This window comes from Crinia signifera, chromosome 3 (assembly GCF_055691185.1).
Source record: "Crinia signifera chromosome 3, ASM5569118v1, whole genome shotgun sequence".
Lineage (NCBI taxonomy): Eukaryota > Metazoa > Chordata > Amphibia > Anura > Myobatrachidae > Crinia > Crinia signifera.
This window is the reverse complement of record NC_139219.1, coordinates 224314796-224386884: the sequence shown is the minus strand read 5'-3', so window position 1 is coordinate 224386884 and position 72089 is coordinate 224314796. Positions and strand designations below refer to the sequence as shown.

The following is a 72089-nucleotide window of genomic DNA, read 5'->3' as shown; positions in this document are numbered from 1 at the left end:
TCAACCTCCTCTCTGGGAAAACCCTGAGAGGAGATGTAGCACTTTCACTTTGGGGGCTGTGCCAGACTGTCATGTCATGAGGCCCACCCCCAAGTCGAGGAAATCCCTGAAATTGGCAGGCAGTGGGCAGAGCTATACATTGTCATACCAACCTTTAGATCCACCCCTTTCAGCGCCTATAGGTGTACAATGCTTTTTACCTCATCTTGCCAGCTTCACTAAGAAGCGGGCAGAATGGGCACCTACCATACTGGCCCTGTGGGAGGCTAGCCTAAAAATGAGTACAGTACTTCAACCAGATCGGCAATCAATCTAGATCACCTTATTGTAGATATAGCTCAGGCTATCAGGGATCAAACAGAGGGACAAATGTATTAAGCCTTAACAAGTGATAAAGTGGAGAGTGAGAAATCAGCTCTTAACTGTCATTTCTCTAACACATCTTGTAACATGGCAGTTCGGAGCTTATCATCTTCTCCACATTTTGCTGAAGCAACCTCCTATGCCGCTTGCTAACCAAGACCGGCTGCACTAAAAACTATTTTGGAGTACACACTGGAGGGGGGACAACTCAGGTAAAATAGAGCCAGTTTGTACAGGGGCCTCCAAACTTTTTTTTCCTGCCAGTACAGGTACAGACTGCCTGACACCTCTTACCGAATGTCAGTTTGGTGAAGACATCAGTTGGATATGTTTATGTTTTGGTCCTGAGATGATGATACTTTGACAGACCATTTCTTCCCTGTGGTGTCGACTCCCCCTTTTTTTGGTTCGTCGACCATTTGAGATAGGATAATTGTTGATTGATACCTTGTTACTCCTGAAGAAGTCCCTTCGGGATGAAACGCGTAGGGTTTTTAGGAAAAGACTTATTGAAAGTGGTATCAAACACCGGACTAAATATGATGTGAATATTGTGTAAACATCAATTGTTTTTATATTGTTGTATAAAATAAAAAAATATTTTATATATATATTGTTTTACCAACACGTATATATTTTGGGTGAAACTTCGATCTAGCGCACCTCTATATCTTTTTTTTTTCATCTATTTCTGTTTCATACCCCTATTAACAGCGAGGTATATAGAAGTGCAGCTATCTTTACAGCGCAGGAAAGGTCACAACCCCCTATCTCTTGGTATATGTATATATATATATATATATATATATATAAAACACTGTATATAAAGATGGCTTGGGAGCAGAACAGATATCGAACTCATACCGCTGTTCTTCAACTGCTCGCCCGCCATCCTCCCAAGTCTGTATGACGTCTGCATCCTGCTACAGTCAGCCGGACTGCTACATCCAGCCAAGTTCTCACCTCCCGCAAAGGGTGCTTAAGAAGGTGGCCAGATACAAACCTTTTCTTGGGACGGCGGTGACAGTAGCAATGCAGGCAGAGCCGGCCCTAGGCATAGGCAGGCTAGGCAATTGCCTAGGGCATCAGCCTATGCCTAGGGGCAGCAGTCTCCTATGCCCTGTGCTGCCGAGAGAGGGAGCGGGTACAGTTTACTAAGCCCGGGTATGTTAGGGGGGCCCGGCTCACCTCCCTCCTCCTCCCTGGATCCCGGGTTTCTCGGTGGTGTGGTCGCTTAGAGCACCACCACAGTGTCCCTTTTGCAGCTTGGTTGTTACGTATCAGAGGCTGAACAGAGGCAGCCGGCCAACCAGAGCAGCAGGAACATTGGCATCATGGGATATGTAGTTTATCGTTTTCTGGGTCACATTTCAAGCAGTTAAGGATAAACTACAAATCCCATGAGGCCATTGTGCCCCCCTGCTTTGACTGACAGAGAGAAAGGAGCCGAGGAAGCAGCGCTGACATCCTGCATGTGAATGTACACTGTGGATCCGCGCTGGCATGTCTGGAGTCTGTGATAAGGCAGTCATTTCAGAAGGGAGTCAGCCCTGCAGTTCTCTGCCTCCCCCTGCCTCCTCTGTGTTTATAAAACCATCAGGTTAGCAGCATGACAGCATCAGTAAAAAGACTCCTCCGTTGTGCACAAATATGTGCTTTCATCACTAACAGGGTAAAGATCCATTTTATTTCTTTCTCTCTCTCTCTCTCTCTCTCTCTCTCTCTCTCTCTCTCTCTCTCTCTCTCTCTCATGTAAATAATATACATATAACCATACATAAATAAAACAATTAAAAACAATTGATATCCAGCATTTCTACAGATGATGTTTTGAATTAATTCAATGGTATAACTTTTTATGATGGATTTGTTAATACAGTCCCCTGCTTTTTGTTAATCACTTTTGATTAATTGAGATCAGTTCACATATCTCCAAAGATTTGTATAGCTCAGTTCCCATTTAAGTGTGACAGTTCATGTCACACTTAAATGGGATTTAGTTGCATATAGGATTTAGTTGCATATAAGTGTTTCGTTAATTATTAGCACTGTGGAGTTCGCCACAGGTCACTCCCAGCGTGCGGCCAAAGTAGCGTTGGTCACAGGAACCAGTTAGAGCAATAGGAGATGGAGCTGAAGTTGGGGGCGATGTGAAGCAATGTTGGTAGCAGAGTTAAACGGCTTGATGTATTTCTCCGTCATCAATGGCTGACGGTTTCCTTTACATATGCTCATTGCCTGGGGTTTCTTGCTCATTGCCTGGGGGTCACTGCTCATAGTGCACTAGCGATCCATGGGAATATAGATCATTATGCATTGTGTAATGTGACTATGGGTCACTACAGGCTGTGTAATGTGACTATGGGTCACTACGTGCTGTGTAATGTGACTGTGGGACACTATGTCCTGTGTAATGTGACTGTGGGTGACTACGTGCTGTGTAATGTGACTATGGGTCACTCCGGGCTGTGTAATGTGACTATGGGTCACTACGCGCTGTGTAATGTGACTGTGGGACACTATGTCCTGTGTAATGTGACTATGGGTCACTACGTGCTGTGTAATGTGACTGTGGGACACTATGTCCTGTGTAATGTGACTATGGGTCACTACAGGCTGTGTAATGTGACTATGGGTCACTACGTGCTGTGTAATGTGACTGTGGGACACTATGTCCTGTGTAATGTGACTATGGGTCACTACAGGCTGTGTAATGTGACTATGGGTCACTACGGGCTGTGTAATATGACTATGGGTCACTACGGGCTGTGTAATGTGACTATGGGTCACTACGGGCTGTGTAATGTCACTATGGGTCACTACGTCCTTTGTAATGTGACTATGGGTCACTACGTCCTGTGTAATGTGACTGTGGGACACTATGTCCTGTGTAATGTGACTGTGGGACACTATGTCCTGTGTAATGTAACTATAGGTCACTACGGGCTGTGTAATGTGACTATGGGTGACTACATGCTGTGTAATGTGAATATGGGTCACTACGCGCTGTGTAATATGACTATGGGTCACTATGTGCTGTGTAATGTGAATATGGTCCACTATGCGCTGTGTAATGTGATTATGGGTCACTACATGCTGTCTAATGTAAATAGAATGATATGGGTGCAGGGTGTACAGTGTGTGAGCCCCCAGGACCCAGGGGACCATGTGCGCTGCACACCTTGCACCCATTATGGATACATCAGTGGATGATGGGTGTTGCTGGCTTCTGCTGAGTTATATATGCTTTACCGGGAGAGGGGAGCTGGATCAGAGATAGAATTAGCAGCAGTGCTGGGGGGCACCAGCCAAAATTTTGCCTAGGGCATCAAATTAGCTAGGGCCGGCTCTGAATGCAGGGAGACTCTGGACTGTCTACTCCAGCCGCAGCAACAATGGTGAGTGTGGTGGTGGCATACTTGTTTCTGGCACTGTATGGCATACTTGTGTCTGACACTGTGGGGGGAATACCTAGCACTGTGGGGGCATACCTGGCACTGTGGGGGGTATACCTGGCACTGTGGGGCATAACCAGCACTGTAGGGAAGTATCTGACAGTGTGGGCATATCTAACAGTGTGGAGGCAAACCTGGCACTGTGGGATCATACCTGGCACTATGGGGGCATACCCAGCACCGTGGGGGCATACCTGTTTCTGGCACTGTGGGGGCATACCCAGCACTGTAGGGAAGTATCTGACAGTGTGGGCATATGAAGGACACTGTAGGGAAGTATGGGCAGTGTGGGCATATGTAGGGCACTGTAGGGAAGTATCTGACAGTGTGGGCATATCTGGCAGTGTGGAGGCATACCTGGCACTGTGGGATTATACCTGACACTATGGGGGCATACCCAGCACTGTAGGGAAGTATCTGACAGTGTGGGCATATCTGGCAGTGTGGGAGCATACCCGGCACCGTGGGGGCATACCTGTTTCTGGCACTGTGGGGGCATACTTATGTCTGACACTGTGGGGGGAATACCTAGCACTGTGGGGGGCATACCTGGCACTGTGGGGGTATACCTGGCACTGTGGGGCATACCCAGCACTGTAGGGAAGTATCTGACAGTGTGGGCATATCTGGCAGTGTGGAGGCATACCTGGCACTGTGGGATCATACCTGGCACTATGGGGGCATACCCAGCACCGTGGGGGCATACCTGTTTCTGGCTCTGTGGGGGCATACCCAGCACTGTAGGGAAGTATCTGGTACTGTGGGGAATACTTGTTTCTGGCACTGTGGGGGCTTACCTGGCACTATGGGGCATACCTGGCACTGTGGGGGCATACCTGGTACCATGGGAGCATATGTGTATCTGGCACTATTGGGGGCATATGTGTATCTGCCACTGCACTATTTGGGGCATATGTGTATCACAGCCCCATTTTTAATGGCCGCATCCCATGTGGCATGTGACTACACCCATTTTTTTGGCGTGCGCCGCACATAGTACCACCAGGCTTCTCGAAAAGTCGGCAAGTATGGCATCCTTTAGAATTTTTTGTAAGTAGAGCTCTACACCCCACATCCCCCCACCCTACCCCCTCACCGCGGCTGTTGTATGAGCCAACTCGCAGTTTGTTATATCTGGAGGGTTGTATGCTTTATATGGGCAACATCTGGATGGTATGTTTTGTGTGTGTGAGTCTGATGCTGCTACGAGTTTACGTGCTCTCGCCTATTACATAAGATGAATGCAAACTTTTTTTTTGTAGAAAACTTTGTTTCACAAATTTCACCCTATAACTTTTGGCCCTATGTGGCTTTTTGGCTTAAAGGCTTGAAAATTACTAATTTAAATAGCAAATTTTAATTTATTTTTAATTTATTAAACAACTAAATATTTAAAGACCATGAGCAGGAAAAAGTCAAATGTTAACTGAGTTTACTTGACTTATCTATAAGTCTCCACAAGGTGGCATATGTATCTAAGAAAAGTGCTATATTTTGCACCAAACATGCAGGCATTTCTATATCATATCATATACCTGTATCCAAATGCCATGTTTTATTATTGTCAGTGAGCAACTGCAATATATTTATAGGAGTTTCAGCATCTATCAGTACATATTATATGGGACCATCATCAATTTTCCATAAATTTCTTCCTGGTTACTGCTCACATGGGATCTGAAAAGGAAGCAGCGAGATCCCCTTCGCCGGGAGGACCTTTTTCATCATGCACTGGGTCCACATTTACCTGGAGGGGGAATTTAACCCTGTGGCGAGTGAAGCGAGCCCACCAGGGTCCACTGCAGCTGAAATAAACAAAAATAACCTACACCAACCTAAATTACAGGCAAAATAATAAAACGCTGTAAGGGCATCTAACAACTTCCGCCCTCACCACACGTCACATCCTGGTCCTTTCTGCAGACGGAAAATAGTCACAACCGATCTGAAAAGTTTGAACATGATATAACACCAGTTGTTCTGCTGGAGGATTGTCAGACTCTTTTTAGGTTTTGATGGTTAAAGAGTAGAAAAGAGAAAATGTGGAAAAAGTGCGCAAAGCAAACAATCAGATTTGAGTATGCTTTTATCAAGTACATTCTATAAAATTATAGGTAGATGCTGATTGTTTGATGTGGGCAACTTTCACTACTACATCCATCGACCCCATATCACGTTTAATACAAGAAAACAAAATTAGCCCCAATGTCATGTAGGAAAAGATATTTCGGGTGGTATTCAATTGTTCTATTGCGCTTGATCTCCAGTCAAAAGTTACGAGATCATAGGACGATATTCAATTCATCTATATTTTAGCTCATATCGTGCTCTTTATGGTCAGGTTTAGACACACACTTGCTCATTTCAGCTTACCAACCCCGGGGATAGCAAGCTGAAATGCTGGTGAAGAACAATTGAATACTGCCTTCAGTAAATAGGCTGTGGGCCGAATAGGCTGTGTGCATGGTTTAGCTGTGTGCATAATAGTTTTGAAGTGCATCATTTTTAAAGTGTGGCATAATTTAAATATAAATGTTGCGTTATACTGGCGTTCTAGACATATCTTCAGCTTATCCTGAATGAACTGACTTCTCTTCTCATCTCTTCTCATCAAGGTAACCAGCATTCTACATACTTGGTCTGGGCTGCAGATGATTCTACCCTCTGTCCTAGATTGATTTGATATTGTCATAGGTAACCAGCATTCTACATACATGGTCTGGGCTGCAGATGATTCTACCCTCTGTCCTAGATTGATTTGATATTGTCATAGGTAACCAGCATTCTACATACTTGGTCTGGGCTGCAGATGATTCTACTCTCTGTCCTAGATTGATTTGATATTGTCATAGGTAACCAGCATTCTACATACTTGGTCTGGGCTGCAGATGATTCTACCCTTTGTCCTAGATTGATTTGATATTGTCATAGGTAACCAGCATTCTACATACTTGGTCTGGGCTGCAGATGATTCTACTCTCTGTCCTAGATTGATTTGATATTGTCATAGGTAACCAGCATTCTACATACTTGGTCTGGCTGGGCTGCAGATTATTAATAGTTATAATAGTTTTGAAGTGCATCATTTATAAAGTGTGGCATCATTTTAATTTAACTGTCGCGTTATACTGGCGTTACACTGAAGTGAAACAGAAGGACAGAAATAACAACTGAGAAAACCAAAGACTGCTTTGAGTGACTTCAATTCATTCTCACAACATACTGCTCCTGGCTACTTAATCCGGCTATTCACCCATAATATCATCATTTTTACATCTGCAAACAACTTTTACTATCACTGTTAATGCTTGTAATTGCACTGTCAGTTTTGAAAATGCCCAGCTGTACCTCTAATGCAGGACAGGCCAACCTGTGGCTCTCCAGATGTTGTGGAACTACAAATCCTAGCATGACTTGCCACACCTTTAACACTCCCTTATAGCAAAACTGTGGCAAGGCATGATGGGATTTGTAGTTTGACAACATCTGGAGAGCCACAGGTTGGCCAGGCCTGCTCTAATGTCTTCACCTCCCCTGCTCTTCCATTGATAGTAGGCAGGGCCGGTGCTAGGGTGTCTGGCGCCCTCCTGCAAACCATACATTTTGCGCCCTTTCACATTGCCATTGCAACAAGCTGCAGTCCGATTGTGGGAGTGTATGCAACATGCGATCCTATGGAGGATCTCGGGTGCATGTACATGTATGCATACACCATCTCAGTGCTGTGCCCGCAAAATGTTACAGGCACTAAAGGTGCCCATACACACGGCGAGAATCACATACATTATGGGCTAGATCGCATCGCACGGCATGCATGCAATGTGTGTGCGATGTGATCCAAAAGCAGTACAAAAAGCAGCACATTATTTTTGTACTGTGCAATGCGATGTGATGCGATGTGATGCGATGCAATGCCCGCAGCAGCGCACATCACATCGTACGCTGCTATTGCAGTGTGTATGGCCACCTTTAGGCACATAACCCAGCCTATTATTTATAAAGTGTCTAAATTAATATTAAAAAAATCTACAATTATTAAACAATTTGTTATAAACATGTATAATAAAAAACTCACTGTTCTTTTACTGTTTAACTCTTGTGCAGTCCCTCCTCTTCTATCTGCGTAGGCAGGACGCGGAGGACGCCATTACACCCCTCTCATGACTGAGGGGGAAACGAATGGGAGAGAAGGAGGAGATGGAAGAAGAGGGGAGGAGATAGAGGGGGCGAAGTGTTGAGGACGGGCAGTGGCACTGGCACAGCACACTGAGAAGAGGGTAGGAAGGGGAGCCGGCGCTGCTGCCTGTTTGTCATTTGATTGACAGCTGACAGGCGCAGGGAGCAATGGGTAGGGGGCGGATCCGGACATGACATGTCATCCAGGCATTCACAGACAGCTCTACATGCCTCAGCGCAAGTGTCCGTGAGGAAGAGGGGATAGGTCACAGGAGGAGGACAGTGTGTGCGCTGTGCAGGGAGCTGCTCAGCCTCTCCATACTGCCACCCGCTGTCAGACAGGCGCTGCGGGTGGCGTGCAGGAGGCAGTGACAGTGAGGGCTGAGGCAGCTTTAGCAGAGCAGGGAGGGAGACAGCGCCTTTTCAGCATGGCGCCTCCCTGCTTTGCAGGAGCTGCTGAGTGGGTAGCGCCGGCCCTGATAGTAGGTGTCCCCCAAAATTTTATTCTTGGCCCTCTTCTTCTCTATCTCTATCCGTCCTCTCTGGGTGAGCTTATTTGCTCACTCAACTTCCACTATCACCTCTATGCTGATAATACTAAAATCTACCAATCCTTTCCTGATCTCTCTCCCTCTATCCTCACTCATATCTCCAACTGTCTCTCTGCTGTCTACTCTTGGATGACCCAGCGCTTTTTTAGACTTAAAATATCAAGGACTAAGCTGACCTCTTCCCACCCTCCTGTATAAAACCTGACCATCTCTCATCCTAACCTGTTTATGCTCACTTCTTCCCCTTTTGTGTCACCCCTGTCTGTCTAACCCTCCCTTTTAGAATGTAAGCTCTCACGAGCAGGGCCCTCTCTCCTCATGTGCCTTTCTTAGAATATATAAACCTCTGCCACCCTGATGATTGCTTCAGTGTCCTGTCCCCTGATACAACTATCCGTATTAACCATGTACTTGTCCTAAACTGTCTTGTGCTGTAATTTGTTATGTGTTTTTGCTCATAACTATGCTCTGTAAAGCGCTGCGGAATATGTATGCGCTATATAAGCAACTGTAAATAAATAATAAATACTGCCCAAAGAATCCATTTTCCTTGCTGATTCTGCTGTTATTCCCAACATACTGTAATGCATACATTTGGCGACATATATACAGTGATATGTAACCATTTTAGGCCCGCTTCTTGTAATATAGGGCTGGAATCAGACCTGTTTGCTGTGCTGCTAATTTGCAGCATGAGCGATAATCGGATGACTGCGCATGTGCACGGTATGCTGTGTGCATGCCCGAGCCTTCTGTGTAAAGACAGTCTGCAAAGCCTTTCCTTGACTGCTCGCAGGGTGATTGACACCCTGTGGCCATTTGGGGGCGGTAACGCTGTGTTTTCTGGGAGTGCCCCAGAAAACACCTACTTTCCCTGGCTGTTGGGAGGATGTCATCAGCAGCCTCCTTTTCCCCACCACCTTTGCAGAGACGAGTGAGACTAGATTTACTCTGTGGTGCAAACAGAGGGGAAAACCAAATGGTTCATATGGGTGGGATGTCTCTCATGCGGGGAGGCGTGGGGCGGCGTTTACCTGCTCGCTGGGCTCCGAAAACTCGCAACGCAGCGAGCAGGTCAGAATCAGGCCCATAGTGCACAGGATACAGTATTCAATGGTGTTGGAAATATGTGTGCACAGGTTTGAAGATGTATCAGCCCAATAACTTAACCAGTGGAGTGGTTTCCGTACACACTAGTAGATGATGTGAGATGCCATACAGCTTACCAGCCAGTGAGTGTATGTAGGTACCAGCAGGGGCATCAATGGCGTTGATGATGCCTGGTATGCTAAATAGACCCCCATCCTATTCCATATGAAGTGATGTGGTTCTGCGGCTCTACCCATTTTCATCACTCCGACACTATACTGCCTGCTTCTTGTCAGGGAAAGGAGGGGGCGCTGCATGGTAATGACACAGTGCAGCTGCAGGCTCCCAGTCACTGAGAAGGAGATGGCATTTTGGTATGACCACTCTAAAGGGTGCCATCATTCAGAGATATTGGTTACATATACCTGCGCAGGTGTATGATATGCCCCCGAGCCACGTCAAGGCTTCTCTGTATATTGGGGGTCTCTAGCGCTATATCTAGGTGCAGGGTGCGGAACCCCAAAAACTATCAAGAGCTAGGAAGCCCAGTGCGGCACGCCAGTGAGATACTATAGTGTTAATAATTAGTGATAGGAAGCTGAAGCTATATTTAAAGAGAGAGAGATAAAATTAAATATAATTAAATAAGAGAGAGATAGTGTTAGTGAGGGAAAAGTGTTAATAGAATGTAAGGGCATGCCGCACTAAAGCCACCCAGCCCATCCAGTCCAGGGGCACCGCACCCCACACCACCGTTACCCTAAATTGGGTCTACGATTAACCAGCAAGGAGCCACATGATAATGGCTCCTTAATTGATATATCCAAACTAAGAGCTACCTACCTTGAAGCAACCCCAGACTACTCCATGTGGCATATCAGGACCTGCATCTCCGCCTAATATGGGCTCCCTTCTGCCTCTAACAACATACATACAGATAGTGGTATAGGCTCAATTGGTTCAGTATCCATAAGTGCCCAGCTTTCCAGATGTACTGTACCATACAAGACCACTTTACAAGTCAACAGTAATATATAGTGGGGCATCCCATGATGTGTGTTGTAAATAAAAAAAATAAAAAACAAGAACACAGCGCTAAGCAACTTAAAAAAAAGAGTTACAAGTTAACCCCTTCCCGACATTTGACGTGCATTTACGTCATGGTCGGGATGTACTTCCCGACACATGACGTAAATGTACGTCATGACTTTAAACTGTCACCGCGTCTATAGACGCGGTGACAGAGGGACGATGTCTGCTGTCCCTGACAGCAGACATCTTCCCTCATTGCCCAGGGGGGGCACCGATGCCCCCCCCCCTCAGCGATCGCTGCGATTGGCTGTTCAAACATGAACAGCCAAAAGTAGCGTTTACTGTGTTAGGTGTATAATTTTGACTCTGCTGCCCCCTAGTACAATGTGTCACGAGAAAACAATCTCAAAATCACTGGGATAAGTAAAAGCAAAAAAAAGTTATCCCCACTTAAGTGATACATGTCAGATTTGAAAAAAAGGCCTCTGTCAGGAAGGCAAAAACAGGCTGCGTCGGTAAGGGGTTAAAAAATCAATAGAGAGTCTGCTCTGTATTTGGTGATACACTGAGGTTCAGGTGTACTAATAAAAACACCTTTATTAATAATTATAACATAATTTGTTGCAATATAGAGAAATACAAAACAACAATAAAACAATTATTGCAAATCTTGCTCATGTATTCAATTAGAGAAACCAAATCAAGTTGTAAAATGGGTTTCTGGATACACTAATGAGATGTTGAATAAAAATGAGGGTACTCTTTACTTAGCACGGCGCCACCGATCAAAATCGTGGTCATCGCGGGTAAAAATCGCGGTGATCGCGGTAATCGCGGGCATCGCGGGTAAAATTGGATGGTCGCGATGCCCGCGATGACCGCGATCACCGCGATTTTCCCATAGGGAACAATGTTAAAAAAGGCTGATTGACCGCGATTTCACTGTTAAATGGCTCAATTGACCCGATTTGGCCATATTAACCCTGAATTAGGCCCAATTAACCCTTAAATGTCCCCAAAAAATTTTAACGCCACCCCACGATCCACGCGAACCCGAAGCGTGGCGAGCGCAGCGAGCCCGCGAGGGGCGGCGGTACGCGTCCTCCGACCTTTTCATGCCCTACTATCCACGTCGGCGTGGTGTGAGAATATAATAGTGTGGCGAGCGCAGCGAGCCACCGAGCCCGAAGCGTGGCGAGCGCAGCGAGCCCCGCGAGGGGACGCGGATACCTTCACAGGTAGACGCGTCCCCTCGCGGGCTTCACAGGTGTCCGGGTCGCCACGGACACCTGTGAAGCCCGCGAGGGGACGCGTCTACCTGTGAAGGTATCCGCGTCCCCTCGCGGGGCTCGCTGCGCTCGCCACGCTTCGGGCTCGGTGGCTCGCTGCGCTCGCCACACTATTATATTCTCACACCACGCCGACGTGGATAGTAGGGCATGAAAAGGTCGGAGGACGCGTACCGCCGCCCCTCGCGGGCTCGCTGCGCTCGCCACGCTTCGGGTTCGCGTGGATCGTGGGGTGGCGTTAAAATTTTTTGGGGACATTTAAGGGTTAATGGGCTCTGTGGCCCATTTAACATTGATTCCTATGGCAAAATCGGGTTGATTGAGCCATTTAACACTAAAATCGGGTCCATCGCGACTTTTAACATTGTTCCCTATGGGAAATCGTGAGCATCGCGTCGCGGGCATCGCGGGTACGTTTATGGCCGGCCGCGACGCGACCGACACGATTTTTATGTTTTACATTGATTTCAATGGCAAATCGCGGGCATCGCGTCGGTCGCGTCGCGGCCATACATTAATGTACCCGCGATGCCCGCGACGGGCGCCGCACTAAGTAAAGAGTACCAAAATGAGTAAGTCAATTACATTTTTCTCTATATGCAAATCAGTCTAGTTATGGCTCAATGGGTGGGTAAGCTTCAGATTGATCAGTTCAGCAACCAAATAAATAATTAAATTATTGGATCTTTAAATAAGTTCAGGAATATTACCTCCCAAAGGTGCAGCACATTCTATCATTATTCATTAACTGAATAAAGTCCTGTTGTATAGTAGTTCTAGGGTCTGTTAATATTTGTTGCTCTTGCACCGGCAGGGAGGATCAGTGATCAGCCTCAATATTGGCACTATTATCCAGAGGGGGCTGTCACCAGGGAGATGGGAAGGGAGAGATTACAGCTCACCAAGTGGTCCGGGCCATTCTTCTGGTGCCTTGTATTGGCCTGAACGGGGTCCCGGCTCTGTCTCTTCGCCCTGGATGGAGGTAGCGGCGGAGCGACACCTGCAGTGGTTCCGGCCACCTGTGGGCACAGGGCACACCAGCTCAGCCGCTCAGCTCAGCCGCAGCGTCTGCGGAAAGGCGCCATCTTGTTGGAGCCATCCAATCGCAACTCAGGCTGAAGTCAGCAGCCTATCAGAGACTCTCCAGGGGGATAAAAGACTTCTGTTTGTAACAAGCTGGCGCCAGTGCTTCGCTTGTCACTCCTTAGGGAACACCAGCATCCTGAGCTCTCCTGACTACCTGTGCACTTCCAGCGTCTTGCTTAAAAGTGTTCTCAAGTCCGGATTACCTGTGCACCTCCAGCGTCTTGCTTAGGTACAATCAGCCCTGCTCACCTGTGCACCTTCAGCGTCTTGCTTAGGTGCAATCAGCCCTGCTGACCTGTGCACCTCCAGAGTTTTGCTTAGGTGCAATCTGCCCTGATTTCCTGTTTACCTTCAGTCTGGGTGCAACCTGCAACAACCTCCGGTGCACCTTCCGTTTGGGTGCAACCTGCTGCAATCACTTGTGTACCTTCAGTCTGGGTGCAACCTGCAACAACCTCATGTGCACCTTCCATGTGGGTACAACCTGATGCAATCACCTGTGTACCTTCAGTCTGGGTGCAACCTGCTACAACCTCCTGTGCACCTTCCGTTTGGGTGCAACCTGCTACAATCACCTGTGTACCTTCAGTCTGGGTGCAACCTGCAACAACCTCCTGTGCACTTTCCGTTTGGATACAACCTGCTGCGACCTCCTGTGCACCTTCCGTTTGGGTGCAACCTGCAACTACCACCTGTGCCCCTTCCGTTTGGCTGCAGCCTGATACAGCCTCCTGCGCACCTCCTACTTGGGTGTTATCTGCTGCAGACATCTGTGTGCCTCCCGTCTGGTTACATCTGGTTCCTGATTCCTGTACCTCCTCTATTCTTCTATCATCTTTATCGTGACTACTGCTGGGACTAATCTTACATATCAGTGTCCACAGGCTCCAAGCTCCTCCCAGGTCCCGTATGGACCTATATACGCCCTGCTGTCCTCAAAGCCGCAACCGTTCCTGGTCATCATCCGGGCCCACAGAACTCACAGGTACTGACACGTCCAGCATGCCTGTATCAAGACCATTGTGGTTTTTACCCAATCCCATGTATAAATGTTTGTATTTGGAGAGTGATAATGTCCAGACTGCACTGTCAATAGGCACAGGCGAATCAGATCTTCTCTTACCAAACAGCACATGCATGTCTCGTACCTATCTAATTTAACCAAAACTGTGCGCACAAGCAAGAACAAGGCATTGGGAAGAAAATGAGACCGTTATTTGGAAGTCCCGTGGTTAGCAAGTATTAGACACTAACAATCAGAGTACCTTTATAGTTTAAATGGGATGGGTTTTTTAACACCTAAACACCATAAAGTACAATGATAACAGTACCAAAGCTCTCTTACTCTCACGACTAATCCAGATAGGCATGAACAAGTATCATCCAATAGAGTGATGGACGGCGAAAATGAATACATAAACATAAACTCTCATAGGGTTCAAACTCCTGTAAGGTGCGTGCAGGTGGGGGGTAAATATTGAGGGCCACATTTTCAGAGAAAATTGGCAAACCTCAAGCAGTCATATTCATGGTTCAATTTATTTAAAAAAAATGTTTTACAAATACATTCATTATACGGAGAATATGAATTTTGAACAGCAATTTACAAGTCATAACTTGTAGTATACTTGCCTACTTTCTGGCTGCATTTTCCGGGAGAAGGCAGCCAACTCAGTGAGGCAGGGGGGCGGGGCCGCTGCTGCGAGTGGTGGGGCAGAGGCAGACTACCTTGTGGGCGTGTCCAAAGCGGCTGCATAATTTAGCCACGCCCCTGACATGTAATGCCGGTATTTCAGGCATTACACTGCGGTGGGCGGTGTTAAAATGACGTGATTTGCGTCATCCAGTGGACGAAGGAAGTCCTGGGTGTCAGAGTGAACTACTCTTCAATATACTAATGCAGGGGTCCACTACAACACTATACAGCCCCCATAGAATTATGAATAATGAAGACAAAGAGATGTATCTTGTTAGGCAGAAGGCGGCTAAGAAGGTAATCAGGTAATCAAATACACAGGCTAAGGAGATATGGCAAGTTAGCAGATACAAAGGACAAAACATTTTCTAGGTATATAAGACAGAGACAATGTCATAGCAGATCATCTTTATTATTATGTATGCTCAGTATTCACTTGTAAGTTGTAATAATAATCATAAAAACCAGGTAGATACAAGTACTTATACAGAGGAGAAGCCCTAGCTCAATCTGAAAGTGGATAAATCAATGGGGCCAGTTGGGATACATCCAATGATGCTAAAAGAGCTTACATTTGTGCTGGAAAAACAATTAACAGAACTACTGTATTCAACCAGTGACTAACTACCTGAGTAATGCAGTCCCAGAGCACAAAAGTGGAGGCAAGGAAGAGTATGTACAGTAACTACTGACCAGTAGTAGAGAATTTGATGGAAACACCATTAAAATATAAAGTTGCAGAATATCTAAAATCCAGCAATTTAGAGGATCCCAAACAGCATTTATTATCTGGAGTGAGGGATATTGTTAAATAAATCATATTGACGTTAAATGGGTGCCTGTATATCAAGGGTGAAGAGGAAGGAGGGGGGAATAGATGTAACCTATCTAGACATTAGTAATGCTTTTGACACTGTCCCATATTGTAGACTGTTAAATTAATTTGTAAGCTTGGGAATGGATTCTAAGATGGTTGTATGGATACAATTTTGGTTACAGGATAGAAAACATAGATGTATTAAATGGAGTGCATTCACAGGAGGGAAAATATAACATGTAGCACCCCAGCGTTCTGTACTTGAACCAGTACTTTTTAATATCTTTATTGGGGACATTGCACATGGGCCCTTATTCTGATCGGTGCGGATATTCCCGCATTCTTACGGTGCGGTCCGCACGCCACGGTGTTTTGCCGCGTGCGGCCATCGTCCGTAGAAACGCCCACGGGTCCTCCGCATTCGGACGGACTCACTCTTTAAGAACAGGGCGTGTTTACGGACGACATACAAAGCATGCGTGTGCGGGAGAAACACTCCGATTCGGCACGGTATTACAGAGTATTACAGAGTATGCTCGGGAATACCGCATCCGAACGGGAGCCAAGCGGTGCTACCGCACGTAAGCGGAGTATTTACGCCAAACAACCCACTATGAAGTATCTTCTGCTATACATCACATGACCCACTTATTCAATTACCTATCCTCATAAAAAAATGCTTATTTGGAATTGGAATCAATTAGATTCCAATATATCCTTACAAGCATGCCTAACACATGCATTGCACACATTAACCCTTACAGCAATGTAAGTGCAATGGTTTGTATTACACCCTGTGTAAAAGATTATAACCAATCTACACATATACTATTTAAAGTGCAAATAATAATAAATCTGTCATGTCCATTGTTAGCAGTTTGAAAGTGTCTGACAAGTACAGCATATGTGGGTGTTTAGTACGGGTTCCTTGAAGCAGCAATGGTTTCAATTAAAGCACTGACAAGCGTCCTATTAGTGAGTAATGAGTAAAGGAGTCGATTCTATTGGGTTCAGGTGTTAATGCTTGTAGTCATTAGGCGTACGTTCGCCTACCGCATGAACGAGTGGTGTCCGCAAAGCAATAGTACACTTGTGGACACCGCACATTTCTTCCCTTTTTGATCGCGTGCATTCGGAGTGGTTTCCGAATGTACGCCCCCCAACATAAGTGTACTCCCCCGTGTCCGCCCATGTTTCCGCCCCGTTTTGCCCACTTTGAAACTACGCCCATGTGTCATTCCGCATGACGCCCATAATACGCCCCTATTTCCCGACTGATAGCGGTGAACAGTTTTGGACGGGATTTGCCCGAACTGGTACCGAGTCAAGGCGTGGCACATGCGCGTAGCGTTCTCCACGCATGCGCAGACGCCATAAAGACGCGATCCGTAAGTACGCGGTAAAGTCCGCGTCAATCAGAATAAGGGCCATGGTATGGGTACCAGGGAAAATTTGAGGAAAAATTACTTTACAGAAAGGGAATAGACAAGAGGAATAGAGATGGTTGTGGCTAGTACAGTAGAACAATTTAAATATGCTTGGGATAGACGTAAGGTTTTCCTTCCAAAATCCTAAGGATCTAATATGGTTTGAGATAACAATAAGTTTACTAAATGAAACAAGTGGTTCTTATCTGCTTTTAAATTCTATGAATGTCAGGTTAACACCCAACAATGCATACCTTACAACATTTGAGATCATACTAAAACATGGGGCTTATCCACAATTGTGTGACTATGGTGGAATAGCCACACTCACACTCCTCTTTGAAAATCCACTCACTGCTGTACCCAAGATGTTGGATTTTAGTTCCACCCCAACAACATATTAGCAGTTACAAAATGGTAAATAGTATTAAAAAAAAAAGCAAAAATTATTAAATAGAGGAAAAACCCACCATATACAGATGGAGCGTGGCACATCTTTGCAGGAGATGGTGAAAGATTCGCCAGCCACCATCCCCCGCCAGCCGCCGGAGGGGACACGCGCGCATCTCGTGGGTCCCTGCCTCCTCACCGAGGGTCGCCCCAGGTCCCCGCCGCCTTGCCGCACCCCCCCTAACCCTGTCCGTCTCCCTGAAGCAGAGACGGACAGGGTTCCCATCCCCCCTGCCGACGGGAAACTGGGACGCACGCGCATCCCAGTCTCTATCGCCGGCGCTCGCCAGTGCAAGGGATCTGGCGAGCGCCGGCCAAAGATGGGACAGGCTCCATCTGTATTACTATGATGTGATAGAGGTCCCACTGCATGTGCAAGGCAAAGCAAACATATGCTCCTTCGTCATCATATACATAGACATTATTTCCATGATAACATGTCCCAATGTTCATCATGGAGTTTTCTTTAAGGACAATGCTGAAAAGATCTTTATTTTAGTAAAATTATATTTTTCATCTCTAAAAAGTATTGAAGGGTTAAAACGTCTCTATAAAAAAAAATATATATATAGTAAGAAGCTTGCATTTCCAAATAAAGCCCATGTTCTGAGAACACTGACAGGGTGGGAAGGAGGAGAATACGTGAAGAAACAGTATTAAATTCAGCCATATGCCAAGCAGTATGAAAAGCCATATTGTTGGGCCCAGACAGCTCTGTGATGTGTTAGTATGACTGCAAATTATATTCTGTCACTTCACCTCTCTCTACGTGAGTGCCAGCAACTGCCAAAAACTATGTGACTGTAAATTATTTTACAGTTGTGATTTCAAGTGTTTTGTAGTCTAATGTAAATTGGGTACTTATGTATGAGCAGGGCGCCCATTACGTAGTTTGCGTAGTGGTGTATTGAGAATGCCAATACACCACTATGCTGGCTACGTAAACTACGTAAGTTAGGTAAATTACGTAACTTCCGTAAACTACGTAATTTACGTAAGGGGTGCTGTACTAATACACAATGTTTCACATCCCCACTATACACGTCATACCCCCAGTATCCACGTGGGCGTGGATCCACCCCAGTATCCACGTGGGCGGATCCGCTGCGCTCGCCACACTTTATAAAATTAACTCCACCCCGGCACCAGCGTTCCCCTCCTCCAGGACTCGCCTCGTGTCCCCGGTGCCAGCGTTCCTCCTCCGTGTACCTGGCGTCCGCCATGACAGTCCCCAGTGGCAGCAATGTACGCAATTAGCGTAGTGCCACTGGGGGAGCAGGGAAACCATGTGATGCTTCCCCAGCGCCAGTATGCTGAATTACGTACATTACTACAGCCGCCGGGGAGTGTCATGGAGGAGGAACGCTGGCGCCAGGGACATGGAGTAGGAACGCTGGCGCTGGGGACACGAGGCGAGTGCCGGAGGTGGGGAATGTTGGCACCAGGGACATCATTGAGGGTAAGTATAAACCACTGCACTACACACATAACACACATATTAGCAGGGTGCCCGGGAAGTCTACGCTGACAACGTAGGCTAAGGTAAGTTGTCAGCGCAGCGTAGCCGGGTGCCCTGCTAATACATAAGTACCGTAAATTGTTACATATATATATATATATATATATATATATATATAGATAGATAGATAGATAGATAGATAGATAGATATATATATATATATATATATATATATATATAGGATCTCAGTCAGTCCGGCACTCAGCCTTTTGTTGAGCAGCCACCTGGGTGCCCTCCGGGAGGTAGATGTAGGACGCTATAGCAAGCAAGCAGCGGCACTCATCAGGGTTTGAAAAAGTCAAAAAGTGGTTTTTAATGCTCCAACGTTTCGGGGCTCCAAACTGCCCCTTTGTCAAGGTGTACAAACCAGTTTGTACACCTTGACAAAGGGGCAGTTTGGAGCCCCGAAACGTTGGAGCATTAAAAACCACTTTTTGACTTTTTCAAACCCTGATGAGTGCCGCTGCTTGCTTGCTATAGCGTCCTATATATATATATATATATATATATATATATATATATAAAATATTTAACAGTGTCCGGCACAACCTCTTTAAGTCAGTACTGTCGTGGGTGCCAGTGTCGATTCCATACATACAATATTCAGTAATCATGGCACTCCACGTCTCAATGCGAAAACTTACTATATTTGCAATGTTTCAATACCGAAGTATCGTCATCAGGCAACCCAATAAAAGTTACAAACAGACATAAATGGCTCACCCGTGTTGGCATCCTCCAACGGGACCACGCACCCCTCTGGGACGCGCAGTGCAATGACATCACCCCGCCAGACGAACCGCACCATCAGCCTTGGGGGTGTCAACAAAAACCGTCACCATAGAAAAACATAATAACAATTATACAATAAGTATACACAACAAATACAATATACAAATGGCTTACATGCAATAAAAACAGGTTAAAAATGGGAAAGGCACAAGAAGTTAATGTATCAGTAGCTGCTAATACTTAGTAATGCATATTGGAAATATGAATTATTCCATATGTGCCAAGTGTTGCGAGCGCAGTGAGCCCGCACATGGGGGGGGGGGGGGGGGATTTCGGCAGTCAGGATTCCGGTGCCGGGATTTTGATCGCTGGGATTCTGACCGCCGGGATTTCATACCAATCCCATATATATATTTCTGCCTGACGACTTTGAAACGTTGCAAACTGCTTGTGTCTACCTGTACATTTATTCGTTGAGTGCCGCTCCCGCAACCTTGCTCTCTATATATCTATATATATATACAGATGGAGCGCCCCTGGTTCTTGGCCGGGGATCGCCAGCATGCTTGCGCTGGCGATCGCTGGCGCAGAGATGCTCTATCTGACTGGGATGCGTGTGCGTCTCACACGCACGCGTATCCCAGTTTCCGGACGGCCAATCAGCGTCCAGCCAGGCTCTTCAAAATCAGATTCCCAGCCGCTACCCGGCAAATAGCGCAGCGCACAGCGATACAATCTTCAATCCAGCCACCAATGCCCACCACCCACCTGCCGCCGCAGCTCCCCAGCGTAGTGCGTTCTTCCCATTGGGGTGGGCCCCTAAGCAACTCCCCATTGTGTCCAATGGGAAAGATGGCACTGCACGAGCATCTCGTGCCCCTAGCGAGAGCCGGCCGCTGGTGGGGGCTGGCGATAGAATAGAAAGAGGCCGGCTCCATCTGTATATCCAAGTTTGTACCCGTCACTCAGGGCTTATAGCTGGTTGCAGACAGAATAGCTGTGCTCCTGTGCCTCCTTAGAGAAGATGGCGATCCTCCCAAATATATAAAGTAAGGAAGTGGCACTTGGAGTCTAATGGCAGGTGAAAGCAGGTGGACTCTTTATTACATATAGTCCATCATCAACGTTTCAGGGTTCGGTGACCCCGTCTTCAGGATGAATAATGGACTATATGCAATAAAGAGTTAGACTCCAAGTGCCACTTCTTTAGAAAGATCCATATTAAGCCATCAGCAAAGTGATTTTCACAAATTTAATAGGAATCCAAAAACTCATAAAAACATAAGAAATAATATATAGTGTTATCAAATTTAAGAACAAATACATATACAAGAATGTCCCCACATTATTTAGGAAGAAAAACATAGTATCTGAAATATAAATCTGGACAATGCATGTGGGCCTTTATTCAGATCTGATCGCAATAAAAATTTGTTCTCAAAATGGGCAATACCATGTGCACTGCAGGTGGGGCAGATGTAACCTGTGCAGAGAAAGAGTCAGATTTGGGTGCGGTGTGTTAAAAGTGAAATCTAAATTGCAGTGTAAGAATAAAGCAGTCAGTATTTACACTGCACAGTAACAAAATAAGTCACACACAGCTAACTATCCTTGCACCTGTTATATCTGCCCTACCTGCAGTGCACAAGGATTTGTCCATTTTGAGAACAAATTTGTACTGCGACGATCAGATCTGAATAAGGGCCTTTGTCCAAGCTGTGCTTCATCTCATAGACTTCCTCACACACAGCTCCATCTACTGAAGAAAGATTTAACATTCAAAAACACTCAGCAAGGATCCAATTTACAGTTATACCTGATACATAAGTCCACCAGAATCCTCCATCTTCATAGATCTCTTGGAAATGTCCTTTCTTTCAGCAGGCAAATCTTGATTCCTTACTGTTTTTCCCTTTGCTGCAATTCACCACATTACTTGTACGTTGTAAAGAGGTGTACAAACGGAGCGTTTCTTCGAAGCGATTTTGGTTACATAGTCAAAATTGCTTAGAAGGTTAGTAAAGATCACTGTCAAGGTTAGACAAATCGCCCTATAATATCGCTTAGTAAAAAAGAGTTGCCAGGCAAGAATATTTTGATTAGATCGCTGGCTGTCTAGTCAAAATTGCTGGTATTCACTGCTGAGGGAGATATTCACTAGGCGATGTGAAATTAAATACCAACCATGAGTGAAATGTAATAGGATGAGAAAATCAAAAAGTGAGAGATTCGGTAAGAAAGCTCCAGAATTTTTAAAGTGCCAATCAGTTTGATTTTGCAGTGTAAATGATTGCCGCTTTAAAAAACTGGAGGTTTCTTTTGAAATCTCGCACTTTCTGATTCTCTCACCCTATTACATTTTACCCCAAGTATGTTAATTCTAGTATAGTCAAAATCACCCACAGACAAAATTGCTTAGTCAAAATCGCTGGTGCATTTATTCAAATCGCTTAGTCAAAATCGCTGTTGCATCTAGTGAAATCGCTTAGTGAAAATTGCTTAGTCAAAGCCGCTCACTAGCAAATATCGATCCCTTAAGTTACCTGTTGGAGATAGGTAAGTTTCAGCGTTTCATCAAGGTAAAGATTTTTAGATCTTACTAAACCATTTGTTTGTCTCCATAGAAAGTTGTGGGAATTCTGGTAGTGAGTGAAACTTTATCACATGCCCATGATATCTCTAGCATCACAGTACAAATAAATAAATCTGGCAGGGCCATCTTAACTGAATTTTGGGCCCCCGGGCAAATCAGTGCAGTGGGCCCCTACCTAGACAGGCTCACCTCTCTTATCGCTCCTAATGATAACATTGGGCATGATGACATCACACCCGTCATTCAGTTTGACCACTGGAGGAGGAGAACAGGGGCAGGAGGGATGCCGGACAATGCTGGCCAGTGCTAACAAAATTGCCGTAAGTAAGATTTTATTTTTACATTTTGATTTGCCCTGCCTTAGGCTGCTCTGAGGCCCCTATGCTTGTGGGGCCCCTGGGCAGTAGCCCACCCTGCCCAGTGGAAAAGATGGCCCTGAGGGCTGGTACTTTAACCTGCTGTAATCATGAAAAAAATACACAAAAAAACCCCACAAATCAAAACATATTTCACAGTATTACAGGATTTATGGCTTACAATTATTTCACAAATGGGCCCCTAGATAGGACAGGCAACAAGTTAGATAATAAGCAGAAGTTGTAATGATTTAAATCGCAGTTTTCATTATGCAAAACAGGTGACATTTCTGAAAACCTTTTCCTTCTAAACAAAATTCTTATGAAACATTTGCTTGCATTCCCGTGTGACATTTATAAAAGTGTTTTGACTTTTGTGTTCACAAACATATCTCAAATATTTGGATGCACAATATTCATATGCGTGTGGTATAAACCATTTCTGCATCAGTGTGCAAGAACCTTTGTTGGGCATATATACAGTATAGTGCACAAATACTCTATGTTACAGCATATACTTTTACTGTTATTAATTTTGGCAGATGCCTACAAGTTGGTAGGTGCGTAGCTGACGTGAGCAAGGAGTATAGACAACGCTTTGACTCCAGACCAGTGTAGGATTTATTGGCGATAAATGGGATAAAGGGCGGGATGTTGTAACATCCGCTTCCCATTATCGCCGGGCATCACATTATTAATAACCACATAGGCTCTAACATATGCGGTTATTAACGCAAGGGACAGCTCTTGCGAAAAGAGCTGTCCCTTGCGATGCGGTGCCGGTGCTGGACTTCCAGGTCTGTTACCCGGGAGTCCATCTGCACATGCGCAAGAGCGCCGGAGCCTGCCGCAGGGCATGCTGGGAGGGATCCCTCACACAGCGCTGCGGTAAGAAGCCCATAGGTGACACTGCGGAGGGGGGTTAGAGAATACAGAAATGCAGTAAAAACCCTGATAACAGGGTTTTTACCGCTTTTCTGTGTTAGAGAATCGCCCCCACAGTGAGAGATGGTAAACTGAAGTCAATATGATAAGGTATCAAGCTCTATGGTGCTAAGAGCCTGATTGAGACCTAATTGCTCATCAGAAAATTTGCAGATGTCTGCAAGTGGTTAGCCACCACTCACACATAAGATATCTGACACGAGATAAACCCGCCCTGTGTAAATCTGCGAGTGAATTAAGAAAATTTTGCAATCTGGTATTCTGTCGAACAGACAGGCCACCTCAACAGATCGGTATCTCAAAATAATACATTTGACATCATTAAAACTAGAATAAGCCATTTTGTGGACAAAGCACTGCCTGCTCAATAGCTATATTATTATAAATAGATCTACCTAAAACCCATCATTTTTTCTTCCCCATCCACAGAAATGCTATAGTTGATTTTGACAATTTAATAAGAAGTATTTGTAAAATGTAAGATATTTTAGAAAAGATAATACTTTTTATAATTGCAACTACCTTCCCTAATGATGTCGGTAATGATTTCCGATTATCCACACTAGAAAATATGTTACATACAGTAGAAGCATAGAGACATTTGCTTCATATAAGTCTTGGATCATCTAGACTAATATTAATTCCTAAATATTTCAATTTTGAGTGTGCTAATTGGACTAAGTCAATGTTCTAAATAATTGGGGAGAACCTGGAAGGAGTTCTGACTTATTTACAACAATTTTAAATCTCAAACAAAGCCCAACATGTTTTACCTTGATCAAAATAGCTTGGAATTGATTTACAGTTAGAAACAAGAGCAACATATCATATGTGAACAGGGCTTAAAGTGGTGATGGTGGGGGAACTCATTTTTCTATGCCACCCAATTAACCCCCTCCCCTCCCCCTAGTAGGCAGACACAGGGCAAGAGGTAGGGTTTTTGGCATCCCCTACAAACTAGAATGCTTTCTTTTGAGAATTACTGTGCAGAGCCAATGTTTGTGGAGATGTTCAGGAGCATGTAAGAGGTGAGGCAGCCATCTTGGGGTGTGCTCAGAAGACAATGTAGAGGGTAAAATGTTTGACCTCCCCATTAGAGGTGGTGGAACTCAGTTCCACCCCTTTTCTCCTCTGTATGTGAATAATGCAAATTGTACTTCAAATGTATTAACATATATCCCACGAAAATCTCATACCATATGTAAGGCTATTGTAAGTGACTCTATTGCTGTTGCAAATAAAAGAGGAGAGAGTGGACATCCTTGCTGTGTTTCTCTCTGTATACTAACGGGATCAAATAAATATCCATTACATACAATGTGAGAGGTTGGAGATTAATATAATTTTGACGTATAAATAATCAATTCCCCTTGAAACCAAAAGCTTTTCATAATTTCAAACAAGTGATCCTATTATATAAGATCAAAAGCTTTCTCAGTATCCAGTGATAACAAAAGCGGAGGTTCTACTATACCAGCAGATGAAATCCTTTTGACTATTGTTTACCAAATGCCGACCACAAATAAATCCTGTGTGTCCTGCTTCAATAACATATGGGAGTACTAACTTAATTCTTTCTGCTTATATTTTAGCCAGAACCTTGTAATCCACATTTAAAAGAGATAAAGGTCACTCTATACGATCTTGTTAACTCTGGATCTTTACCAAGTTTCACTCAAATAACCACTACAATTTGCTCCAGTTTTTCCATGTATTTCCATATAAAATCATTGAAGGTTATCTCTGTGCGAAATGCAGCATGGCCCCCACTCCCCTCCCTTCCGCCATTGCTTGTTGCACCTGGTTTTAGCAAGTGCACATGCACTTTCCAATGCTGGCATCCCCACTGGGTCCCTTCATGAGCAACATCGCTGGGTACAAATATAGGCCCTTATTCAGATCTGATTGCAGTACAGATTTGTCCTCAAAATAGGCAAAACTATGTGCACTGCAGGTGGGACAGATGTAACATTTTATAGAGAGAGTTAGATTTGGGTGGGGTGTGTTGAAACTGAAATCTAAATTGCAGTGTAAAAATAATGCAGCCAGTATTTACCCTGTACAGAAACAAAATAACTCACCCAAATCTAACTCTATACATGTTACATCTGCCTCACCTGCAGTGCACATGGTTTTGCCCATTTTGATAACACATTTGAACTGCGATCAGATCTGAATAAGGGCCATAGTCTAATGTGTACCCAGCTTTGTTTTTTGTACTTGTAATACTTACAACTTCTGTGTATGTGATCTCTTGATATTTCAATAATAAGCTTTATAAAAAATATTAAGATCAGCCCTAATACCATCTAGGGTAAGGAGTCATTATAAGATGTTTGTAAAGTACAGTAAGTGACCATCATCACTCTTTGCCACTTGGGTACTCACTATCCTCTCCAGAGACTTTTAGAGCAAGGATCTCAAACACACAAAACCAACATTTTGGGTGAATGAACATTTCAAAACTGGAAAGAGGAAGAAGGCTACTTTGCCAGTTTACTTGACGGAACTTAAACAATCTCACTAAGGGGGGGATGCTCTAACATCCGCGCCCCCTTACTGCCGCACATCGCCAGCTACTGCTAACATAATTATCGCATATGCTCTAAAATATGCGATAATTATGGCAAAAGACAGCTCTTGCATTAAGAGCTGTCTTTTTCGGTGAGCCGGCGATGCGCGACGGGTCCCAGTGGCTCCCCCCTACCTCCCTTACCCGGCTAATTTTGGTGCTGCTGCAGGGGGGGGGGGGTGGGCTTTCCTCCTCCCTGCACCCGCAAGATGATTTTCAGTGCAGGGAGGAGGAGGTCACAGGTCCAGGCAGCACAGCGCTGTGCTGCCTGAACAAAGATGAGGGGGGTCGGCGCGAGTGGCCCCGATAACAGGGTTTTTACTGCATTTCTGTTTTAGAGAATCTCCCCCTAAGACCGCTGGATTGATAACATTAAAAGCCTGCAAAGTGAGAGAAAGGTATGAACCTTGGATATATGATTTGTGCAAACAGTTACTTTATGATTATTGATCCCCCTTTCCAACTTTTCATACCTTTCTTATTCTGACATATATACAGCAAATCTTTTCTCTATAGTGTACTTCTTCATTTGGTTGTTATATAACTTGTTGACAGTTATCATTTGGACACTTATCAGGTAGACGTAAGAAGGTTGACAGGCCCGACAGTCGGGGTTCCGATTCTCAGTATACTGACATCAAAATCCTGACTGTTTAAATTCCTGAATACAACCCCCATAGAGGGAGAATAGAAACTGTGGTGAGCTCAGCAAGCCATTGAGCATGCAAGGGGGAGTACCGGCGGTTGGGATTCCGATGTCAGTATTCTGACCATCGGAATGCCGGCTGTAAGACTGTCATACCACACTCAAACTCCATAACTCATGGCATCAAAGGTGACACACGTGGGGCTGTAGCATGCAGGAGTGAATAAAATGTGACCGCCAGGAACCGGCTACTAGATTTGGTACTGCCTTGCACCTAACCCCAGCCAGCCTGAGCCCACTATAGTCGGTCTCAGCAGACATATCCTGGCTAGACTACATCAACTACCCTCGCTTGGTACAGACAGACCCAGTGTGCCTTCAAGTATTGCGGAACTGATATTGGGCCCATGTGCCGAACCAGCGTGACCCTAGTAGTCACCCCATGGAATCCAGGGGGTGGAAATAGACTACTCTTGCATGGAAAACATACTGTATTTACCCACAGCACCCCTATCTGTTAACACTGAAGTATAGTGCTTCAGCGGCCCCTATTGATAACTCTAATATATAGTCTTTACTACACAGGGCCCTCTATTGGTGGAAACCGGTAAACACTGCTTGTGTTGCACAGCGCCTGCTATTTGTGGAATATAGTATATACTGACTGTTCACATTCTACAGCACTCTCTATTTTTGGAACCTGGAATACACTGCCTGTTAATACTCCACAGCGCCCTCTATTTGCAAGTTTGAGTATACCTGGACACAACTTGCATACAATAACGTTTACCGGATTATAAAAAGCTGTGCACAGTTCAAGCCTATTACATAACTTCCAAGAGGAGATTACTATATGGAACATTCCAATGGCACTGAATAAACTGAAACAAACCAATACAGCGCCACCTTGTGAAGACTCCCTATATAGGCCAGTTCAAGTTTGCATTTACTGCATGTGATTGTGATGAATAGATTTTCATGCGATAGCTTTCATGTGACTTATGCAAATAACTGATATTACCGGATTGTCAGTATTGATCGTACTATTTCTGAGGTTCATAGTACTGATGTTTATTATTCACACTTCATTCTAACTACCATTGATTTGCAGTGGTGACCAGTTAATTCTCTGGTCAATAAATGTTATTGTCACTGTCACTGTGTATGCTGGTTATTGTGTGCTCCTTGGGGTGTTTAGTCTTCTGCCACAGGCTCCCATCAGGAAGAAGAAACCATTGAGTGCTGAACCCACCTGTCATCTGGGAACGCAGGTATGGCACTTCACCATCACAGGCTTCTCGGCCTTTTGGCTAAGATCAAGTGTAGTATCTGTTCTTATCAGATGGGTATGGACTGGCCTCCTGGCAGAGAATAGAGAAAGGCTGGTCTGAGTAGCTGCTCTGATGGGCGGAGGGTGTGGGACCCCTCTGTTTTTTCCCGGGAGCAGTGAAAGGGCTAGCTGAGTACCTTCACCTCTGCCAGTGGTAGGAGGTGTTGTTTCCGTAAACCCACTGGTAAGAGGGGGGAAGAAACACTGGGCCTAGTAGTTTGACTCTCTTGACGGGGTTTGTAGCCCCCGAAGGATGAGTCAGCGAAAGGCTCAGTCTAGTATCCATTCCCAGGGAGCGGAGAAAAGCTGAGACCGAGTAGATTGGTCCAGGTTGGCTAAGCCACCAGCCTGGGCACAGCGAAAAGCTCAGCCTAGTATCTTAACCCTGGGAGCGGAGAAACACTGGGACTGAGTAGATTGCTCTTCCGAGGGGGGTGCAGCCCCTAAGGGAGTCTTTCGAAAAGCCCAGTGGAGTACCCATTCCCATGCCAGGGGCTGGAAAGTACCTGCTGGTGAGACAGAGAAACACTTGGTCGGACGCTGACTGGTCGGCTGCCTGGAGCCCGAGGCTGCACTGTGCCCCCGGGGTAACTCGGGGGTGCCTGATTTGCACTGGTGATGTCCAGCACCATGCACTGAATGGCACTTGCACCGCGCACTTCCCTCTAGGTTAGGCTACACGTCCTTACCTCGTCCTTTTGGATGGGGTAGGACAATTTTTTACACCCCCACCCCGGCCTTCTGGCTAGGGCCTCTTTTTATTTCTTTCTTTGATTTGCACTTTTGAGCACTTCACGTTTTTCGTTAGTTTGTCACGTTTTTTTGATTTGGGTAGTGCGGCTGTCCCTAACGGGCCTTCCGTTCCCCAAACGTGACTGGGACTCTTCACCTTTTGGGGAGAGTCCCGGTCCCCTCGAGGGCAACCCCGAGCCGCAAGGCGGAGGGAAGCCTATGCGGGTCTCTCCAAACCTTCGGGTGCGGAGGACCCACCGTCCAAAACCCTTCCGGGGGTGGAGGAAACGCGGGTCTCTCTGAGCTTCGGCGAAGAGGACCCACCGATCCCTTTTTTCCCTTCCTCGGCCTTATGGTTGAGGGGGGTTAGGGGAACCATGGGGCCTTTCTCCTTTGGGAGAGGGTCCACATGTTCGTACGGCTGCCCCCTTTGCACGTGTTTAGGCACAGCACTGGTGGTGGTGGGAGCACACCTCGGGCTCCCTGAGTTTCTTCAAACTCACTTCACCATCACAGGGTGCTGTTACACTAATGTATCCTTGGAGAAGGAAAGTGCCAATTTCACTTAGCAGGAGAAGCCTATGTGTTTTCTTATTGTCAACTTTTTATGTACAGCAGTATAGAATGTTAGCTCCAAATAAATTATATATATATATATCTCCATCTATTCCCCAGCACTCAGTGTCTGATCCATTCTCCTTGCCTCAAATGCACAGCCCCACAGAAAGAAGGCACTCAGGAGCCTTTTAGATGAAGGTGAAAAAAAAACTTCACTCACATTTAATTCAAAGGTCAGTCAACGTTTCGTGTACTGCATCCTAAGGAAGTGTATATATAAGACTATGGGTGAGATTTAATAGGATGAGAGATTCAGAAAGTGAGAAAAAAACCCTGGAGATTTCTTACCAAATCTCTCACTTTCTGAATCTCTCATCCTATTAAATCTCACCCTATATATATATATATATATATATATATATATATATATATATATATATATATATATATATATATATATATATATATATATAGTCCCACAGAAAGAAGACACTCAGGACTATATATACTTTTTTATATACTGTACTGTGTATATATATATATATATATATATACATACATACATACATACATACATACACACACACACACACACACACACACACACACACACACACACACAGTACAGTATATATTAATTGTATTAAGGTACAAAGGGGGTGATTCAGGTTGGTTTGCAAGAGCAAACTCCTTCTTTAATGGACACAACCACGTGCACTGCAGGTGGGGCAGATGTAACATGTGCAGAGAGTTACATTTGGGTGAGTTATTTTGTTTTTGTGCAGGGTATATTCTGACTGCTTTATTTTTACACTTCAGTTTAGATTTCAGTTTGAGCACACCCCACCCAAATGTAACTCTCTCTGCACATGTTACATCTGCCCCACCTGCAGTGCACATGGTTTTGTCCATTAAAGAAGGAGTTTGATTTTGCAAAACAACCTGAATCACCCCCTTAGTTCATTATTAAGAATATCTCTAAGCTGGCACAGTGATGCTGCTAGCAATGCAGATGTTAATTCAATAAGAACTTGTACACATTCCTTATTGAGTGTTGTTGGCATTCAGTGTGCATGCAGAGTGGACTGATTCTGTCTGAACGACTAAGGCTCTACGTGTCCGCAGCTTACAATAGCTAATAGCCGGGAGCAAGTTTAAGTGTGTGCCTGAGGATATTGAATCTGTTTTACCTGCATGAGGCGGGGGAACTGCATGTTCTTTCAGAGCTAATTGCTTTTATTCAAAGACAACCATCTCAAATCATGTCTGGTCTCTTTTGCTGATGAGCAATTTCAGGCTTTACACTGGAGGCTTTGTGTGCCGAGCGGGCAGCATTTGCAAGTCTTTTTAATTCTATAAATTTCACAGAGCAAGCGGTGCTCTGTGATTGAGCATCTCTTCAGCAATATGGTAGTTGATGTAGTCACCTGGCAACAGACATTAACTCTTTCTGATTTTTTTTTTTTTTTTGAAATATGGGAAATTTAACCATTAGGAAGCCTTTGTTGTTGTTTTTTTTTATTATTATTGGTTACTCATATTAAATTAATTTATCATAAAATACAATATAAAATGAAACAAATGTATAATATAGAGTTGTTTTCAATGGATTATATGCTTGGTTCGCAGTTGCAGTTTTGCTAAAATAGCTGGCACAGGACAAGGCTGCCCAGCATGCACAATGCCTCTCAGCAATGCGATTGCAATTCAAGTGCAATCAGATCGCAGATCCAGGCATTAAGGGTAGCCCCCTGCATTCGCTGCCTGGCTACAAAGGTAGGTGCACTGCCAGCCAGGGACATCGATCTGAACACACCTGTAGGGTCTGGTCAGCGCTCCATAAATGCCCCATTGCCACCCATTGTCACTCTAACTGCGATCTCATCCTTCTGGGATGCAATCTCACTTTGAGGTTTTGCACATGTGCAGAAGTGTGAAAGTCTGCTGGGCTTACTGAATGCATAGTAAAGATAAGTGTGTGCATAGTAAAGAAAACTAAAAAATTCACTCCCATCTTACCCATATAACATAGAAAAGATGAAAAACAGAGCGACATCATTTAAGAAAGTATTTCTCCATGATCATTAACTCCACGCATGACTAGATCCCCTTGAATGTGGATATTTTAGGCATCTTTCACCAAGATGTTGGCACTCAAGGGGTTAAGGATAAATCACACTCCTGGACAAAGCTTCCTCTTTCCCTCACAGGTAGAGTAAACTTAATTCATAGCTTCTGCAGGAGACTCCCTGAAATAGCAGCAATCTCCCTCTCTGCCTCAGTTTAGCAATCCCTTAGTTTAGCAATCTCCCCTATTTCACCTAGCCCACATTACACTGTTATATTTTTGAGGAAAAATTAACGAGAGACAGATACATTTACATTGAATCATCAGCACCATTTCCTAGCACTTTAGCGAGTAAACTAGCTCTTTTAAAAGAAATTTGTCACTCAGATGTAGCAGTACACATACACGCTTCTAGGTGCCACTTTCCCAATCTCTTTTCACAAACTCTCCATATATTAAACTAGAAACGCCCTTTGGGTGGGCCATGACATGCCCTTCTCAATGGGACACTTTGCAAAATTCTATTACCAACTATAATCTCCCTGAAACTAGTTTTCAAAAGTAGGCAAGTATGACTTAACTAAAATGTTCACTTAACCTAAATTCCTTTACATACAGTATTTATACAATCCCTGGTATTTCTTCCACCCTCCATATTTCGGAAGATACAGTCAATAATTTGTTGTCCTCTCTGATCTGGGCAAATCACAGGACCAGTATATCGCTTAATGTCCTCTCTAGGTCTGGAGTGATTGGCGGGTTAGCCTTACCTCATATTTTCAGGATCACATAACTGTTATGTGATCCTGAAAATATGATTATAATGTATATGTGGCAGTCAGATAGAATGTACACCGAAATGTAATTGACTATAGCACATTGTGGCAGTGTAGGGGTCAGAACAGAGCGATAAAGACTCACATTGACACAAAATAGTGTTCTCACTCATCCTGTGATTATTGTGTCAGAAGTGTAACATCTTAGCAGAAGGAGTTATGTATATTGCTGTGTTATGTAGGAGTTATGTATATTGCTGTGTTATGTAGGAGTTATGTATATTGCAATTCTACAGCAGATATTTACAAAAGCTGCATTTTTTTCAGCTGTATTAACAAGCATCACCAGCTCTGAATGTACCCGAACATATGGGGACAGCAGCATAAAATAAATATTTAAAGATGAATTAAAAAAAGGGGGGAAATCGCTCCAAATCAACGATCCAGCAATACCCCAATGAATACAATTCCAGATACAAAAATATAGTACCTTCAACGATATGTGCACATATGTAGGTTTAGTACAATAGACTGAATGAGGGAGACCCTTGCGCCTGCCGCTGCCTTTGGAATTGCTCAGTTAGTATGAAGACACCAATCATACAAAAAATATTGTAAAGACAAAAAGAAATACTGACAATTCCTGGGCGCTGACCAATTTCTCTATTCCCGATTTCTCAATTTGACCCAAAAAGAGAAGGAAAAAAGAGAACGCAATAGTGTAATACACTTTGATAAACTCTTTTCAAGCTGTATGTAATTGACTGGACCTGTACCCTTCAAGGTGTCTGCTTTTTAAGGCAGACAATTAGCGCGTCCTCAGGGGGCGGTAACGTCACCGTGAAGGCTTCAGATTTGTTTCTTTTTCAAGGCATGAGGAGGTGTAGTACAGTTCCCATATTTATACCCCTATCCGGGGAGGACCTATTTCCAGACATGGAATATTCTATCCAGCTAAGCCTATACATAAAGTATACATATACAGACAGATCCGGTTCCATGATTTCCTTTTGCCATAAAGCCATCAGTTGTTTCTTAATTGCTGTAATCTCCTCCGGTTTCCCGCTTCCGCCGGAACCGGAAGTGACGTTCGTGCGTTCCACAGGTCCGGACCTCAGATACCGGAAGTGACGCTGTTTGCGTTCCACGGACCCGGACTTCCGGTACTCGGCTCCGTTTTGTTTGCGTTCCACAGATTTTTGCCGATTCACTTTTGATTCTATGTCCATAATTTTGATTTGCATTTATATTCTCCAGCAATTTACATATAATCAAGAAGAGACAAATATAAATAAAATTAAAACAGGTCTTCATATTAATAGGGTGCAGATAAACAACATACACTATAAAATATATAAATATCACTTCCTGAGTTAATAACATCATATTAAAATCTTAAATTTTCTAAACTGATAATTGTTGTTAAAAATCCCAATTTCTTAAGGTTTTAAAATAATTATAAAAGCAAGTGAGGTGGGGGAATTACATGAACCATTTCAACTCAAAATCTTTGTTCAGACCTCCCGGGGCTAAGGTCTGATGTTGGTATATCATGGTCATTTCATTTTTTGCTAAATTTGTTGCTAAATCACCCCCCCCCCCCCCTTACTACTCACTGTGATTTTTTTCAAAATATAAAAGTTTTAAAGTGCATTGAGAGAGCATGTATTTGAAGCCCTTTTCGGATATTCCGTAGGTGCTCGCTCATCCGGATTTTAAAGGGCCGGCTGGTTCTCCCTATGTAAAATGTATTGCACTCACATTCAATAGCATAAATTACATTGTTGGAATGTCACGTCAAGAAGTCTTTAATCACGTGTTTTTTTCCTTTAATATTAACCTCTGTTATTTTTTACCCAAAATTATTGGTGACTGCTTTGCATCCCATGCATGAGCCACAACAATAAAATCCTATTGAAGTGATCGTGGATTTTTTCGGGGACACTGGGCATAAACTTTTAACAAGTTTTGATTTTAAATTAGGTGCCCTTCTAAATATACACACAGGTTTTGGCGGAATGTCTGTACCAATCACTGGGTCTTTTCTCAAAAGTCCCCAGTGTTTCCCAATTATGTTTTTGAGGTCTTTATGCTGCAATGAATAATTAGTTATAAATGACCATTTAAATTTGTCAGTTTGGTCATCTCTTCTCTCTTTTGGAGCAAATAAGGTTTCTCTCTGTATTTCTTGAATCTGAGATAGGGATTGATCCACCTTCTTTACATCATATCCACTTTTAACAAATCTTTTTCTCATCTCTCCTGCTTGTTCCTGGAAGGTTGAGTGGTCCGTGCAGTTCCTTCTCAACCTCCGGAACTGACCCAATGGGATAGAGTCTAACCATCTATCTTGAGAGTCTGTAAGTTTTGTATAATTTTTCGTTTTCAGTTTTTTCCATCAACATAAATCACCACGTCCAGGAAGTTCACTTGTTCCTGGCTGACATTAAAGGTTAGTTTAATAGCTCTATCGTTCTGGTTTAGATATGTACAGAAGGAGTCAAGTTCTTCCTTATTTCCTCTCCATACGAAGAGGATGTCATCTATGTACCTTCGCCAAGACACCAGGTTTGCCCCATATGGGTGGTGGGACCAGATGAAATCGGTCTCCCACACACCCATAAACAAGTTGGCATAGCTGGGGGCAAACCTGGTGCCCATGGCGGTTCCCCTCTTCTGTACATAGAACTCCTCCTTAAAGATTAAATAGTTATTGTATAGGATAAGCTCTATCCCTTCAATCAGGAAATTCTGAAGTTTTTGAGTGACACCTGAGTTCGAAAGGATTCTCATTATTGCCTCTACACCTTGTGAGTGACTAATTATGGTGTAGAGGGGTGTCATATCAGCTGTCACCAAAAACAGATCATCCTCCCACTCTACACCTTCCACAAAATTAATTACATCAGTAGTGTCCTTTAGGTGTGACCGATTGTTCATTACAAATGGTTGTACAGTAGGTGGACGTCAATAAATTGCGACAAATTAGAAGTTACGGAGTCCACCCCGGAAATTATTGGCCTCCCGGGAGGATGAATGGGGTCTTTATGTACTTTTGGAAGTATGTAAATCGTTGGGATGATTGGACACGTAATGTTTAAAAATTTCATTTCATCCTCACTTATTGTACCCATTTTATTGTATTTTTCTGTGATATTTTTAACCAGGGAAATTATTTTAGATGTCGGGTCTCCTCTAATTTTTCTATAGGTTTCCTGATCTGAGAGCTGTTTGTATATCTCTTCCTCATAGTCTTTTTTGTTTAAGAGGACAATTCCCCCACCTTTATCGGTGGGCTTTATTATTAAATTTTTGTCCTCTGACAATGATTTCAGACCTTGGCATTCTTTATGAGAGAGATTTTGTTGAATTTTCTTAGAACTCAGCTCCCGGACATCATCCAGCTGGATAGAATATTCCATGTCTGGAAAGAGGTCTTCCCCGGATAGGGGTATAAATATAGGAACTGTACTACACCTCCTCATGCCTTGAAAAAGAAACCTATAGGGTTTTGAAACGTTTTGAGAGGGTGAACCACAGAGGACCTAACACCGGGTGCGAGCTTCCAAGGACGCCTGCTTTATACCACCTGCTCTTTTGTCTACACTTGTGTTGTGGACCAACACACTCGGTGAGAGTCCATTGTGCTATAACCATGATTTTATGTTGTCATTTTATGAATAAAAAAACGGTATCACAACATACCAGTCTTTTTCTCTATATCTATGCTCAATGGACAAATCTGAAGCCTTCACGGTGACGTTACCGCCCCCTGAGGAAGCGCCTTGAAGGGTACAGGTCCAGTCAATTACATACAGCTTGAAAAGAGTGTTATATCAGTTTATCAAAGTGTATTACACTATTGTGTTCTCTTTTTTCCTTCTCTTTTTGGGTCAAATTGAGAAATCGGGAATAGATAAATTGGTCAGCGCCCAGGAATCGTCAGTATTTCTTTTTGTCTTTACATATGTAGGTTTAGCAGTGTGTTGAAATACAATTTTGGCATGTGAACATATGAGTGACTGTGACTGAGGGGAGTAACATTTGCTCACTGCCACATTATTCTATATCTAACATAAAATTGGGAACACTCAGACATATAAACCAGAGAAGAAAATTATACTTACCAGCTCCTCCGGCAAAGATCGCATCCTCTTGGGTCCATGTAGGCATCCACGCACTTGGCAAAACAATAAAACGCCTGTATGAAATGCCAGCACGGACTGGAGGTAAGAGCTTTGTTTACATTCTGTGTATGTTTGTGTTTGTTTACATTCTGCGCTCCTCTCCCCAAAGTGTGCTATTGGCTGCCAGCGGCCAATCAGGAGCCGTGTTTTGGATAACTTGGCTCCTTATTTGCCTCATCACTCACTTTGGGGGAAGGAGTGTAGAATGTAAACAAACACATTCTGCAATATTCCACAGACCGTTCTGGCATTGCGTACAAGCGTCTTGTTTTGCCAAGTACGTGGATGCCTAGATGGACCCAACAGGATGTGGTCTTCACCGGGGGAGCTGGTAAGTTTAATTTCCTCACAAAGGTACCCAAACATGGATTCTACAGGAATCTCTTTTTTGTTAAGAATTCTTATTACTATATACTGTAAGTAGTGGGTGACACCTCATGAGAGCCTCATGTAAATTTAACTCCACATAACATTATGAGAGTGGACAGTAAGAGAGAGAGAGATTTATGCCAGCGCGGGATAACCTTTGCTATAACCATTAATAACTTTTACAAATATTTACAGCTCCACCATGCTGACAGCACAAATTAATGATACTCCTCCCAGTATTCAGGATGCCACTCCTAAAGCATTTTTGGCCTCCATCAGTTAACGCAGAACTCTTGCCTGTTTATATAATTTTATATTGTCTGCTCATCACTCCGTTGCCTCTACTCAGTTCTAAATGGGAATCTGACCTGGGTCTAATGAACAATGTATCCTGAAAACTGGAACTGGGGAGTCCCATAGTGTGTACTGTTTCCATTAGATTCAGACAAATTCAGGGTTTTTTTTGTTGTTACCATAAGACATACCTCACCCCTGTATGGTTACAGAGACTTGGTGGCAGGTCCCACCCTACAATCCACATTTTTTGGATACAGGTAATTCGGGCCATTGTATCTACTGGAATCTTACCATCTGTTCTTACTCCCAGGGTTTGTATCCTGGGGATCCAACCAGAGGATGAGATGGATGCTAGCACTTGACAATATGTAATTTATATTTCTATGCTAGCTAAGGTGTGTTTTGCCCATTAATGGATGGCTTATGAGGCTCCAGTATTTCCTACTTGGGTTTCCCTAGTTAACAGTACTTTGGCTCAGGAGTGTTTTCTATATATTTCACATAATGCCAAAAGTACATTTGCGCATATCTGGGATAGGTGGCGACAATCTAGATATGCGAATGATTGAATGAGGTTCTTCTCCTTCCTTGACCTACTACATGTTTGCATTGTCACATTACATACTCTGTGTATCCATCCATATTTTCATGTGTGAACAGATATACCTGTATTTGTGTCCTTTCTACAGTACATAGAGCTCATTTAAATGGATTAGATTTATCTGATTCATATGATAAACTACTGAAATTTATTTTAGCATAGTACTGTAGTTTAGGTTGTAAAAAGACTTAGGGCCTCCATACATTAGCCCGACTTGTCCGAGGGACAAGTCAGACCTGATTTCCCCGGCAGCTCCCCGGGAGGGGTCACACATGATTAGGCACTTGATGCCATGCGACTTTTCATATGCAACTCCCTGGGAGCTGCAGTGGGAGATGTGGGCAGGGTCAGCGGGCGAGGGACGCTGGGGAGCTGCAGGTGGAGAGCCAGGCGGGGGACGCTGGGGAGTTGCATGGGGGGAGCCGGGAATGGTAAGTTGACAAATAGGCAGCAGTGCTGGGGGGAGCCAGAGAGCCAGGCAGGAGACACAGAGGCAGCGCGCGGGGGGACACCGGTGAACCAGCGAGGGAAACGAGGGAGCTGGGCAGGAGGATCAGGGACTCACTCTGCAAGGGAAAAAACCAATACAAATGAATGGACAGCCAGTGATTGGCTGAGAGCTCTCTCTGAATGTATATGCAATATCAAATTTGATACCACCATTTTTATTGTCAGTGAATTATGTATTTTTATTTTATTAATGTTATTAAATTTATCAATCTTTTTCATCAAACAAGCGCCACTTCTCGTATATATTTAGCTCTCAGCCAATCACTGGCTGCCCATTCATTTGTCATGTTTTTTTTTTTTTCCTTGCAGAGACTAGGTCCTGATCCTCCAGCCCAGCTCCCTCGTTTCCCTCACCGGTGGCATAAGGCAGTGGCATAATTATTTTGGTGTCCCTAGTTTCCATGCACATTTTTATTTACGAGCTAGTATCTTGTTTGTCTCATTGGCTGTTACATGACACTGAGCACTGCACCCCAGTTTGATGTCAATTTGGACTCCTAGGTCCTTTTGCAAATCTGACTTACCCAATTCTACCTCATTTAGGTTGTAAGTAGCACACTGGTTATGTCTCCAAAGATGCATAACCATAGATTTATCAACATTAAACCTAATTTTCCATTTTTCCACTGACTCATCTCTTTATAGTCCCAGTTTATATAACCTCCTAGATTATTTAAATCTCATTGTAGTGTGGAGACCTCCTTATTTGTTCTAATCACCCTGCCCAGTGTTGTGTCATCTGCAAAGATGGATACTTTGTATTCCCTCCTCTAAATCATTAATGAATATATTAAATAGAAATCGCCCCAACACCGATTCCTGTGGTACGCCACTTAGAACAGGTATCCAACTTGAAAATGCACTGTTTACCACCACTCTGTTATCTATCCTGCAGCCATTTTCTTACCCAGCTACAATTTTTTACCCCTAGACCCAATTCCTCTATTCTGTTGATCAACTAACCTCTTATGTGGCACAGTCTACAGAATACACCATATCTAGGTAACTTCCCCGTAAAAACTTATTTGGTTAGATTGTCCAGAAATATTTTTTTTTACAACCCATGAGGGTTTCTACTGATTATACTATGCTCCTCTAAATAATTCAGGATACCATCCCTTAAAATTCCCTCAAATAATTTCCCTACAATTGATGTTAAGCTAACAGGTCTAAAATTTGCAGGATCATCTCTTTTTCCTTTTTTAAATATTGGGTACTGCTTTCCTAGCACGGCGCCCGTCTCATTGATTGTATGCCTTAAGTTTAAGGTACTTAAGGCATACAATCAACGCGATGGACCCGATTTTTTAATCTCATGGATCTTATGCATCCATAAGATGCACGAGATCCATAAGATAAAAAATCGTGAGCACCCAATAACCATTGTTAACGCCACCAGCACTATCAACGCCAACCCGAAGCGTGGCAAGCAATGCGAGCCCGCGCGGGGCGGCGGTACGCGTCCTTCGACCTTTTCATACCCCCACTATCCATGTCGGCGTGGAGTTGATTTCATATAGTGTGGCGAGCGCAGCGAGCCACCGAGCCCGAAGCGTGGCGAGCGCAGCGAGCCCCTCGAGGGGACGCGCACTGCTTTACATGTATTCCGCATCCCCTCGTGAGGCTCGCTGCGCTTCGCCACACTATATAAAATAACCACGCCGACGTGGATAGTGGGGGTATGAAAAGGTCGGAGGACGCGTACCATCGCCCCTCGCGGGCTCGCTGCGCTTGCCACGCTTTGGGTTGGCGTCAATAGTGGGCTGGCGTTAATAATGGGGGGGGGGCATTTCACCCATGAGGGGGGGTTAGCAATTAAAATTGGAGTTCTGGGGGCTTTTTACATTGATTCCAATGTAAAAATCTCGTTGATCGCGTCGATTGCATCATCTCATGCATCTTATGCCGCACAAACACATGAGATGCATGAGATGCTTGAGATATCAGCCCCACACATACAATCTAGATCGTGGGCGCCGTGCTAGGAAAGCAGTACCAAATATTGGTACTATTTCTACTATTCTTCAGTCCTTAGGCACCATACCAGATGAAAATGATTTACTGAAAATGTAATACAGAGGATTTGCTAACTCCTCCCTCAGTTCCATAAGAACCCTGGGATGAATCCCATCTGGCCCTGGTGATTTATTTGTTTGACTTGGCGAATCCTCTTGTGGATCACCTTTGTAGTGAAATCTATATTTAGTTCTAGTGAGCTCCTCCCCTATGTGGTGCCTGATCCTCCATAGTAAAGACAGATGATATGAGTATTAATATTGCAAGTTCCTTACTCTGTTGCTTGTATATTCTTTTTTTCTTATTTTATTTGTAATATAAAATGTTTAAAAATCAATATAAAATAACTTGATTTATATGGAACTGACATGACTTCTAATAGTAGTAGTAGGAGGTTATGGTAGTGTTGGAGACGAAAGCCTCCAACCAAAAAATATATTGTACAAGTCTAAGCAACCCAGTTACCATTTCTGTAAGCAATTAGATATATAGGAGCAATGATGGTATGCTCTTTGAGGTGCACCGCCAACTGCTCATCAAACGCCCTTAAGATCAGAACCCAACTTGATCCCACTTCAAACACCAAAAAATGTGAGTACAGTAGTTGCATGAACTCTCCAGAGACACTGAAGTAAAAGTTAATTTGGACTAGATTATAGGTCTGCAGTAGGACTACGGGTGATCCCAGAATCAGTTTTCTATGCCACCTGATTAGAAGATATTCATTATGCCCTAAATAGGTATTTTAGTATATATTTTTTTTAACTTCAATTTGGAAATGGCACTCTGATAATAGAGGTTTGAGAGAAAATTACTATGACTATATAGATCTCAATTTAATGCTCAGAGAAATATGGGCCTTATTCTAGTTCACTCTTTCTGACAAAATCCTTCTTAGATGGACAAAACCATGTGCACTGCAGGTGGGGCAGATGTAACTTGTGCAGAGAGAATTAGATTTGGGTGGGGTTTTACTTCAAAGTGAGATCTATATTGTAAAAATAAAGCAGCCAGTATTTACCCTGCACAGAAACAAAATAACTCACCCAAATCTTATTCTCTCTGCACATGTTACATCTGCCCCCCTGCAGTGCACATGGTTTTGTCCGTCTAAGAAGGATTTTGTCAGAAAGAGTGAACTAGATTAAGGCCCTATGTCTCTAAAAGAGTATCCTTTTGATCTGTTTATCAAAATGATGTTAGCCGTTTACTCCCATGAAAGCTGCTTACTCTGCTAATGAAATGCAATAAGAAATACTTTTTGAATCTAGCTTTGACCTCCTCTCAGGAGGAGTAAAACTATTTCACTTACATAAAACATTTCTATATCACTTTATAGTTACATAAGATTGTAACTGCGATACTCAGAATGGACGACCATGAGACCAAAGCAATCTCTGCTCCATCAGTAAAGGTGGATCTTGAAAGCCAATATACTTGCTTGACAGAATAAAGGTATATTGATTCTAAGATCATTCAAAGCATAAAGTGGCATTAAAAACATGTTGTGCCCTTCCTGATTTCTGCTATTGGGGCAGATGTTTTAAGCCTGGCAAACAGATAAACTGAAGATAAAGTGGAGATAAAGTGGAAGGAGATAACGCACCAGCCAATCAACTCCTAACTGTCATATTTCAAACACAGCTGATTGGCTGGTGTGTTATCTCCTTTCACTTTATCTCTAGTTTATCTCTTCCCCAGGTTTAACACATCTGCCCCAATGTTCCTAATTGATCACACTTAATTATTTCATATAGTAAAATAAGACCATCAAAGTGAACACAAAGTACAATTTTTTAATTGAACAACTATATCACACGTGAAAAAAAATATTGCTCCTTTAAACTTAATAATTGTTTCTGCCTCCTTTAACAGCAACATCTGCAACCAAATGATTCTGATTTATTGAAGATCAGTCTTTCTCATTGCTTTGCAGAATTGTGTAAGTCAGCCACAACGGAGGGTTATTAAGCATGGACTGCCCATATAAAGTTCTGCGACAGCATCTCAGTTGGATACTAATAAGAGCTTAGAGTAGGATACTACTCAACTGAGATTGTGTTGTTTTTGACTTATTCATAGGTGGACTTGTTCTTGTGCTTCAGATTGTTGTATTGCTGCATAACCCAAATGCGCTTGAGCTTCAGATTGCGGACTGATGATGGATCACAAACAATGAAAAAATTACTTAGCTAGTTAACCTCACTGTAAAGGGAGACAGAAAGGAAATAAGGTGCAGCACTTCAAAGGTGATGAACTGAGAGAAGCATCGGTTAATAGCAATGTTTCAATACCCTTACTGGGTATAGTCATCAAATGAACACATACCTTTATATCACCCAGTGTGCAACCCGCAGGCAGTCCGGAGCGGCACTTCCTGTTGGGGATGGGATGACAGCATCACACCAGCGTCAGCCGTGTCACCCATAGAGGCTCCCCGTCACCATAGAAACTAGATAAACAATGTGCAGCAATTAAAAACTGAATAGTTAAAGTACTTAACTAAATTATAAATTAAGTAAATTATAACAGGGCTATAGAAAAAGCACCACTGAATCCATAGCCTAGAATGAATAATACAAAATGACAATATGTTCACATAATGTAAACTATCAACGATCCAGTGGTACAAATACTATAAACGCCTCAAAATGCAATGAGCATTTATTTATTTATTTAGCAGCAGGATCAAAACAAAATATATAAATATAGCCAATGCACATAGATATAACAAAGATATATCAAGATCAATCAATAATTAATGAGTGAGACAATTAATGCCAAGGGTCTCCGATTCCCACCTCTAATATTGGGGGGATGTGATCGATTATTCGATATCGTGGGATGGTAAGGAATGTCTTTTTATCAAGAAAGTAACATGCAACAAAAAGATCACTATAGCCATTATTAAGGGCCACACAAATAGCAGACAGGTGTGCAGTCATGCTCTCTTTAACAGACCACAAGGGCATATAATCTGGTATACTACGAATCTGGACTCACAGGTGAGCATATGTCTGATAGTAAATATCTGGCCTGACAGTGGATGATGGAAAATGTTGCCAGGGATGGTAAATCTGCAAGTAGTGCATGGGCATCTAATGCAACCCCTAGTCTTGATGGTATTAAAATATGTGATATCACCTCTTACCAGGATGTCATGTAAATAACATGGCATTAACCTGGTGTCACCAAGTTGAATCTCCTTGTCAGTTTGAACAATAGGTCATAGTAGTCTTGACATGTGATTGATAGTACTATTGGCATGTGTGTATTTATTTACCCGTGGCATGCGGTTCACCACAGCCTTCTTGTCTTTAGGAGTAAGCAACTCATTCCTATGGTACTGCAATGCCCTATATTTAGCTATAAGGAGATCACTACTCTTATATACTCTCTGCAAGAGTCTAGTAATAAGGGCATCAATTTGGGTTACAAATCGATAGTATGGCAATCATAGGAGACAGTAAATTTAACTGAACTATGGCTGTTGTTATGTTGTTTAATATGTTTTAATAACAAAAATCAGCAGGTCTTCAATATATCTAAGATAAAGAAAAATGTGATCAGTTATCATCACATTATTAAAAAATATTTCCTGCTCAACAAAAACATAAATATTGACATACAGATGCATCCTCTTTCTTCTTGGCTTTTAATAGAATTAATTGAGAAAGACCAGTCACATGAATGCCATCTTAATCCCCTTGCTGTATTGTTCTCTCTATTGTATTGCAGCTGAGAACAATAGATGAAAGAAAGCATTTTCTGCGCCTAGGTGCAGAAAGTTAGTCAAGATAAACCTGGCTTTATCTGTAAGCTGGGGCCACATTGCTGCCCATGGCACAACGGTAACATAAAATTACCTATATGAAGGAAATCATTTTTAGCCCCTTCCCGACATTTGACGTACATGTACGTCATGGTCGGGAAGTACTTCCCGACATTTGACGTACATGTACGTCATGGCTTCTAACTGTCACTGCGTCTATAGACGCGGTGACAGTCAGGGCTGCCAAGAGAAATCCTGGGCCCCGGTACAACAGCGTCACGGGGCCGCCCTGGAGTGGCGAGCAACAGAAAAGAGGTGTGGCCATTAAAGGATATAGGGGTGTGTACCACACCATATACCCTTTATGCAACACAATAGTAGACCCCTTATACTTGCCCCTTACACATTATGCTACACAAAATTCAAATCGATTACTTCCTGCCCCGTTCGTATGCAGCAGTGTGGATAAAAGCGTGGGGTGGTGGATATGGGTTGCGCCCATGGGAGTAAGGGGTCGTGGCCATGGATGGGCAGATAGCGGCAGGGTCCCTACGGAGGATGGGAACTAGGTAATAGCTCCCATCCTCCGCAAGGACCCCACTGCTGTCTGCCCATCCGTCACAGGGACCCTCTGCCCCCCTGCGCTGACCAGACCCCTATGCCATACAGCAGGGGTGGCCAGCCCACGGCTCCTCTCCCCAAGATCTGTGACTGGCACGATCATCCCCATTTGAAGCGCCGCCTCTGGAGTATAAGGATCCCAAGCTCACACACGCAGCAGGGAAAGCGGCAACAGTTTTGGCAAGAAGCAGCAGATGCCACTACTTGCAGTATCGCCGAGCTGAGCTGCCGGTATCTGCTGTGTCCCCCAAAGCTACAGATCCGGCGCCAAGAGCAGCTGCATTGTGATGGCCAGCGGTATGTGCACCTGGAGGGAGAGGGGGGATTGTGTCCATTAAACCTCTTTAATCTCATGTGATCCTGGGCAGCATGGTCCCACCCAGATCGCATTCCATATATGATCCGTCATAAATGGGCCCCATGTAGCCTGTTCCCTTCACACACATTGGAGGTCATTCTGATTGACCACAAAGCTGCAAAATTTGCAGCTTTGCGGGTCATCTAAATACCTCAGATTTCACGCATGCGAACGGATGTTTTACATCATCATCGATTTGCAGCTTGTGTGCAGGGCAGTGCGGTCGCCGACCATCAAATGATTTCTCAAGCGCTTGCAGATCTAAGTCAGTCTCTGCTGTCTTAGATCTGTGGCGCTCCTGTACGAGAAGAGGGCGGGCAGCTGACATCCGGTGACATCAGCTGCCCTCCCCCGGCACCCACGTCATGGGAGTTCCCATGGGCGCAAACCATATCCACCACCCCACGCTTCCGTCCACACTGCTGCATGCGATCGGGGCGGCAAATAATCGGTTTGCTCGCTCACACAAAGTGGCTGCACATGCACAACATCGCTCCCCTGTGTGACCGTGCGGGGGAGCGAACCAACCTGAATGAGGGCCATAGCCTGTTACACACACACATAGCCTGTTCCTTCACACATACAGTACATAGCCTGTTACACACACACACACACACACACACACACATAGCCTGTTACACACACACACACACACACATATATACATACACAGCCTGTTCCTTCACACATACAGAACATAGCCTGTGTTACACACACACATATATATATATATATATATATATATATATATATATATACAAAGCCTGTTACACACACACACACAGCCTGTTACACACACACACATATAGACATACATACATACATAGCCTGTTACACACACACACACACACACACACACACATAGGGCGGGATGTACTAATGCTTGCCGCCGCGGAAGTTGTCTTTTATCTCCGCGTTCCTGCGTTCTCGAATGCACTAAAGTAGCGGTGGTTTTGTTCTGCTCTTCAGTAGCCCGTCGGGGAGTATCGCGGGACACCCGTGACGAGACTTCCTCCTCATAGACGGCTGAGTAGAATTGTCACGGCTCACATGCACTGCACTGTTTGCTAAAAGCGATTAAAGCAGTGGGCATTAACGCCACAATAAGCTGGCGAATTTCCTCATTATTTTCTTGTATTATTTGTCTACAGCATATTTATTTGTATATATTATATATATATATATATATATATATATATATATATATATATATATATATATATGTAATATTGCCAGCACTGGTACTTGGTGGATGGATAGGAGTATGTAAGGATGTAATTAAGTATTCTTTCATATTGGGTTATACAGAACCCTTTGACATTTTGCAAATCCCTTAAGGTACCGTGACCATCAACAAGTGCGCACTGCGCATGACGGCAAGGAAATAAACCTGCGCATGCGCAGTACAAAAAAAAACACACCATGACGGACGCACTGTCCGCAACTCCAGCAGGGAAGTCTGAAGTTTAGAGCATGAGGCGGACAAAGATGCACCAGGCAAACATAACGCAGCGTACAACAAACGTTAGGTAGGCGAAAAAATAATAATAAATTGCGAAATTTAGTACATCCCGCCCTACGCCTGTTACACACACATATATACATACACAGCCTGTTACACACACACATATACATACATACAAAGCCTGTTACACACACACACACACACACACACACATATAGCCTTTTACACACACACACACATATATATACATACATACAAAGCCTGTTACACACACACACACACACACACACACATATAGACATACATACATAGCCTGTTACACACACATAGCCTGTCACACACACATATATACATACACAGCCTGTTACACACACACACACACACACACATATATACATATATACAAAGCCTGTTACACACACACACACACACACACACACACACACACACACAGCCTGTTACACACACATATATCCATACATACACAGCCTGTTACATACATACACACACATATATACATATATACAAAGCCTGTTACACACACACACACACACACACACACACACACAGCCTGTTACACACACATATATCCATACATACACAGCCTGTTACATACATACATACATACACACACACACACACACACGCTTTTTGTCTGTTCCCCCTGTCCATAGCCATGCATTACCTTTTGGAACAGGAACTTGGAGCAGGACAGCCATCGCTGACCGGGCTTAGGCAAATTTGGGGGCGTGGCCTAATCGCGGACCCGTGGCCACGCCCCCTTTAAAAAAAAAAAGATTTTTTTTTTTTTTTTTTGTGTGTCGGGACCCGGGCCCCCCTGGCAGGCCCGGGCCCAGGTAAAATGTACCCGCCCCCCCTGCCTCTCGGCGGCCCTGGTGACAGTTAGGAGATGTCTGCTGTCCCTGACAGCAGACATCCCCCCTCGTCGCCCAGGGGGGGCAGGGGTGCCCCCCCCGGTCGGCGATCGCTGTGATTGGCTGTTCAAATCTGAACAGTCAATCACAGCGTTTCCTGTGTTACCGGCGGCTAAGCCGCTCGGTAACACAGAAAACGGTGGTGATCGGTGCAGCACCGATCACCACCGAGCGGCAGCACTCCCCTCCCACCCGCCGGGCACTCACCCGGCAGCAGCAGCAGCTCCCCCGGCTCCACCGCTACGTCCGGAGCGCACGCTGCGCTCCCCTCCTCCCCCCTCCCCCCCGCAGCAGCAGCAGCAGCAGCATCATGCTGCTGCTGGAAAAGTTAAAAATAAAATAAAATAAAAAATAATGTGCAAATGTGTGTATATATATATATATATATATATATATATATATATATATACACACACATATATATATATATATATATATATATATATATATATATATATATATGTGTGTGTATATATATGTATATATATGTATATATATATATATATATATATATATATATATATATATATACACACATATATATATATATATATATATGTGTGTGTGTGTGTGTGTGTGTGTGTGCGTATACCGCACCGATCACCAACGATCGCCAGCCCCCCCCCCCCTCCCACCCGGCAGCCCCCCTCCCTCCCACCCACCCGGCTGCCGCAGCGCCAGCACCCCTCCCACCCCCCCGCCAGCCGCAGCGCCAGCCCCCCTCCCAAAGCTGGTGACCAAAATGGGGTCACTTGTGGGGGTTCCACTGTATTGGTGCTTCGGGGGTCTTGCTAATGCGACATAGCACCCGCCATTCATTCCACCACCAAAAATCACTCCTTCCCTTCTGAGTCCTGCCATGCACCCAACTGGTATTTTTTGGTCACATGTGAGGCATTGCCGTACCCGGGAGAAATTGGGGCACAGATTTTGGGGTGCTTTGTCTCCTTCATTCCTTGTGAAAATTAAAAATTTTGAGCCAGAACTGCATTTTTGTGTAAAAAATTTAATTTTTTTACACAAAAATGCAGATCTGGCTCAAAATTTTTCATTTTCACAAGGAATGAAGGAGACAAAGCACCCCAAAATCTGTGCCCCAATTTCTCCCGAGTACGGCAATGCCTCACATGTGACCAAAAAATACCAGTTGGGTGCATGGCAGGACTCAGAAGCACCTATACAGTGGAACCCCCCCACAAGGGACCCCATTTTGCAAACTACACCCTTCAGGGAATTCATCAGGGGGTATAGTGTACATTTCAAACCCCCAGGGGTTTCACCAACTTTGATACAACTGGGCAGTGAAAATGAAAAATTACATTTTTTTACACAAAAATGCAGTTCTGGCTCCAAATTTTTCATTTTCATAAGGTACGAAGGAGAAAAAGCACCCCAAAATCTGTGCCCCAATTTCTCCCGAGTACGGCAATGCTTCATGTGTGACCAAAAAATGGCAGGACTCAGAAGGGAAGGAGTGATATTTGGATTTTGCAGCTCAGATTCTGGTGGAATTTTGGTGGGTGCTATGTCGCTTTAGCAAGACCCCCGAAGCACCAATACAGTGGAACCCCCCCACAAGTGACCCCATTTTGCAAACTACACCCCTCAGGGAATTCATCTAGGGGTATAGCGTACATTTAAAACCCCCAGGGGTTTCACCAATTGTGGTACAACTGGGCTGTGAAAATGAAAAATTACATTTTTTTACACAAAAATGCAGTTCTGGCTCAAAATTTTTCATTTTCACAAGGAATGAAGGAGACAAAGCACCCCAAAATCTGTGCCCCAATTTCTCCCGAGTACGGCAATGCCTCACATGTGACCAAAAAATACCATTTGGGTGCATGGCAGGACTCAGCAGGGAAGGAGCGATATTTGGATTTTGCAGCACAGATTCTGGTGGAATGAATGGTGGGTGCTATGTCGCATTAGCAAGACCCCCGAAGCACCAATACAGTGGAACCCCCCACAAGTCACCCCATTTTGCAAACTACACCCCTCAGGGAATTTATCTAGGGGTATAGTGTACATTTCAAACCCCCAGGGGTTTCACCAATTTTGATACAACTGGGCTGTGCAAATGAAAAATTACATTTTTTACACAAAAATGCAGATCTGGCTCAAAATTTTTCATTTTCACAAGGAATGAAGGAGAAAAAGCACCCCAAAATCTGTGCCCCAATTTCTCCCGAGTACGGCAATGCCTCACATGTGACCAAAAAATACCAGTTGGGTGCATGGCAGGACTCAGAAGGGAAGGAGTGATTTTTGGATTTTGCAGCACAGATTCTGGTTGAATGACCCCTGAAGCACCTATACAGTGGAACCCCCCCACAAGTGACCCCATTTTGCAAACTACACCCTTCAGGGAATTCATCAGGGGGTATAGTGTACATTTCAAACCCCCAGGGGTTTAACCAATTTTGATACAACTGAGCTGTGAAAATGAAAAATTAATTTTTTTCATTTTCACAGCCCAGTTGTATCAAAATTGGTGAAACCCCTGGGGGTTTGAAATGTACACTATACCCCTAGATGAATTCCCTGAGGGGTGTAGTTTGCAAAATGGGGTCACTTGTGGGGGGGTTCCTAACTTTTAGCATCTTATGGTGCCTAGAAACCTACATGGTGCCTAAAAAATAATCTCATAAAAAGGAGGCTCCAAAATCAAGTAGGTGCTCCTTCTATTATGAAGCCTGTGGTTTGGTCACCGTGCACACTAGGGCCACATATAGGATATTTATGAAAACAAAAGAATTGGGGGAATCAATTTTTAGTCACATTTCTCTAGTAAAATCTACTGTATTCGTTAGAAAAATGTATTAAAATTGAAACTCTGCAAAAAAAAAGAAATTTTGAAATTTCACCTACACTTTGTTTTAATTCCTGTGAAACACCTAAAGGGTTAACAAACTTCCAAAATGCTGTTTTGAATACTGTGAGGGGTGCAGTTTTTGAAATGGCATCATTTATGGGGGTGTCTCACATACAAGTCCCTCAAAGTCACATCAGAACTGAACTGGTCCCTAAAAAAATCAGTGTTTGAAATTTTCTTGAAAATTTGAGAATTTGCTATTCATATTGTAAGCCTCCTAGTGTCCCAAAAAATTAAAAGGCAGCTGAAATAATGATGTCAACATAAAGTAGACATATGGTCTATGTTAGTTATTCACTATTTTGAGTGGTAAGATTATTTGTCTCACAAGCAGAAAATTTAACATTTTGCAAATCGCAAAATTTTCCATTTTTTTCCGACATTTTGGTATTTTTCACAAAAAAACACAGACTGTATCGACGAAAATTTACCACTAACTTGAAGTACAATGTGTCACGAGAAAACAATCTCAAAATCACTGGGATAAGTAAAAGCAAAAAAAAGTTATCCCCACTTAAGTGAGACATGTCAGATTTGAAAAAAATGGCTCTGTCAGGAACGCAAAAACTAGCTCTGTCAGGAAGGGGTTAGTAAGGATCAAATTAACAATGCCAAAAGAAATTGGTCCAGAGAAAGATGGATTATTCTTAAGAAATAATTCCACAGATCTCATATTCTTTTCATTGGGTTTTATGGTGTAGAGGCTCTTTATCTAGTGTGATGAGCCATAGTTCATCATCTATCACTGGAATAGCTTGTAAAACTCATAGCAATGTTGAAGTGTCCAGTAAGCATATGGAATGCTGTCTGATGTAGGGCTGTGACAGAGCGTCCAAGAAAACAGATTTTAAAAAGGGAGTTTCTGGCAGCAATAATAGGCCTGTCAGGCCGTTTAGATAAATGACTTATGAATTTTGGGACTCGCATAGATCACAGGGACCACCAGATGTATGGATGTCCCATTTTAAGGGCAATCATACCACAAATATATAAACCTCACTGATAAGGAAGTTGGCACCACCTTGACAAAGACCTTCCATAGGTCAAAACGCATTGGTGCGGTGCCTACACTTTTTATTTGGAGTGAGAGCCCGTGGCATCCACACACCAGAGGTGAGCTACCTGGGTCTTTACATCTTGCTGTCTGGGTGTGCAGGTTGATTAGAACATCTGATATCAGTGACATGTTATATTATTGTATATGATTATGAATAAAAAATTTTTTTATTTTAATCATCATGCTTGAACAACTTATTCAAAGATACCTTGATGAGTCTACTACCCTCTGTTTACATGTAAGCATACAAGTACGCATCTTTTGAGGTTATGGTGTACTCTGACTCATTGGAGATCTCTCTGTTGGTAAAGAAACCTTTATGTGCGGAACTATAGTTAACTATATGTAAGCTAATGTGTAAGCATAACCGTATATTTCTGATACACAAGGTGACCCTTTAACGAGTATACATATTCACTGAACAAGGAGAAGGACCCTATTGTAGAACTTTTTCTGACATACTACACTATATATTTTTTTTTTATGTATTTCAGAGAAAAAAAAAGGATTATGTTGAGTATTGGGACACTCGTGACATGTATGTGTAAGACTGACCACCCATTGTATAAATATTTGTATTTACCAACAGTAGGGCGCTACATTTCTATATTTTGCTTTTTCATTTTTGTTTCTTCCAGGGTGATAACCACTGGTGTTTTGTTGGCTGCCTTTTGGGGAAATTTACTAAGCAAAATACATTCGTATTCGTATTCCTGTAGGCATATAAATAAATATGCCATCGAAAGAATACGCTTTGTATTTTACATGTAATTTTGAAATTAACTAATAATTCATATTAGGAAATACGTGCATATACGATGCGTAAACAAATACAAAACGATCAAATTTGAGGAGTATTTCACATGTTGTATATTTTCACATGTGAAAGTATTCACATATTAGCCCTCGTCTGCTCACATGCACAAATGTGTTCCTTGTAAAAGGCCATTACCGCACACACACACACACACACACACACACACAATGACTGAGGACTGTAAATAAAAATGACAAGGATTCAAAAGAAGACACTTATAAAGCTACTATACTAAAGGGATTCAAGGACAAGTTGTACAACAAAAATCGACTAATGTAGGGTACACACCAGACCAATCATGATCGTGAGCAGATCATACGATGGTCGTACGATCTGGATGGAGCACACGCTCTACACATGAGCTGCACACAATCTTCTCGCTATCTGTACCCAGCAGAAAGGGTCGTTTACAAATCCTGACTGCAGCACGTAGGATCCCCCAGAGTGACCAAATGACCGTCGGGGGCGCGCATTGGATTAGAATCGGATCTAAAGCATGCAAATACATGCCCAATTTACATACAATCGGTCGGAATTGCATCAAAATTCATAGAATTGAGGCCAAGTCGCTAGACAGTCATAGACAGGCGTAGCCAAAATACAAATACGAATGGAACCTAGTTATATTCTTTGTAAATTTCCTCCTTCAGCTTTTTTAGTTATTTTGTATTAATGCAGGCATTAAAATAAGCATTATTTTTAAACTCTTACTATTACTGTGCCTTAGCATATGGAAATTATATTTTCATTACTTGGAATTCTTTATTTAAGGTTGCTTCATGCTGACATTTGACAATAGAAAATTAGATTATCTGTAATGAAATAGACAAGACACAATTATAATGTCACAATGGTGTGGTAGGCAAAAGCTCTATGATGCTACTGAGCAGGTAACAAGGGCCAATTAACTACGTGTGACTCACCCATTGATGGCCAGAAAAGTATTGATCCGTTTACCTCATAGGAACATGATGTACAAGAAGCACTGTACTAAGTGCATTACTGCCCAAAGGTGATTGAAGAATAACTGTACAATAAATGTAATAATAAAAAGCCTGCACTGAATGGATCACTTTTCCAATTATTTAATGCCCATTGCAAAGTACTTTAAAAAAGGCACTGAAAACTAAGGCGTCTACTGCATTATTGTGATGAACCTTTTCTTCTAACTTAAACCTTGATTACCCTTAGAAGTAAATCACACGGACACATGACCTGAAATAACTCACAAGGACACATGACCTGAAATAACGACACGGACAACCACTGCATATGTTTAAAAGGTCAAGGGTATTTATTGTGGTATGACCCTATTGAAAAGGGATGGCCAGGAGAGCGCTTGGAGACCAGCCAGTCATAAAACGTTAACAATGGCGGCGACTACAACGCCCCAACTTGTAACCAGGGTGATGAACCGCCCCCATTGGATTCAAAGCCAGCCTGCGCTGTGACTGTCTTGCCGCCCCTCCTAGTGCATGGTGAGGACAGTTCTAAAAGTGTCCTACGTCCCCCCCTCGGGGGCAGGACTCACCAGCATTCCTGGCAGAGGGTGGCAATACCTCACAGTGACCTCCTGTACTTCAAAATTGACTGCTGATCGAGTGCGCCCTCCCGCCAATTAAGATTGAAATTAATGAGAGCCAAATTTGTGTGAAGGCCAAAAGGCCAGGTAGTAGTTTTAGCACAAGGGAGGGAGGGTGGGAATCCAGACTCAAGAGGAAGATGGATCACCAGACTACCCTTTATATACCTCTACCTAAGCTACCACCCCTTCCACACCTGATTGGCTACCCCAACTACACTGCACCTCTATGGGTAAGTGAACTCTGATTTCTAGCTTTTGTCATACCATCCCAAAATGCACAGACTCTTATATTCCCTCATGCCTAGGCAACCCTCGCTTTCTCTAAGCTGTTTGTTTGGGGAACAGATTAAATAATAAGAAAGAAATTGTAATGGAATAAATTATGCATGAGCGACTCCGGTTCCTAGAGAACCGAACTGCCCGAACTTACCTGATCCGAAGCGCATCCGAGCAGCTCGCTTTTATCCCACCATTTTTCTGAGTAAAAAACGATTCGGAACATAATCTTCTTGCTGTCGGATTCTTGCAAGACCGGGACTTGATATTAATCCCGGCTTCCGGCGCCATCTTAATTCCACAGTTGATTTCAGACAGCACAGATGGGTCTGAAATCAAGGGCTGAGGGCTGAAAGGGGGCTGCAAGGGAAGGGGGGGGGTTGTACATTATTATTATAAGAGGCATTTATCATTATGATATTAAGGAGGCATTATTGAGGCTACTATTATGGGGAAGTATGGGGCACACTACAAAGGGGGAAGTACTAAGGAGCTACTACTATGGGGGACACTATGAATGGGGGCATTACTGAAGGGGTACTACTATTATGGGGGCTACTTTATGGTGACTGCTATTTTTATTTTATTTTTCAATTAAATTAAAACAAGCTTTGTTTTTATTTTACTGCAGGACTGTGCAGTATAATTCCATGGGTGCTGCATGTGTGCAGTATAATTCCAGGTGTGCCCCATGTGTTCGGTATAATTCCATGTGTGCAGTATAATTCCATGTGTGCCCCATGTGTGCAGTATAATTCCATGGGTGCTGCATGTGTGCAGTATAATTCCAGGTGTGCCCCATGTGTGCGGTATAATTCCATGTGTGCAGTGTTATTCCATGTGTGCCCCATGTGTGCAGTATAATTCCAGGGGTGCTGCATGTGTCATATATAATTCCATGGGTCCCGGTATGTGTTGGGTATAATTCCAGGAGTGCTGTCATGTCCAATGTATAATTCCAGGGGTGCCGCAGTGTGTACTATACAATTCCAGATATGCCCCATCTGTACCGTACAATTCCAGGGGTGTGTCAAATGATTTCTGGGGTGAGCCAACTGTGTCATATAATTTCTGTGGTGAGCTAAGTGTGTCATATAATTTCTGTGATGAGCCAAGTGTGACATAATATTTCTGTGGTGATCCAAGTGTGTAATATAATTTCTGGAGTGAGCCAAGTGTGTAATATAATTTCTGGGGTGCTGCTAAATCAGCAGTGTAATTACAGGGGTGCTGCATGTGTTACATAGTTACATAGTAGATAAGGCTGAATAAAGACTTCGTCCATCGAGTTCAACCTAGGTTTTTATAGCTTATCCCTTGTTATATAGTATATTCTGATATTTTTAAATACAGATTATGATTCTTATTTGTACCCTTGGATGTTTTTAACCAATAAATCTTTGTCCAACCTTATTTTAAACATATTTATTGTGTCTGCCGACACCACTTCTCCAAGAAGAGAGTTCCACAGTTCGACTGCTCTGACCATAAAGACATTTAGCCTTCTAAGCGAACAAAATCTTCTTTCTTCTAATCCAAACTCGTGCCCGCATGTCCTAGATTCCTTCCTTGCATTAAAAAGGGTGTTTGACAGTTCCTTATATTGACCCTTGATATATTTGTACATGTTGAGCATGTACCCCCTTAAACATCTGTTCTCTAGTGTAAACAGTCCCAATTTGCTCAATCTATCCCAGGGCTGTCTTAACAGCGGTGTGGGCTCCTGGGCAAAGTAATGCACTGTGCCACTTACCCATTCTCCCCTCGTAGGGGTAACGGGTTCTATCAGCAGCAGCAGCAGCTTTGATGTCCCACAGGTAGCAGGGGGTGCTCTATCTTCTATTCAACATGTAGGACCTGGAGCAGTAACTTCTGCTAATTACTTATTTACTGCACAGGTGGTGGGAGGGAGAACACTAATGTGTGGAAGGGGGCACTGAGCTGAATGAAGGGTCCCTTGTAAATGACTTCCAGGGAGGTAGGGGATGTTTTACATGCAGGGGAGGGTTGGATAATGGAGTGGGCTTAATATTTGTCATTTTCCGGTGGAAGGGCAGCTTGTTTGACTGCAGATATCGCCATTATCTGGAAATAGATTTCTTAGCCTTCAACTGTATAAAAACCTAGAGTCCCAACTTTCAGGAGGTGCTGGGAACTTGGGGATCAGAGATCAGGAGCCAGAGCAATCCATTGACAAAAATATAAAACTGTACACCAGACGTTTTGGAGCTGGAGCAGGGACCAGCTGCTGGAAGGGTGATATCTCTGGTTCTGGGCATGATAGAGACAAGCCTCTAGTGTCGACAGAAAGGGGAGAGTCCCAGCTTTTGGCATGTACTCTCAGAAAAACTCTGTCAGAGAGAACCTGAGAAATGTGACTGGGATTTTCAATTAACAGGTCGGATGTGGACTGCTGCTTTGAAGTTGGGTATCTCCAGTTCCCCATGGCCGATTTTCAAAATTTTGGTATCCCTGGAAAAAGAGGAACTTCAGCTATCAGGATAGTTCCCTTATACACCTGGAGCCCCTGGGCAAGTTCCCGTTAAGCTTATACAAAAATACAGCCATGATCTATCCTCGTAGCTTTAATTCTCCATTCCCCTAATTAGTTTTGTTGCTCTTCTTTGTTTTTTTTTCTAGTTCTCTGATGTCCTTTTTATAGTGTGGGGCCAAGAATTGTACTCCATATTCAAGGTGAGGTCTAACCAATGCTTTGTACAGTGGCATAATTACTTTTGAGTCCCTAGTTTCCATGCCCCTTTTAAATAATGCTAGAATTCTGTTGGCCTTTTTTGTTGCTATATGACATTGAGCACTACACCCCAGTTTGTTATCTATTTGGACTCCTAGATTCTTTTCAAGTACTGAATTACCCAATGCCTCCCCGCTTAGGTTATAACTAGCACACTGGTCATGTCTCCCAAGGTGCATAACCTTGCATTTATTCACATTGAACTTCATCTTCTACTTTTTTGCCCACTCATCTAGATTGTTAAGATCATTTTTAAGCGAGGAGACATCCTCGGTTGATTTAATAACTCTACTCAGTTTTGTGTCATCAGCAAAGATGATACATTGCTGAGTATCCCAGCCCAATATTGTTAATAACTATGTTAAATAAAATGGGCCCTTGTACCGAACCCTGTGGCACTCCACTTAGTACTGGTATCATATTTAATACAGCACTGTTCACAACCACTCTTTGTTCTCTATTACACATCCATGTCATATATATTTCCATGGGTGCCGCTATGTGTTGGGTATAATTCCAGGGGTGACATATGTATGCCGTATAATTCCAGGGGTGCTGCCATGTGCAATATATAATTCCAGGGATGCCGCCATGTGTACCGTACAATTCCAGAGATGCTGCCATCTGTACCGTACAATTCCAGAGGTGTGTCAAATAATTCCTGGGGTGAGCCAACTGTGTCATATGATTTCTGGGGTAACCCAAGTGTGTCATATAATTTTTGGGGTGCTGCTAAATCAGCTATATAGTTCCTGGGGAGCTGCCCATTTTTTATTAAAAGAATAAAAAAAGTTTGACTTTTTTTACTGCAGGAGTGTCGCCATGTGTTCCATATAATTCAATGTGTGCTGCCATGTGTACTGTATCAGGTCAGGGGTGCCGCCATCTGTGCCATATAATTCCATGTGTGCCACCATGTGTGCTGTATCAGGTCAGGGATGCCACCATTTGTGCCGTATAATTCCATGTGTTCCGCCATGTGTGCTGTATCAGGACAGGGGTGCCACCATCTGAGCTGTATAATTCCATGTGTGCCGCCATGTGTGCTGTATGAGGACAGGGGTGCCGCCATCCGTGCCGTATAATTCTTGTGGTAAGCCAAGTCTGCCATATAATAATAAATATTGAGTATGTGCTCTACTGAATGCCCAAACCCCTAAACACTGTGGCTCAATTATGGGAGAAATATTGTCTATCCCATACACATTTCTTGCTCTTTGTTTAGAGATTGTGTCATGTACAGATACAGTATGTCCTAATGTATCTTTGCTGCAGTCATGCCGATCTTGACATGCCATTTCACATGAGAATCTTCTAGCGTTGGGAGCCTTTTTTGCTTATTTTACTGAAAATGCATCTTCATTGAAACACAGTGCAAATGGCATGCACACGGAGAATGTGCTGATTAATTTGATATACAGATGTAGCAGGGCTCTTCCTTGCCCGGTGCCCGCCAGATCCCTTTCACTGGGGGGGTGGGGGGCGTTATTGTTGTGCCTACGGGTGCCCTTACTCCTAAATCCACCCCTCTGACTCTGTACACGAGATGCTACAATATAGCAATCGCAGCTTTTTTTTTCAATACATGTTCTGTTCTGCTCAGTATAGAGGCTCAGTCACATACAATATGCTTGTGTCATATATCAAATTAATAGACAAAGCCACACAAGCCCGCCCAACATTAGCACCAGAAAGCGCACTCAGACCAGGCATAGAATGGTATACTAGGTATGGATTATAGGGTTGAAAATAATAAGGTTGGTAGTGAAGAAAGAAAAAACAGTGATGTTGTGACAGTGTGCTGCATTGGGCCTTGAGAAAGACCCAGGAGAAGGGTCGGAACACCTGGGTCACCAGGAGCAGCGTGGTGAGGACTGTTTGCTTTGCAGTCGGTTTGCCAGAGATCCTCTAACATCAGGAGTATGGACCAGAGCCAGCACCCGGGTCTTGCACTGAACTAGCTTTGTGTGAACTGATTTCCCTGCCAGTTCACATCCTCTGGTAATTACACACTACATTGCTTTATCCTGTCCATGGATGTGTGGATTTTTATCTGTTTTATGTATTAAATTCTTATGACGGATTTTTATGTATGTATGTATGTGAATAAATAAGCTGTACGCGCTTTCTTTATCCTTATATGCTGTTATGAAATCATTGAGATATTAAGGACCACCACTACATCTTCTTAGATGGACAAAACCATGTGCACTGCAGGGGGGCAGATGTAAAATGTGCAGAGAGAATTAGATTTGGGTGGGGTTTTACTTCAAAGTGAGATCTACATTGCAGTGTAAAAATAAAGCAGCCAGTATTTACCCTGCACAGAAACAAAATAACTCACCCAAATCTAATTCCCTCTGCACAAGTTACATCTGCCCCCTTCAGTGCACATGGTTTTGTCCAACTAAGAAGGATTTTGTCAAAGAGTGAACTAGAATAAGGCCCCTAGTGCATGTCAACCGATAGTGATCGACCTGTGGACAGTCAATCAAATGTATGTCAATCTGGGATCCCGTTATATTAAGGCTAGATGCATGAGGACACAACTGTATATTGTTTAGAATGACGCCTACCATAGGCGTGCGCACGGGGGGGTGCCAGGGGTGCACAGGCACCTCCTAATGACGCCCCCCTCGCTGCTGCCGCCTCCTTCACTTATAAAAAGCCGGCCGGATGCTATCACCCGCTCGGCGCCTCCTTCCCCCCTCCGCCCGGCACCTACATCGCTCCTCCGCCCGGAAAGCAGCAGCAGCCTTTTCCTCCCTTCGTCGGGCAGCGGGCTGTCCACCCGACGCCTCCTTCCCTCCGCTGCCTGACAGCAGCAGCTTACTTGCTCCCCGTGGCGGTGCTCTCCCCTTCCTCCGCAGGCTCAGGGCAGCTCTGTCCCATATACACGCCACTCTGTATATGGGACAGAGCTGTGTATATAGCACTATGGGGGCATTACATTGCGTGGCAATATGGGGGCATTATGTGTGTGGCACTGGCACTACAGGGGGAATTATGCATGTGGCACTACTACAGGGGCATTATGTGTGTGTCACTATGGGGTGCAGTATGTCTATGGCACTATTGGGGCATTGTTTGTGACATGAAAGGATTAGCATTATGTGTATGGTACTACAGGGAGCATTATGTGTGTGGCACTACAGGGGGCATTATGCATGTGACACTATGGGTGGCATTATGCATGTGGCACTATGGAGGGCATTATGTGTGTGGCACTACGGGGGCATTATGTATACAGAACTAAGGGGGGCATTATATGTGGGCAATAAGCATGTAATCCCCCCAGACATCGCGCATGTAATCCCCCAGGCAACGAGCATGTATTCCCCCTGGGCAGCGAGCATGTAATCCCTCCTGGCAATGAGCATGCGACTACCACTGGCAATGAGCATGTAGTCCCTGTTGCAATGAGCATGCAACCCCCCCCCCCCCACGGCCATGTCAAGGAGCATGTAAACCCTGCAAAGAAGAATTTGAACCCTGGCATCGAACATGTAATTCCTGACAACGAGCATGTAGGTAAGCGTACTTATATGGCATAATATGTAATGGGCATTATGGTGTGTGGAATAATGTGTAATGAGCAATATGGTGTGTGATTATAATATGTAATGTATACATGTTTACACTATATACATTTGGTGCATGGCATAATGTGTAATGGGCATCTCTGTATGCGTTATAATGTGTAATGGGCATCACAGCATGTGGCATAATGTGTAATAGGTAATTCGGTGTGGGGCGTAATATGTAATTGGCATTACATTGTGTGGCGTAATAGGTAAATGGCATTACAGTGTGGGGCGTAATAGGTAATTGGCATTAGTGTGTGGTCTAATAGGTAATTGGCATTATGGTGTGAGGTGTAATGGACATCACAGTGTGAGGCGTAACGTGTAATGAGCATCACAATGTGAGGCGCAACATGTAATGGGCATTACAGTATGTGGTATAACATGTAATGGGCATTAGGGCATGTGGTATACTATGTAATGGATGTGTGACATGTGATAGGCATTATGGTGTAAATTTTTGGCGCATGCCTTCGGCGCGTACTGTCACTATTGTCCCTATTTTACCAAAAAATTGTCAAGCCCTGGCATAATGTGTAATCGACATTACTGTGCGTGGCATTATGTGGAATGGGCATTACTGTGCGTGGCATTATGTGTAATGGGCATTACAGTGTGTGGCATTATGTGTAATGGGCATTACAGTTTACATTTTTACAGTGTGCCTGCGGCGCCCACTGACCCTGTTTCTGGTACGTGTGGGTGGAAAAGCCCATGTACATAAATAAGTCACCTTCTATTTAGTTTGCATTTATGCCCAGTAGGCAGTGATGGACACGCCCAGTAGGCGGTAATGTACACGCCCAGTAGGCATGATGGACACGCCCCTCCAATGGTGCACCCCCTAAGAAAATGGGCTGCGCATGCCTATAACGCCTACACACATAGGGGGTTACTCTGATTGACTCGGAAAGGCACAATCACTCTCTAATGGACAAAACCATATGCACTGCAGGTGGGGCTGATGTTACATGTGCAGAGAGAGTTAGATTTGGTTGTGTTATTGTTTGTGTGCAGGGAAAATACTGGCGTCTTTATTTTTACACTGCAACATAGATATCAGTTTGAAGTATAAACCCCACCCAAATCTAATTCTCTTTGCACATGTTACATCAGCCCCACCTGCAGTTCATATGGTTTTGTCCATTAGAGAGTGATTGTGCCTTTCCGAGTGAATCAGAATACCCCCATAGTGATGTAGGGGCATTATCTAAGTGATTTCACCAGATCGCTTAGAAAATGCCCCTACATCGCTCCATGTGTAGGGGGATAGCGATGGATGACCTTGCGCGTCACCATCGCCGGGCAATAGCTATCCACAAATCTACTTAATCACCGGGGTTTCCGGAATCAGAGCCAGTGTTCTCAGCAGAAAACACCACTGGCCCTGGCAGATCGCTCAGCACACAGTGATGTGTACTCAGCGATCCTGCTGAGCATTCTGAGCGATCTAGGGCCCCGGAAGGGGAAGAGAAAGTACTCTCTTTTTGTTGGGGGCACTCTTTAGTAAAAAAAAATTATTTGTCTGAAAAATGGTTGATTGTTAGTTTTAAAATATAACTTTTATTCTTTATCTTTAAGATAAGGGCATGGACATACAAACATACAACACATAACACGAAGCAAAAAAGTGTACCGACACCTCTTGATCTAGTCAGTAGGCAAATTACTGAATGATTCTCATGGGGCTATAGAGGAGTGACATATGTATGTCGTACACTATAAATGTGATAGGAGATATTACAGACACTTATGGTCTGGTAGTGTGGCTCATAAAGGATGAGCCTAATTGACAACTTGCCACTGGGCTGCTGCAGAATACCCTGCCCCCCCCCGCCCCCCGCTACCTGGCATCAGTCAGCGGTCATAAGGACCCCCCCCCCCCTCCACTGTCCAATACCGGACATCAGTGGCGCTGTCATCTGGACACCCCCAACTGGCGGTAACCCGGCACCAGTGCAGTGGTCACCTGGGCACCATCATGCAGATGCTGCCTGCCATCAGTGCCACTGTCAACTGGACCCCCCCCCCTTGCCAGCTACCCTGCGCCATAGTCACCATATCCCCCACCGCCTGCCCGTGCTTGACATTTGCACCGTGGTCAGCCGGAACCCCCCTCTGGCCGCTTCCCGTCATCAGCAATGACTCGGACTCCGCATGGCACTGCCCTCTTCAGCGGTCAAAAGAATGCCCACTTCTGCTCCATGAGATAATTATCTAAAGAAAACAAACATCACAATGGTGCAGGGGGTAACTTGCTGTGCCCACGGGCCCCCCCAGCCACCAGGCCCCATAGCAAGTGAACCCCCTGCACCCTCTATAGTTATGCAACTGGTTATGTGTATAGACCCCTCAAGAAACTGAAAACTGCCCAATATTCACATATATAATTAGTAAGTTCTAGGAGACTAATACACTGAATAAATTCATTTTCAGTGCTCTACTGCAAACCCAATTTTGGCAAATGTGCTGGAATAACAAAGTTACACAGTAAATATACTTTAGGCATCTGTTAACCACACTTATATAATTAAAATGTCATCCCCATGGCACTTCTAAAATATCAAATACAGATGGAGCACCTTTCTTTTAGACAAGTGATTCAGCACTTGTCAAATTAAAGTCATCTGTGCTATTCATGACAGGCACCCGATCGAGCCGGTTGCCTGAAAGAAAGGCATTCCATCTGTAAGTATACGCCTGGTTGACTGTGTCAGAAACAGAATGGTTCAGTTTTAGTCATATTACTAACCTATCCTTGAATTCGGCAGTTTTTTGCGAAAAAATCGCAAAAGTCTAAAAATTGCACTCTATTAAATCTTGCCCCCTATCTTCAATAGCACTCTCATCTTAATAAATTTCCCCCTAGGAGACTCTAGATAAGGGAGTTAATCCATGATAGTGAGTAAACAACAAATAAAGTGAAATATACAAAGGAAGGTAAAAATTAATGGGGAAGAAATCCAATATATAGTAGAAAAATGCAATAAATGTGGAAGATTTGTCATATTAATATCCATCAGTAGAGTACACTACCAGATAATTTAATATCGGGTTAGCATTCTTCTGGTTGGCATCAGCCATCACAGGTATTCCAGGGCATTGAGTGTAGTGAAGTCCATAGGGCCCTGGCAAGTGAAGAGGCAGGGGTAAATTTACTAATATGGGCATTCTATTAAAGATGGGATTTTGCCCATAGCAACCAATCAGAATCTACTTCTTATTTATTTATTTAGAACCTTCTAGAAGATAACAGATATAATTTGATTGGTTGCCCATAGCTACATCACATCCTCACTAGAACTCCCATCTTAGTAAATAAACCCAGGGTAAAAAAGAACAATTTTCTGCCACTGCCTTATAGGTCCAAGAGGCTCAAAAAGTAGCACAAAGGGTGTGAGGCAGTGGCGTAACTATTAAATTTGCACCCCCCCCCCCTGCCGCAAATTTGGGAAGTGTCCCCCCTTAGGGTTAACAAACCCCCCCTTCTCCCCGTCCAGCCGGTACCTCCTGCCGCCGGCGCTTCTGTCAGGTCCCGGCTCTCCCGGCTCTAGCAGCATATAAAAAGTGACACTCAGAAAATGTCTGCCCCCATAACGCAGATAGTTTTTGAGGATGCTAGAGTAGGCAGCGGCCTCCTCTAGCAACCTTAAAAACGGTCTGTTGTATGGGGGCAGCCATTTTTTCATTGTGACTTTTTATTAGCTGTAGGAGCCGGGACACGACCGAAGCGCCGGCAGCAGGAGGTACTGGTCGACGGCAGGGACAGATGGCAGCAGGTAACCATAGCCCCGCAGACACCCCCCCCCCCCCCCCCCCCGGCGCCAACACCTTCTCAGCGTCTCCCCGTCACCGTGGGGGCTGCGGGGCTATAGTTAGGCCACTGGTGTGAGGACTAGTCAAACGAAGGTATGGGCCTGTAAATGGTATAAAACCAGTTTGTAAACAGAACTGAGGCTCCACTCATCCTGGTTCACCACAATGCTATGCCTTCCACATAATGAGCACAATAGAATTTTTGGTACTTATGTAATATCTGGACTCCCGTTTTTCTTATGAGACCGCGTTTTTCTTATGAGACCCGGTGCTTCGGGCACGGTGGCTCTCTGCGCTCGCCACACTATATAAAATCAACTCCATGCGTAGTTGGATAGTAGGGGTATGAAAAAATGGATAATACATAATACATAAGTACCGAATTTTTATTTTGGGGGTAATTCAGTTAGCGACAAGCATTGTTCCGTTGACAGTCAATAGGTTGATCAGTATTGGTCGACAGGCCATATGTCAACACATGAAAAGGTCAACATGCCTCAGCTCGACAGGCTTGAAAGGGTATATGGTCGTATTATCGACATGCAACTAAGTCGACAGGGTTCTAGGTCGACAGGGTTGAAGGTCGACAGGTGTCTAGATCGACATGGGACATGGTTGATATGGGTTTAGGTTTACATAGCGTTATGTCGACATGGGTTAGGTCGACAGGTCGCGAGGTCGAAATGTTTTTTGTTTTTTTCCCAGTTTTTTTTGCCGACATGTGCCGACAGGCGACATGTGCCGACAGGCGAGCAAAGCGAGCGATGCAAGGGGCAGCGGTTGACTTCCAACTGTGTCGACATTCAGGTAAAAAAAACTGTGGAAAACCCATGTCGAACTTGCAACCTGTCGACCTAACCCATGTCGACCTCACGTTATGTTGACCTAAACCCATGTCGACATTGTCCCATAAAATGATCCACACCCGGTCGAAAGGTGGACACAAGCAATAGGTTGACATGGAAAAGGTCGATGTGAGTTTTTTTCCCGTTTTTGGTCTATATGTTGACATGCATCCACATGGACATGGCTTAGCTCGTCATGCTTTGGGCACAGTGCCTCGCTCCGCTCAGGACATTATTATAAGGCTGCGTCTACACATAGCGGTGCAGCGGGTCCAGTTCAGCTGGACCAGCTGCGCCACAACGAGCCTGCAAAACAGGCTCCTTCTGTATGTGGCAGTCTACACATATGCGGCAGTGCTGCAGCCACCAGCTCCTACCACAGCATACTGCAGTTGGACGGGAAGGCGGGATGACGCATTTCAGCGTGAACACAAACATCAATGTATGTAGTGCGGCACCGCTGCTCCCCTCCTCCCCTGCCCTGGGAACCTGGGCAGTGTGGGTGTGGGGGGGGGGGGGGTGTCTTGCAGCATGGTCTGGGCGGTAGCAGTAGTCTGGGTCCCCAGTGGCGGCAGCCTCTCAGCTGCCCTGGTCCTTCTCATTAGCATCGGCGGAGGGTGGTCAAGGTCTGACTTATCCATTGGCAGCCCCTGCCCTGGGGTGTGGGGGATAGCCCCAGGCTTCAGCCCAGGCCTGAGGTGCCCTGGAGAGGGGACATCCCTTTATTTGGGGGGTCCTCACATCCCCAAAGGCTCCCAGACTGGGCTGACTAGTTAGGGTGGGTAACGCTTTGGCCATGAGACCCCATCAAGCGTGTCATTATGGCATTACACGCCAAGCTAGTGGAGCCTGGCGATGGTCTCTAAAATACAGGGGAACCCCACTCATTTTGTCCCCTGTATTTTGGGAACCAGGGCCTGTTCAAGAGCCTGGTGCTGGTCCCTAAAATACTTGGGGACCCCCACTCATTTTGTCCCCCATACACATACGAACGAGTTTTTCATTCTTTTTCCCTAAAAGAGGAGGTTTTTCACACAGTAGATATATATTTAGATTATAATAGTGTGCTGAGCGGAGCGAGGCCCCGTGCCCAAAGCATGTGAGGGGAAGCAGTACACTTATATGGTGTCCATGTTGACGCATGTTGATATATATACACTAAAAACTTGAAAAAACTCATGTTGACCTTATACATGTCGACCTTTTAACCCTGTTGACCCTTTCATGTATCGACCTATGGCCTGTTGACCAATACTGGTTGACCTATTGACTGTCGACACTACAATCAGGGTTGCCTACTTCCTGGCTGCCCACTCCGGGAGAGGAAAGCCAGTTCAGTGAGGCACGGGAGTGGAGCCATTGACAGGGCGGGATGGGGCGGCCGATGGATGACCAGTGTGGGGGCCAATGCGATTGTGTCCTCATGGCCATGCCCCCGCTGTACAATGACAGTATGTCAGAAATTGCACAGCGGGGGGCTGGGCTAAAAATACGTGATTCTCTTCATCTGCTCACATGACACCCCCACCCGGCCGTTCGGGGTGGTGTGTGTGTCGCGGGAGGCTGCCATGGATTCCGTTAGGGGTGGGAGGGGCAGGAGGTTGACCCGACTCCCGGGACCCTCCGAGCCATTCTGGGAGGGTAGGCAAACCTGGCTGCAATGCTTGTTGCTCACTAAATTACTCCCCCCCCCCCCCCCCCCCCCCGTCTGCTGTCCTGGGTGCCTGCACCCGCCAATCCCAATATTCGCAGTGGGTGCACGCTCCCATCACAACCAGAATACTCCCCATTGTTTTAATTATATTGTTTCTGCTACATTTCCAATCCTTGTCGTTGTGGACTAAAAATACTGTAAGTTTAAAACATAAATGGTTTTATAATAAAAAAATTTAAAAAGTTGCCACAGTTTTGGTATATTCATCCACTCAGTGAATTAATGTTGTGTTTGTATTGCACATCTTTGTTCCTCAAATGCTGCTTCTGAATTACATTTTTACAAAAGTTCCCCCTTCACCCTCCCTAAACAGTTGGCAGTACAGTACTGTATGTTCCAGTGTCACATCATGAGTCAGCACAATGGCTCAACTACATTAGTAAAGGTGAAAGAAATCCTGATGACGCTTTGTAGAAATATCCAAAACCCTCATCCCATTTACTTCAGTTGCAAGGCCATGTGTCATTACATTGGCAGCGTCATCATCTTCTGTTCAAAGCAACGTAAACAGTGACACGCTGGAAGCAGCTGCTCTGCGTGGAGAACAGCCTGCTCAGGAACTTGTACAAATACAGACTTTCTGTTTGTCAAGCAGAGAATGCTTCTTGCAGAGTCCTTTTCAATGCCGCACACTGTTTTTAAATACTCATCAGCTTATCTAGCGATATATTATGGCTGCTGCAATAAGATTGCATTTGGGCATTTTAATAAATGTACCAAACAAGCTATTAAAGCTATAAACAACATAAGTTACACTCTAAAAGAGCCATTATTTCAAATGCATTTTTTCTACAGTAGGTTACATTTAATTGAAGCAGGCCATCTTAAAATATTCTGGACCAAATAAAAATTAGAAGTGCTCAATTGTATTTGCTTGTCCTAATCCCAGTACGACAGAGGGGCACAATGATGGTAACAGGATGGGGAGGACATGGATAGAGATGCTTGCATTTCAGGGAAATTGGGTGTGGCCTCATAACAAGGGGGACTGGCTGTCACATACCTCCCAACCGTCCGATAATCGCGGGAACGTCCCGGTTTTCGGGGACGTTCCTGCGGTGGGTCGGGGGGCAGTTGGTAGTCCCCCGTTAGTTGCCGGTGAGTGGACAATAGACGCTGTGCGCATGTGCACAGCGTCTATCCCCCACATCCAGAGGGGCTGGGGGCTTGGCTAGAGGCTCACAGAGCCTCAGGGCCATGCACCCACAGCATAAAACGGGGCGTGGCCTCGAGGCACAGTGCAAACATAGGCCATGCCCCTCCAGTGGCAAGCCACGCCCCCTAATTTCGGGCACGCGCAACTGTCCCTCCTTGGGGAAGCTAAAAGTTGCGAGGTATGCTGGCAGGAGAGTATCCTGGGAGGGGATGGGGGAGGACGACGACTGGCTGTTGAAGGCTTGCTTCAGGAGGGAATATTGCAGGCTATGGGGGTACATGGGGTTTGATGCTGGCTACAGGAGGACATACGTCATCCACAGTGGGGCAGAGGTTTCAATCTGTGAAGCATGTGGGGACTGGGGGTTAGAGGCTGGCTACAGGTAGGCAAAACATATCCAGTATCCCTGTCCAAAATATAGGGAGTTCCCCACTATTTGTTTCGCTATGGTGGGTTCTGACAAAATCAGAACCTCTTCCACCACAAACATAAATGTTGGCAAAAACTTGGTGCCACACATGAGCCTATAGCACATCCAGAGCACTGGATATAGATTTTATTGTCACATTTATGTAAAGCTCAATAATTGAATAAAAAGTCAATGGGCCAGATTCTCTAAACTTCAAAAGTAATATAATGGAGAGTGATAAACAGCCAGCCAATCAGCTCCTACTTGCTATGTCACAAACTGTCAGACAGGAGCTGATTGGCTGGCTGTTTATCACACTCCATTTTATCACTTTTGAAGCTTAGAGAATCTGGCCCAATATCTGGACTGGAGTGTACAGTTTTTTTTTTAATGGTGTACTGCTGCTATTTCTTGTTGTAAAATACTAGTATATAAACTAGTGACATTTGTTGTACACATCAAGGGGTAGATTGATTAAGCTTGGTGAAGTGATAAAGTGTCTGTTTGTTATCACCGGCCAATCAGCTCCTACCTGTCATTTTTCAAACCTGTAACTTCACAGTTAGGAGCTGATTGGCCGGTGATAAAAACCAGACACTTGATCACTTCACTGAGCTTAATAAATCTGCCCCAAGTATCTTGCTGGCAAAGGCAACACATTTTATTTAAGTAAAAAGGTTGTGTCCATTAGAGAGGACAGTTCCGATTGGAAAAGAGGTTGCAAATAACAATATAGACATTGCGAAATGCTGTAGTACAGGGAATCACTTGTAGTAATGATAGGTCTTCTCAGCAGCTTAACCAATTTTTTTGTCGTTTTGTGATATTGTATATTACTGGCATTTTAGGATGATTCTGTATTAAAGTTAAATTATAGATAAAATGACTCTCTAGAAATGCATCAACTTCTTCTCTGAAAACTTTCATGGGTTCAGAAGATAATAATTCATAGACCTTTACATCCAGTAGTTTTAGTTAGATTTCAGATTTATAAGCAACAATGTCTTGCACTAATATTTACCCACACTCAGGGCCGGCTCTACCATTAGGCAGCAGCCTAGGGCGCCGGGATCTGGGGGGCGCCACCAAGTCTGTAAATCAAAAAATCAAGGATGTGTATGAGGATCCTTGTTCTAATTAATGCAGGTGGTGGCTGTGGAACTTCTAAGACCTCTATACTTTCCCTTGAGTCATACAGTACTTCCCACATTGCTGCCCCCTCCTCCTTGTACTCTGTTGTGGGTGCCAAAGGGGAGGGTGCAGAGGGCCTCTAGGGAAAGCTGAGACTTGCCTACCTTCCAGGGGGGGCTGGGAGGACCACATGAATGATTTTTTTTTTTTTGGGGGGGGGGGGGGAGGGGTGGAAGTTTTGCCTAGGGTGCTGAGAAGCCTTACACTGGCCCTGTGTGGCACCTCCCTTTTCTATACCCCAAATTCACTTTTGTGGCCAGTGTAGCCCTCATCGCATTAAACCACAGGGGGTTGCTAGGCAACCACCCTGCAGCAGTATTCGAGACCGGACTTAAAAGGAGGAGGGCACTAGGACCTCGCACTTACCTAAGGTGCTGGGACACAGCCATGAAAAGGGTGCCTGGTGATTGGTGCAGGAAGGGCGCGAAGCTAGAGAGGAAGGAGGGTCAGAGGTCGCAGGACAGCAAAAAAGCGTGCAGTGTGATGTGTTGGGAGGAATAAGCTGAGGGCGCAACACGTGAACTGGCAGAGGGAGAGAGAGTAAAAGTGTCGCTAGCCTCCCTGTGCGTGTGGCGCCAGAGGAAGCGCCCGGTACATACCCCCAGCAGAAGCAGCATAGATGGCTTCCACAGCCGCGATCTGACAGGCGGCAGTGCAGGAGCTGGAAGGAGGACTGCGTGTGGCTGCTAGAGAGAGATGCGGCAGCGCAGTAGCGGCTCCGACACCCGGCGGTGATTGACAGCCAGGAGCCGGGACACGATCGGCTCAGGAGAGGAGAGAGACCAAGTGCGGCAGAGCGCACAGGAGGGTCGGCGGCTACAGAAGGCAGACACCGCCACTCTCGCAGCAGCAGCACCCGGCCCCCGGCCATACAGGAGTCGGGAGAGGGGAGACGCTGGGAAGCACCCGGCGCCGAGCACCACTTACAAGCCTGGCGGTGATTGACAGCTTCAACCCGGCGGTAGCGTGCAGCCGGAGGAAGAGGTCAGTGGGGCACAGGGAGAGAGCCAGGCCACGGAGGCACGCGGCTGCAGCAGGCAGCCATCTGATACCTTGGGCAGAACGGAGAGGGAGTGAGCAGGCTACGACTCCCGACCAGCAAAGGAGAGCTGCCAGACCACTTAGTGGGCAAGGGACAGTGTGTGGCCAAGCAGCACCCCAGTGCTCAGCAGTGATCCACATGCCCCAGAGGAGATGCCAATACAGGGGAGACACTGAAGCAGGGATGAGAGAGGGATCCAGCAGCACGTCGCAGCAGCAGCTACCGAGGGGCTGCAGGAGACGTGTGCACGGCCCTACTCTGCAGTGACCCCCCACGCCTGAGGTCGACGCGGGCGAAGCAGAGGAGAGCGTTACTGGCAGAAGCCGACAGCTGATGATCAGGTACTATCCCCTGACCTCCGCCTTCATAGCCCCATACCCAGGTCAAGGACGAGCCCAGTGACCACTATTGACCCTATCGTCACTCACCAGACAGTGGCGAGAATAAGGCCTTTACCCATCATTCTCAATTTGCAATATCCTTCCCCTGCGAGTTTTAGAGACCAACAGGCCGACAGCGCCATCTAGCGTTCTTACCTGTTCTATAAAGAACATTGCAGCCCCTTTCATTTGTATTTGGGACCTTTGCCCTTTCGTCTAACCAAGGAGGACTGTTTTCCCTCGTGTCATATTTCCTGCACAGTAACCAAGGAGAGGCCCCAACGAACTCCAAAATCCCTGTGCACGGGTCTGTCTTAGAGACAGTGCTTAGTATAGGAACTGGGTACCCAGTAGCATAGGAGTATCTACATTAAAGTATTATTGTGTGCTGTTGACTGGCACGGTGAAGCTGACAGTTTGAAACTACAGAATGGTATTCGTATATATAAATCCAGTTGTGCCTTTATTTTATCACTGTGAACTTATTGTAATATTTAATGGTGCACCCCTTTCAGAGTTATCTACGACTTAGGTAGCCCTGCCTGCTACCTGACCTCAAGTATCTTATTTAATCTTAAATAAATTCCGTTGCACCATTTCTTTGGTTTGGTTCTTGTCCGGTGTCCAGCAAGAAGGGACAAAGAAGGGAATCACAGAGTGCAAGGTAAAGGGGTTACTGGCCTGTCTGTTCCGGTTCACCACATCTAACTTTGGCGTCACGAACAGGATCGGAAACATGTCGGAACCCGGCACTCCACCACCGTCCCCCCGCAGACGTCTTCCGCTACTACCAGAGGACAGAGAACCGCCGAAGACGGCGGCACAGATCACGATGCCCTACTACTTCGGGGCCACGTGGCTACTCACATACTCGGGAGATACGCGGACAAAGGGCACAAGCACTTTCAAGGCATTCAAGGATCGCATGAATTCGACGTTCACCCTATACCAACTGAACGAAGAGCAAAGGAAAGAGATATTGCTGGCGCAACTAAGAGGCTCCGCCCTGAGGGAAGTCAAATCATGGTCAGAAGGAGACGGCAGACAAAATACTAAAGAAATTGGCAAGAATCTTTGACGCCAAGACCGTGCCAGTACTGAAGAGCAGGCTATACGCCAGAAAACAGAAACGGAGAATCACTGCGCGACTTCGCGCTGGCACTACAAGAGGCCATGAAGGCAGTACAAGCCGCAGACCCGA

General features: G+C 44.5%; 1 long non-coding RNA gene and 1 pseudogene across 1 annotated transcript; one reads left to right on the top strand and one right to left on the bottom strand.

The window, feature by feature from the left end:
• Positions 1–28084: 28084 nt before the first annotated feature.
• LOC146066105 (U2 spliceosomal RNA) lies at positions 28085–28222 on the top strand (annotated as a pseudogene).
• Positions 28223–42107: 13885 nt separating this feature from the next.
• Positions 42108–47180, bottom strand: LOC146062659 (uncharacterized). Its single transcript, XR_014471450.1, has 3 exons — positions 47140–47180; positions 42567–42690; positions 42108–42443 (listed from the first exon to the last, which is right to left on the bottom strand). It is a non-coding gene; the product is annotated as an uncharacterized LOC146062659 (long non-coding RNA).
• Between the last annotated feature and the right edge of the window lie 24909 nt (positions 47181–72089).